The sequence below is a fragment of the Haemorhous mexicanus genome, chromosome 6 (genome assembly GCF_027477595.1).
Source record: "Haemorhous mexicanus isolate bHaeMex1 chromosome 6, bHaeMex1.pri, whole genome shotgun sequence".
Classification (NCBI taxonomy): domain Eukaryota; kingdom Metazoa; phylum Chordata; class Aves; order Passeriformes; family Fringillidae; genus Haemorhous; species Haemorhous mexicanus.
In genome coordinates, this window is record NC_082346.1 from 58018394 (window position 1) to 58089511 (window position 71118).

The 71118-nt window shown below is 45.3% G+C and overlaps 1 protein-coding gene and 2 long non-coding RNA genes across 5 annotated transcripts; 1 reads left to right on the forward strand and 2 right to left on the reverse strand.

Moving 5' to 3' along the window:
• Positions 1 to 1803: 1803 nt before the first annotated feature.
• On the forward strand, positions 1804 to 4234 carry LOC132329402 (uncharacterized). Its single transcript, XR_009487055.1, has 2 exons — positions 1804 to 2597; positions 3496 to 4234. It is a non-coding gene; the product is annotated as an uncharacterized LOC132329402 (long non-coding RNA).
• A 643-nt stretch (positions 4235 to 4877) lies between these two features.
• On the reverse strand, positions 4878 to 14227 carry GPR132 (G protein-coupled receptor 132). Of its 3 annotated transcripts, XM_059850480.1 has the most exons (3): positions 13824 to 14227; positions 8775 to 8902; positions 4878 to 7545 (listed from the first exon to the last, which is right to left on the reverse strand). In XM_059850480.1, exons 2-3 carry the CDS (start codon positions 8829 to 8831, stop codon positions 6418 to 6420), a joined length of 1185 nt encoding a protein of 394 aa, XP_059706463.1. In that variant the 5' UTR covers positions 8832 to 8902; positions 13824 to 14227; the 3' UTR covers positions 4878 to 6417. The 3 variants fall into 3 exon arrangements, with proteins under 3 accessions (XP_059706463.1, XP_059706461.1, XP_059706464.1); XM_059850478.1 differs by having other exon boundaries at positions 8775 to 14227; XM_059850481.1 differs by having other exon boundaries at positions 8633 to 14227.
• Positions 14228 to 21865: 7638 nt separating this feature from the next.
• On the reverse strand, positions 21866 to 23823 carry LOC132328370 (uncharacterized). Its single transcript, XR_009486762.1, has 3 exons — positions 23370 to 23823; positions 23182 to 23277; positions 21866 to 22079 (listed from the first exon to the last, which is right to left on the reverse strand). It is a non-coding gene; the product is annotated as an uncharacterized LOC132328370 (long non-coding RNA).
• Positions 23824 to 71118: the final 47295 nt, after the last annotated feature.

Here is a 71118-nt window from a genome sequence, read left to right on the forward strand (position 1 = left end):
ATAAATGTCAAACATACTAGAATGAAAACTACCTGTAGTGGGTAGTGTGAGCCTCATCTTCTTGGCTATATTTAAGAAAGGCAACCCCTGCCCCCAGGTAATCAAATCAATAGGTAATAGTACTGTTGTCTCAAGTGTGTCAGACTCACACTGTCAGAGACTTCATCCCAGAAAACTGGTGCTAAGAAAGTGCTTCCAAACTCATGAAAGTAGTGTCAGGAAGGGAAGAGCTTGAGAGGCAGAGTCCACATGGATAGATCTTCACAAACTAGGGATTTTAGAGATTATTGCTGGTGGCCTCCTGTGTACAGCATTGCAATAATGCTACTGGTGTCTTCAGTCCTGTACCTAGACAGGTAGTATGAGCCTTGTGAGTGCTTGGCACTGAGTGTTTACAGTCTGGAAATCAACCCTGCAGATCACTCTTATCTTTTGAAAACAAGAAGACAGCTCCAAACACCAGAATATCACAGTGAGGAAAATCCCAGCAAAATCCCCAGGGCTCTAATGCCCATGTTACCAGAAGGAGGCACAAAGTTAAAATGCAAGTCTGCATTTTTTTTTTTCCTGATGCCCTAGTATAAATAGAAGCAAATAAAGTACTTTGAATCTGACCCCAAAAGTGCTGACTAATTAGAATTTTTTTGCTTCTTTTTTCTTTCTTCTTTTTGCTCTGATTTGTTTCCACACTGTTCTCTGCTCCATTGCAATAAGCTCTGCATATGCATAGACACACCTGCTCACGCTTTCTAGTATCTCCTGCAAAGGCTTGTATTTTAAACCGAGGAGCCAGACAATGCTCAAGGGAAGAAATGTCACATTTTACAGATGGGGAACTGTGATACAGGCTGCTGCATTTTTAAGTAGCTTTCTGAACATGGATATTTGCATATTTGTTCAGAACATCTGTGACTTAAGGTTTACAAGGTTTTTAAGGACTTTGTATATCATACAGCACCCTTTTCCCACAGTATCTCTCTTCTCTTTGATTCTTCATTGCCCTCAAGAAAATATTTCAAGACAGACCTTTGAACATAGAGGGATGCTCTGTGATCATGGGCTGAAATGCACAGGCCCTGTCACTGACAGAGACTACCAAACAGGATGGATCATTTCATGGTGCAGTGAGAGGTTGCTCTTGCTCTTCATCACCTCTGAGCATTTCTTACAGGATAGAGTAATAAAGTCCTAGGAGTTTTCAGTGATGTGAATTACACATTAGACATAATGAGTCCAGAGTCCTATCCTTTCTTACCAACAGCTCATGATGGCAGCTACTAACAGCTATTACCAGGGTGTTAGCATTAGTCCAGTTTGGGATAACATTTCTCTTTTTGTGCATCACATTCTTGTCAGTTTGAGGCCGTGCTGCATCCCTGCTGCGAGTAGAAGCGCCCTCTCCTGTGCAGAGGTTCATTTTGCAGGGAAGGAGGGAGAGTAACGCCATGCAAACCACCCACTTCCAGCAGGCACTGAAGAGATGGAGAGAACTGGTGTCACGTCCTCTAGAAGACATGCTGGGAGATCCAGCTCTGGGGATGCTGGCACCTGTATGCTTCCCTGCATGCCTAAGACGTAAAAAAATTATTGCATCTCTTTGATGCAGTCCCCCCACTCTTATTTGCTACTGTTAGTTTGTGCTGGTTTGAAAAGAAGATGTGCTTTCCAGACTGTCAGGGAACTTTGGCATCATTTCACTGTACAGAGGAAGTTTCCTAGAGGACCAGTCCCACAGTGTGAGCTGTAGAATGACAATATCCTCACTAAGAGAAGCCATTAGGTCGTGGCTATTTCTGAAAGCCTGGTTCTGAGTTAGATTTCATCACTCACCACCCAGCAGAAATTTGGCATTAGGTTGTACATGAGTACAACCTAATGTCTGTACATGTACAGTCACAAGGTGACCAACTGCAGAAGAAACTTGTCACACGTGGAGAGTCTGAGTTCATTCCTGTGGGGTTTTGCCAGCTTTGTAGCAAAATTGTACCAATCCTCTTGTGGCAAAATTTTATACAGAACATGAAAGCGTTTCTTAGTCGGGATCAGAGTTTTATAAGTGAGCTACCTTAAACATTTACTTAAAAAAAAAAATGCAGTCTTCAGATATAACTTAAAATTGATGAATAAGCAAACAAATCACATATATTGTCTGCAAAAACTAGTTTGGCCAGCTCTAGTTCATAGCCAGAAATTATTCACTTCATGTTTTATAGTCATACTTAAAATAATCAGCAATGAGCTTATCTCCCAGGTATAAGTGTCTGAGGCACATGTAAAAATAACATAATGTTTTATTTATACAGTAGCCTACTCTTTTAGTCAAATGATGGAAGTTATACTTGAGTAAATGCTGAGTATAAAAGAGTGAAATTTTCTAATCCCACCCTGTTACACTAGTGAGCAGCTTATCTGCTCTGCACCTTATGTGTGGAGACCTGGCCATCTAAAGATCAAATTGGGAGTCACAGCTTTGGTTTTGTTTTGTACTCTCTCTAGCTCATCTTATAGCTTGGACTGAGTTGGGGAAGTTGGGAGCCAGATCCATGTGGGTACAGATCCAGATGGCTGTGTTGAGAACTGCAGATCTGATGTAGCAGGTGAGCTTTCTTCACAGCAGGAAGCAGTCCCTGTGGGCTCACTGGTGGTGTCTCTGCAGGAGGAAAGGGTGGAAAGACCCACACAATCAATCCACCCCTCAGATATGCTCTGAACAAAGAAGTGCCCTTTGCTGTGTATCTCACACTTGTGCCAGTGCTGAGACCTTTCCTTTGCCTGAGTGGCACAGTCAGATACTGTCTGACAAAAAAAAAGATTGTGTGCTTGATTTACCAGACAAGAAACTGTCATTTTATCTGGTGGGATATTTTAACAACATGGAATGTTTCTTGATGCCCTCACTCAGTCATAAAGCTGCTTTTCTGTTTATCCAAAGAAGTCAGCATTTGCAGTTTTCCCATGTAGATACATTGCTTGGTACCAGGCCCCTAACCCCTTCAGTAATCTATCACAGAATATTTTAGCTTGGAAAGCACCTCTGAAGATTATCTAGGTAAATTTTTAAGTTAGATCAGGATGCACAAATCTTTGTCACTTCTAAAGCTTTTGTTTCAGAATGTGTCTGAACAAATAAACTCCAAGGATTTTCATTAAGAGAAGATGCAGAATGACATAGTAATTTAGAACAGCGTGCAGCTTCATTAAGGCAGCAGAACTGCAGCTGTTGCATCTGATGCTTATAATCCCTGGCCCCTGCATCTGTGCCACTGGGTTCTAGTGTTGGTTCACAGAATTGTAGAATATCCTGAGTTGGAAGAGACCATGAAGTCCCAACTCCTGACTCTGAGCAGGGCACCTGAGAGCATTGTCCAAATGCTTCTTGAACTCTCTCAGGACTGGTGTTGTGACCACTTCCCTGGGGTGCCTGTTCCAGTGCCCAGCCACCCTCTGGGTGAAGCACCTTTTTCTAACATCTGATCCAAGTCTCCTCTGCCTCAGTTTCAGGACATCCCTCAGGTCCTGTCACTGTCACCAGAGAGAAGAGACCAGTGCCTGCTCCCTTGACTCCCACCATGATGATTCTCCCCTCAGTCTGCAGGCCGAACAGACCAAGTGACCTCAGACACTCCTCATATCCTCCCCTCCAGAGCTTTCACCATCCTCATGGCCCTTCTTTGGTTGTTCTCTAATAGCTTGATGTGGCAGTGTGTTTTATGAGTTCTACAGTTGTTTCAATTTCAACAGTTAGTGGTTCAATGTTAATTAAGCAAAATGGTTTGATCCTTGTACCCCCGTTTTATCCCCTCATAATGGTTTCTCCCAAGTTGTTTACCCCTAAGTTTTCCCACCACTTAGCTGCCACTCAACGTGCCTGTTTCCCTGCTCCAGCCTTCCTTCCTTCCTTCCCTCCCTCGAATGGGCCTGTCACTCCAAGTTGTGCTGTCCCCTTCCCTTGTCCATCAACCTAGATCCACCCCTTTTGTTCCTGAATGTTCGATGCCCTGGTTGATTTGTTTTAGAGGCTTCAAAACAGTTGATTTGATTTAGAGGCTTCTCTCCTCCCCTATGTCAACCCCATTGTCTTGCTAGATCCCGTGCTCCTCCCGGAGTGTTCTCCCATTGGTTATGTGATGTTTTCACCCCCTAAAGTAGCCTCCTTTAAAAACTCTACCCGGACTGCTGTTCCCTTGTCACTTGTCCCTGACCCATCCTCTGAATAAAGCTTCGTTGGACTGCATACGAGTGTCCTCTCCTTCGGCTCTTTACCTCGGGATCCTGCTGGTGTCCTGCAGCGTCACCCACGCTGCTGCACCCACTGCCACTGGGAAGGTCTCGGTGGGAGCTCAGGGGCAGCCTCTCTTGTGTGTCCCTCTGGTCACTCTGGGAGCTTGCTAGCCGGCATTCCAACACTCCGTGACTGAAGGAGAGCCACAGCTTAATGTCATTTTTATATGGTGGCTCCTGAAACTGCACAGAGGAATTGAGGTGAGGCCGCACCAGCTCAGCCCAGAGCAAGACAATCCCCTCCCTCAGCACTCACTTCTTATCAGAGGAAAATCATCAGAGATGTTTAAATTCATCGAGGCCAATAGCAAACTTACATCCATGTCAATCAGTTCAGAAGCCTGTACCTCTCGTTTCTTCTAAATTCACTGCTGTTTTTCATTAAGGCTTCATTTCAGACTACGAAAATCCTGAGGTCGAGGCAGTTTGCATCTCTGTCTTCAGAGATGAGTCACCAGTGCTCTGGCTGGCAGGGGCTGTCAGCAGCTACGTTCTGCTGCTGCTGCAGAATTCTTTAGCAATTGAAAGTTACAGATACTCAGCACCTTGCAGGTTTCTCCATGATAGCTTAGAGAATTTGATCTCTGAGATGCATATAAAAATAGAAATACAGAATTTTTTAATTAACACCACAACAGAATGTCACGTTCTTCTAAGAAACAATCTCCAATTTAGTATTATGTGGACTACTTTTGAGGACAAAGCCATTTCACATATAAATATCAGAGGAGTCATTCAATAATTAAAAAATGAAATATGTAATAAATATAATAAATTGAGGATACATAATTTTGGCATAATAGTTCTTTACAAAAGTGTAAGAATATATAAGAATAAAACATAACATACATAAGAATAACATCCAAAGATACCTATGGCAGTTTTAAGATAAAAAGTATTGTATTTATAATAAGAGTGGTTAATGTTAGTTCAATGCAGAAATGTCAATGTCACTAACAATTTCAATGTGTCTCAGAAATACAACACCACAGATTAAATGGAATGATGCTATGAAACGCTCTACAAACTTGTACTCAAACTGGTTCATGATCTGTCTGTTGAATCACATAAAAATATGAAGAAGTTGTTTAGATAAACATTGCCAGATTTGTATCATTCCTATTTTTTAAATACTCGTTAAAAGCCACAAGGTACTACTATCAACAAGTTAATAATAGAAGTGGCAGCAGCAACAGTGAAATTTGCCCCAGCATGTCTGGGGAGTTCCCAGCTGTGGGGAGGAAGGACTGTGCTCTTGGGACTGCCAACCTTCCATACCATCCATGAGCCTACCCATAGCTTCTGCAGACTCCTACACAGTAAAGTGGGATCAGTTACATAAGGGAAGGGTTAGCTTAGTCAGAAATGAAACAAGAGTTCAACAAACGTTTGGAGATGGCATAAAAGCAGTCCCTGACTCCACTTAGAAATGTATACATTTTCTGTATATTTCAGTGCATTCTAGGTCTGACTGCAAAACAAGTAAAATTTACTAATTGGAAACTATCAACCATCAGAATTACACATTATAAGAATTTCAGGTCAGTGCGGATCTTGACTAATGCAGCAGTAGTACTGTTGGTCTATGTTCTCAGGCTTTTTTTTTTTTTGCCATCTAATTCTCCTGGAATGTGTGATGTACCTGAAGTCACATACTAGAGTAGGAGGAAAATGTTTACTCATTTTTAATATTTTCCACTGGTTAACCACAAACGGTAACAGCAGAGCACATGTATGAGAATTGGAACATGTACCTTCTCAAGAAGCAAAAATTTCAACATTAAGAACAGTATATTGTTCTCCTCTGCAATGTTTTTTTAAAATTTTTCTCAGAAGATAAAACTGGTTTTATTTCATATGAGAGAAAGAGTCAGTCAAAAAAACCCCCAAACCTTTAAGATCCCAATTTGAGTTAATTCATTTATTTTGCATATCCTTAGCAAAGTAGTATTTTCATCAGTGATACTGGTGGGCAAAGTTTATTGTAGGAGACAAACAGAAATGTGAATTATTGCTCCCATAGTGTCCTCAAGGAGTTAGTGGCCCATGCAGGATAGGCAAGATGATGTCAGCATGTAAAAACTTGTGTCCTGCAGCTGGCATTGGGAACTTCTTATTTGCTCCAGCAGCTACCAGCTAGCTGCCACTTTCCTGGTCTCTGCCACTGGTACAGGCCTTCTGAATGTCAGATGAATCTGTTACTTCTTTGTTTTCTTTTCTTTGGCCCTCTTCCTCTGATTCTTTTAGCATTTCCAGTTTTATGTTATCAGTATTGTGATCAGTGGACGAATTTACCTTGGATGAGTTCCATCTCCATCTTCTCAGGCTCCTATAAAAGTCTTTTCTGACGTTTTCACTGACTAGAACGTAGATGATTGGATCAGCAACACCATTTGCAGTGCCTAAACACAGAAACACTGTAAAAACTGAATATATCTTATTTTCAAATGGACATGGGCAGTCCTGATGAAATATAAAGTATATGGCTCTTATTATGAGAACCACATGATATGGAGCAAAGCAGATCAAGAAAATAACAATAATGGCAATAGCCACACGCTTCACTTTGGCTTTCTCGCAACAAGTCAAGCTGCTGCTTCTTTTTGTAGCTTGCAAAATTTTGCAGTTTGTAAAAATCAGGATTATGAAGGGTATGGCAAATCCAAACAGGAATCTAGCGAAGCTGAAATAAGCCAATAATATGTCAAGAGGCACTGTCTCAAAGCAGGTTTTCACCTCTGTACAGTTTTGTTTGTCTTCCATAAAAAATACTGGAGTGTGGATTCCTGCAACCACAGCAAAGAGAAAACATACTATTATGATGGCCTTTTTCTGTTGTCTTCTCCCCCTTGATTCCAGAGGATACACTAGTGCCACATAACGATCCACAGAGATGCAACACAAAAGCAGAATGCTGATGTAGATATTGCAGAAAAAGATGAATCCTATTATCCTGCAAGCAATGTCACCTATGGTCCAGTTGTGGTCGTTTCTCACATAGATAATCCAGAAAGGCAAGGTACTTAAATACATCAGGTCACACAATGATAAACTGAAAATGTAGATGGCAACTACTATATTCCTTTTGATTTGTACAAATGTAAGCAGAGAAGTTAAGCAATTTGCTGGAAGGCCTATAGCAAAAACAATGCTGTAAACAGCAATCAGGAGTATCTGACTGTCTTGATAAGGAATTTCTGGGCAAGTAGAGTTACAGTTTTCGTGTAGACAGCGTTCCATTATTCTTTTTCCAGCTGATATTTCCTGAGAAGCAGAAGACAAGGTGGAAGGTTAGCATTGCGTCACTTAAAAATATATCAGAAAAGGTTATGGTCCCATAGGTGCCAACTTGACGTGTTTGTGGAGGAAGTGGAATGGAGGATGTTTAAAAGGTTCCTCCTCAGACATGAACTGAGAAAGAGAGGGTTACATTCCTCCACCTCTGAGAGTTGGACTGCATTCTGGTGGCTATGTGGAAGCTCTCTCAAGGGGGATCTGAAGTTTTGTCCCTGGACATAAAAGCATCCATCTTTTTTTTGTCAGTTCCCATCCTAAAATCATACTGTAAATGCTAAACCTGCCATCATTCCTCGTGCCAAGTATCACCTGCACCCAAAATCTCACATGGGGATCAGCCTGCAAAAATAAGGCAGATGAATATGAAGTTGTGGACCAGCTTAGACGTACTTGAAAAAAAAATGCTGGGTTCAGTATTGTACCATCTTCAGAATGACTAGAGAAAAGAATCCTCACTGTTGTGTGGAGAAGATGGCACATTACTCAGACCATTGACAGGACCTGAGGGAATAGCCTGAAGTGGTGTCAGGGGAGGTTTAGGTTGGCTAGTGGAAAAAGGTTCTTAACACAGAGGGTGATTGAGCTGGTGTTAACTTACAAACACGGTGGTGGCAAGAAGGGCTGGTGGTGATGTGCTTTTTGCTGCCTCCAAGAATTTGCCACCTTTGGTGGAAGAGGAGGGGTCTCTTCTGGGTCACCTACAAATCTGCTGTGTAGAGGGGATAAAAAAGGTGCTGGATTTCAGGGTCAGCAGTCGTTCTCTGCCCCGGCCTCATCTGTGAACTGTCATACAGAGCTTGTCCTTGACTCAAAACACTCCTGGTGGTCTGAGAGCTGCTGTACACCTGCACACCACAGAGGGTCTTGGAGCCTCAGGAAGGAGATGCCTGTGACTTTCTAAGCTACCTGCCTGGAGCAGGCATTTTTCCTTGGTGTTTGGCATATGGACTAAGCCACAGGGTTGGGGCTGAGCCGAAGAGACCTTCACATGTCAGTGGGTCGGTGCCAAGCACAACGCTCAGCTGACAAAGTGCAGCCATGGGCATGGACCTACCCTTCAAAAAAAAATCAGGTGCTGAAGGACTGTCCCAAAGCTTTGGCCTGTCAACTTTGGAGCTTTGGAGGAGGAGTGCTCTAAGTCCCAGCCCAATGTAAGGAAGGAGGAGAGGAGGCCACCCATTTGCTCCGCTCCTCACCTTCTCCAGGCTCTCAGCCCTGTCCAGGAAAGAGTCTTCTTCCACTGGCCGCTGCATCCACCCCCAGTTCAGAGCTTCACTTGCCTCCACTCAGTTCTCCAGGTCTGCAGAGAGGTTTTCCCCTCAAACTGAAAATCACAAAGCAGCACTTAGCAGAAAATTTATGACATTTCTCCTGGTGACATTTTCTCTTGTGTTGATACACCCGTAAGGGGAAGGAAGTAGCACCACAATCCACCCTGTGACTAAAGTCAGCTTCTGAGTGCCTCTACAGCCCTCTTCAATTGAAAGCACATTCCTGTCTTCTCAGACCTTTAGAGTTTAATAGTTTGATGCTTGGCACAGCTCAGACGATTCCCAGTTCTGTCTTCTTCTGGGATGTCGAAGCTAACCTGCACCTCAAATATTAATTCAAATGAAAACAGTAATAATTACACCAGTGAAAAAAAGTAGGCACCATTTTCTATTAACATATGTGATGATCAGTTTTGGTTTGAACACCAGAACTCAAGAGATTTATCACACCCAGCAATTTTCAAGCATGTATAAAGGGTAAAATATAGTGATGATGACAAGGATGAACAATAGCCAAGAACACATTTGTGAGACACAAACTGTTCCAGTGAGTTATCTTTGCTGCCCCGAATCCTTCAGTTGAGCAAGCCTCTCCACAGTAGCTGTTTTTACCTTTTTGTGGCCTATCGTGATCTGCTAGGTCTCACCAATCATAGGTGTTACAGCAGCTGTGTTTTGCATCAGCAGCTCAGTGTATTTTTGTCAGCACTCTGAGGCTTCTTGCTCTGTGAGAGTCACTGCACGAGACATACCGCAGTTACATGTGCCTTTCTCACCTTCAAGACGTGCAAAGCATCTCATCTTCCAGGACAGAGAGATCATGAAGCACCTGAGCAAAAATCACTGGGAATCTGCTAAGATTTGCTGGATGCCTGCCCTGTATTTACACTCTTCCATTTCTAATATTCATATGCTGTGTCCATGCTGTTAGACAACTAGATAATTACGTTTCATACTCCTAAAATGCAGTGGCTCCTGCTGCTCATTTGGGCCAGTTGCATTAATCTTTTCTCAAGAAAAGTCTTTTCAGTAAAACTGAAGTGTAAAAAAAAGGAAATGAAAACAAGCAGGAAAGCAAAAGGCTTTACTTTGTCTTTTTTTTTTTTTTTGTTATTTGTGTATGAACTGCTCATGTGAAACTGTTTAAATTTCCAAAGGAGAAGTTGGAGTGATAAAAATAGCCACTATTAGAAAAAGTAAAAAAAGAAAATTACAGTTATTGTTACAAAGCAGAGAAGAATAAGTCAAAAAAAGCACAATAGTTGGACAGAGACTGGTTGAAAGTCTTTGGAGTAACTCACTTGATATACACAGGGACAGAAGAAAAAAAGGACACAGTGAAATCCATAACATGAGTACAATTACATGAGCAAAGCACAATAATTATTATTTATTTTATTTTCTAATTTTTTTCTGATCATCCATCTCTTCCAGGCATTATTGTTAGAGCCGAAAGTTCTGAGGCATTTATATGGATATTAGGAACAATGTGAAATAACCTCTGTGATGGTTAAAAGGGAAACAAACTTTCCCTTCACACTTTCATTCCTGTCCCCAATATTTCTTGAGGAAAACAACCTGAGTGTCTCAAAGCATAAATCAACCTTCAGTGAAAGAGGATGTGAGTTTCTCCTGAGGGATTTTGTGTGCTTTCCTTGGGTGGTGTGTGGTGCTGGAAGGGTTTGACACGAGGGTGCTAGCAGGACGTCAGTTGGACACTCAAATCTATATTGAAACACATTAGTTCCTGGATGTGACATTTATGCCACCTACAGTGCTTGTCACCAGCCATGTCACTCCTCCAATGTCTGAACCTGGGCTTCTCCTCATGCTGAACTTACAATAATTGTCTGTAAATTATCAACTGATAAACCTTGTGTCTCTTAACTTGAAACTAAGAAATTGCTGTGCTATTTGCTCTGCTGTTCTTGAAAGAAGGAAAAGTGTTTATGGTGTCTTTGAGTAGAAACAGATCATGGCCCATGTGCCCAGCAAGTCAGTGATTTTTTTTTCCATTATTAATAAACAAATTAGTAAATGAAGTCACTCCTATAAGCAAATCTCAGCATAAAAAGGAGAAACAGCCATGGCTGCACTTGGTTACCCATCAGACCAATCATTTTTACTGACACACACAACACAGTGGGATTTGAAGCTGTATACTTTGAAATTTGAACATAAACCCATATATTTTCAAGCAACTTGGTTTCAAATTTGAACATAATATATGAATATATAATCTTGGCACTATATAGTTTCAAAACTCTGTTTAGAAAAAAAAAAAAGTGTTTTAAAGCTATCCTGGGAATCCAGCTTGAGCACAACTCTATCCTAAAATACCTTTCTTCCACTGGTGGAGGTAACCCCTCTTTTGCCTAGTGCTGGTTAAAAAAGTCTCAGCATTTGTAGGCTGAAAGCAGCAAGACCCTGGGATTAGTTATTCAGCCTTCATATTTAATTCTGTACTGCAGATATGAGATATAATGCAGATATAAGCAGTCTTACAAAGATATTAAAATGAAGATAATAATAAATATAAAAATAAAGAAGATAGGTGGTAGAAGAGAGAAGTTATTAATCAATTGCCTTTCAGGAGGTGAGGAGCTCAGCAGTCTTTCCTGAGGAGGGAAAGATACTTATTTACCTCAAGATAACACTGTTCATAGATCTGAACTCTCAATGACTGTAGGTTTTTAAATACCTCAGTGCAGGTTTTTACATAAATCCATACATCCACTTCACCCTTTCCACAATCTAGTTATCCCACAATAGTACTAAATGTGCTAATTTGCTAAAATGAGCAGCTGTGGTATTGTAAGGGGAACTGTCATCATTCAGGTTTGACAAAGGCCCAGTTCTAAAAAATGATTCTTCCTTAATCTGAGTGTCCTAGTGCCATGCTACCTGGAGAGGGACTGCACAGGAGAGAAGAATGTCTGGTGGGTGGGAGAGAAATGTTGACAAAAGATCCTTGTACTGGGTTTAAGACCAGGTATATAAAAGCAAGTAAAACTGCTTTAAACATTGTAGGTATGGGAAGTTCAGAGGTGAAAAATAGACTCCAAAATCCACCTGTATCAGGGGACTTTGGTCTCATTATTCAAAGGCTATGAGTTGGGATTTTGGGACTTCAGACCTAGCAAAGTTTCTCAGTCCTTCCTGAGAGCATCAGAGTGCAGCTATTGCAGGGCAGATTTACTCCCTGGTAGCCACCAGCTTGTGTGGAGAAGATCCCAGAGCCAGAGCAATGGCTCCATGGCCAGGAGAAGCATCAGGAAGCCCAGAAAAGCTGTCATAAACTTGGGGCTAAACTGTAAAGTCTGTCAAGTCAAAAGGCTGATGTTAATGTAGGTGTTGGAGCAGCGGCAGTGAAAGTGAGCAACTGAGAGCAGCTCTGCTTCGCACCTCACCACACCTGAAACCACCAAGCACTCAATGACTCCCTAAAGCTATTGCAGCTTAATTGGTGGCTTTGACATTGGGGGCTAATTGTGCATAGGTTCTGTTAAAGGGGCCCATTTGGAAACCCAACTGACCAAACTTTCCTACTGGCTTGTGCTGATACTAAGAAGTTCTAGAAGAAGAGGATGAGGATTCCCATTCCTCTCTCCTGTATCAGGATGCTCAAGGATGTTGAAGCACAGCCAAGTACCAGCAGATTTGGCACTAAGGGTATAGAAATGGGTGGATACTGCTCTGGGTTCCTGGGATGTTGGAGAGCAGGCTAGGATATCAGGGAATAGGATGTTTTAACAAGGTGAGGAGGTCTGGCTATGCTGACACACTGTTAGAGATGAATGTGTCTAGAGATTAATATTGTCAGGTTTAAGGAAAATCTGACTTCAAGCAGCTGAACAAAGAAGCACCAAGACCTATGTCCAAACCCACCACTGTTCCCCTTTAAAAGGGGTGCTCTGTTATCCTTTAGACTTTAGGATTTCCCCAGCAGCTACTTATGGATATCATCTTCCTTATTCTTGACCTCCAGGCCTTCAAACAGGATACTCCTGCCAAACCTTTGATACCTGCGGTTAGAAACACACTAAGAGCCTTAGAAAGGCCCAGCCCAGAGCCATGTCCACCCCAACTTCTGTGATTCAAAATCATCTCTGGGATAGAAACTGTTCGGGTGGAGTTGCTGAACATATTTATAACCGAACACATCTGATCAAACTCCCACAAGTGTCCCCTCTTTCCTTCACTGACACCTTCCCTGCAATCATTACAGTCACAGGGATCACAGGCTCTTTCTGCAACCCCAAAATGCATTTGTCTCTTTCATCCCTGTTAAATCCCCCAGTAAGAACATGGCTTAACTGTGCTGCAGAGTGAGCACAGATAGGATGGCTTCTCTTTCCAGGAAAATGTGAAGATAGTGTGGGCTTTGACCTTGTGGCAGTAGATTATCTCTCCCTGATAGGAGTCTTGGCCCTGCCCTCGTGGGTCTGTATGGAAGCTGCTGTGGTGGCATCATCAGTACTAAAGATGGTGCTGGGGAAAAACAGCAAAGAGATGCCCAAAATAATTTAATGATCTGTTAGACCGGGGCTCACTGACATAATGGCTACTACTGACTAGTCTAGGTAGTTTCATCTTAAAATTATTTTACTTTTCTCTAAAGTGGATGTCTCTTAGCATCCAAAGTAGGATTTATAAAGCCTTGCAAAAACCACAGTGCTCTTTTTACTTGGAACAATCCTATTTTTAACAGTGCCTACAAATAGTATTTAACAGTGATCCGAACTTAGACACAAATATTTCCTCCTTCTCCATTTACTGTGAAACACAATTTCTTTGCTCCTTTTTGTCCTCTGATTTGCTCTCAACTAATTGGAAAACTTTCATTTTCCTTTTTGACATCTAGGTCACCTCCTGTAGCTACATTACCATACCAACAGCAAGGCTTTCCCCCTAAGACTTAAGTGATACAAAAAAACCTGTGACGCTCAAAGATTCCTCTTTGCATGTACACACCTCTGACATCTCTGTGAGCACACTCACTGCTGCTGAATCGGTGGTGTTTTGCCTGAATCCTCATCTCTGGTCTCTTCTGGCTCTTTATACACCTACCACAAAGAGCATTTTTGTTTGTTGGCACACTGAAAGTTGTTAATGTAAAAATCCCAGTTAGCAGACATTTCCCAAAGCATCCTGACACTTGACAGCAAAATTATTTGTAAGATCATGGCAAGGCTGTAAGATCATTGTCTCCCAAGAGGCTTGGGAAATGCTGAACCTGAAAGAACCATCTGCACTTTGAGGCAGAAATCTGTGCAGAGGGGGTGCCCAATTCAAATTAAATTTCTTTAAATTTCTTTAAATATAGTGTCCTGTGTAGAGAACTTTGGAAAACTTCTCAGAAGAAGATCAGTTTTTCCCATCGTGTACTAATGAGCAGAATAAATTTTTTTTTTTGGTGTTTTTTTTTTTTTTTGGTTGGTTGGTTTTTGTTGGTTTGGGTTTTTTTTTTGGGGAGGGGGGGTGGGGTTTGTATTTTTTTTTTTTTTTTGCTTTCTTTTGTTTTTTTTTTTGTTTCTCCCCTACACCCCTCTTCCCCACAACAAAGTTGCTGGAAGTTAAAGAGCTGCTGGTTTTGAGGCAGCAGCAGATATAAATGGGATTATGAGAAGAACAGGTTTAAAATAAACTCAGATGCTCTTTGGTCTTTGGAAAAGTAGTCAACTCTGAAAATATTTGACCAAAAAAATAAAAGTTAATTTAAACTCCAGTTAGCCTCCACATCCCTGAGTGCCAGATATTAGCAGTGCTGTGTGAATAAAAGGTGGAGAAAAAGAAGGAATTTAGTGTATCCAATTAGTCTTTATAGACCAGCAGGTAAACTTGACAATTAAATGCCTGCCTCGCTTTTCCAGCAGAGTAAGGATGAGAGGAAAGGCTGGATGTGAATTCTCCTGAAAAGAAGCCCAGCATTCATATTTCTATTATAATTCTGTATTCATGGCTCATTCACTGCAGTAGTACCTAAAGCTCACCTCACAGCAACATCTATTCTGCCAAAATCCTTCCATCCTAGTAATCATCTATCCCTGACTGCAACTAAAGTTGATTTCTAAAAGAAATATGTTTTTTATAGGAAAGGGAATTCATAAGGAAGACAGGTAGGAGGAGGTATATCAACTGCAATTAATTAATACAGATCCAGAAACTCCATCAGTCACAAGGAGATTTAGACTATGGTGAGGCATCAACACAATCTGCATTTCTTGAGCAGAGACACACGGCATGGAGAAACAGTGACCAAAACAGAACAAAGGAAAACACTGCCAAATAGAAGCAATGCCTTGACTCAGAGATGGAACACTTACCTTTTTTTTTTTTTTTTCCTTTTTTTCCCCTGGTTTTCACAGAGGAGACGATGGAGTGCTTCAGCTCGTGCTGTGCTCAGAGGCTGCTCTGACAGAGCTGCAGGAAGTAGCTGACGACACCACGTGCAGTCCTAAGTGCTGTGAGCTAAAAGAGGTTCTGTGGCCACAACTTCATCAGAGTCCCCAAAAATGGGTCACTTTTAGCTGGGGGTGCACAGAAAGCAGAGGCTGCCCAGTGCCAGCAGAGCACCTAGGAGGAGAAGCAGCCTTAAAAATTAAGAGTTTGCTGTTAAATTTTGTCACTTGTACAGAATTGCAAGTGTGGGAGGTTGTACAGCTGGTGGGAGGTTGCTTTGGTGACTGCCAGGCTCTGTTTTGGGCTCCTGTTCTGGACGTGCACCTAACTCACTGCAAACATGCCCCATAGAGACAAGGGACTGATGAACTGCCCCCTGTGGCTCCTCGGGGCAGAGCACCTGTGGGAGGTGCTGATTCCTACAGTGGAGGAAATTCCCACTCTGGGAATGAACTCACCTGAATATGTATGAATTGGCTGGGTATTGAATAATGGGAAACGCTATTAGAGCCCAATAAATGGTGTGGTGATAGGAGGGATATTCTGGTGCCAGCTGGGATAGAGAAGGCTGAGAATGCTAAAGAAGATTTGATGGTGGTTTAAACACCTTCTAGAAGTAGAACTGAGTTGCAGGAGTTCCTTAATAGCAAAGAGTATTGATAAGAAGGAGCATATGATCTTTACCAAGTGCCCTAGTTAAGGCTTTATGAGAGGAAGAAGACCCCAATGTTACAGTGCCAGTTTGTGAGACCTGTTGCATGTGGTTTTGCAGATGCTGTGTGATTCAAAGTCAGTTATGACCAGATTTATCAAGTTTTCAGACAACTTCTCCATCAACTCCTACCAGTGCCACTTGCAGTGAGGAGCTACAGGACCCCACAAGGGTCTGTCAGGGCTTGCAAACTGCTGAGGGCTAAGGTGGGACAGGAAGGAACTGTAGGGTGGCAAGCTAAGGTAAGCAGAGAACTGAATTTACTTTTGGTATCTGTATTGAAAGTGAAAAAATTTCTTCTGAAAATTAAAGAAATGCTTGATATGTACTTTCCTTCTGGTGTAAAAAAGTTACTTTGTTTCTGTGGCGCTTGGTGCCGTGTTCTAGTTGAGGTGTTGGAGCGTGGGTTGAACTCGATGATCTTAAAGGTCTCTTCCAACCTAGAAATTCTGTGATTCTGTGTTCTGGAGAATGTTTCTGGACATGGGTCTTTTTGGAGATAAAAATTTATTCTCAGGAACCAGAAGGAACTGGGGAAAAAAGAAGCTGAAGCTGGTTTCCATCTGTGGAGGAGAATAGGTGAAATTTCTGTCTGTACCAGCTCAGCTTGACTGGACATATTGCTGGAACCTGTCTGTGCACTGCCTCAAATCTGTGATTTCATGTTGTTCCTTCTCTGTGTGGAAATAAAACCCAAAGGAAAACACAATGAAGGAATAATGTTTCCGAGATGACTAAGCTGATTTGTCTCTGTGTCTGTCTTTCATTCAGATGTGTGGGATAGAAAAGAGCAGAGTGCTCTCAGACCTGAAGAACTGGAGTTTTCACAGAGACCAGGGGCTCCTCTGTGGTATTTGTGATGTACCAGCTCATGGTTCCCATTTGGCTGCAATCAGCTGTGGGGTCAAATACCTGCCTGATTGTTTTCTCCCTGATGTTGGGTTTAGGATAGTCAGAGACCGATTTGCATTTTCCAACTGGATTTAATGATGAAACTTTGAAAATTGCATGGTCTTCCATAGGAAAATGAAAGATGAGACATCTCTGTGCCCTTGAATCTCTCAGTCAGACTTGAAAAATATTGCTATTTATCTTCTTCTTGCTTCTCTCAGTGGTACAGCCCCAGCTGATATCACCCACAACCATTCTCTTGCAAAATGAAAACTGATGCAAGATTTCATGTTGGAAGATGTTTTCAAAAACTTTTGATAAGATCTTCTGTGACTGGAGATGAGCACTGAGGTAGACCTTCTGTGGGTGGCAAGACCAAAACAAAGATGTCAAGTAAGTTTACTCTTTTTTTGGTAGAGATAATACAAGCAGTGCAGCAATATAAATTTTGGTCTGAGCTGCATTGTACTGATATCTCAGTCAGTAAAAAAAGATCAGATGAAGAATCATTTAAAGCAGAGTGCAGAAACTCTCTGGCCAAATCCAACAGAAGTAAACGGAAATGTTTATTTTAACCTCAGTGAGTTCAGATTGAGTATTTTGAGAATATTTCTTTCTGCAATTTAATTTCTGCGTGCTGTTTAGCTAGTTGCCTTTAGGTTGTGTGTTCAAGCAAGGTCAGCTGCATAAGTGATGTCTTCTATGCACTCTTCATCATTTTCCTGCTGAGGTATAGTGACTGTCCAAACAATGAGAGAGAAAAGGGTCCAGCCCTGTTTTAACTCAGTTCTGCATAGCACAGATTTGGTTTTTTTTTAAATTTTCACAGCACTATGATAGAGAAATTGCTTATGCACCACTGATCAGTGAACAGAAATAACTGGAAAGCTGATGGGATCCAATGCGTTTGAAAGACTTTTAGACTTGAGTTTTTCACTCCCCTTTTTCATTTAGAAACTATCAAGAGAAAATCAGGTAAGATATTTCTCTGTTCCACTGCATATGAAAATGGCCTGTGTTAATGTCACCTTCCCCTGGTTGTAACCAACAAGAATCTGTAAATGGAGGAAATGTCAGATCATCTGCCTCTCCATTCTCAGCCTGCAACTGAATACAGGGTTGTGGTCGTATATTGCAAAAGATTACCCAGGAAGACAATTTTGTACAGTTGTGCATCTTTTGTGTAGGTAACTAAGGTTCTTTTTTTTTTTTTCTTTTTGGAAAAAGATAGAATATGGCTTTAAATTTGCAGCATGGGAAGTGAGGAAATGAAAACAGTATCTTGAAGTACAGGTCTTATGAAAAAGCCAAATGTCTGTCTCTTTGCCTATTACCAGGCAGTGCACTGAATGGGAACAGAGCTGCAGACCTGTCTGGGGAGTGCAGCATATACAGGATGGCAAAAAGGACTTTCTTAATCATGAGCAAGGCAGGAAAGTGGCCAAGAGTCTCTAGGACAGCGATGTCCAGGGGCTAAGAAGCACTGAGCACTGAATTCTGCTCTGTGCTCCTGTGCCCAAAGCACATGTATGAGTGCCCCTGCACTGTTGTGATCCACTGTGCCTAGCAAAGATTCTCAGTAACTTGGGCTGTCTGTGACAGTGGCTGTGATACTGTTGGTCTGGCACAGGGACAAAAGCTGGCCATGGTGCTTTTTTCAGTCTATATCAAGATCAACCACAGAATGTGTTAAACTCTGCTAAAACCAAAGCTCAGCTGCCTCACAGCCGCTTCCTACCTGCAGAGTGTTTCTCTTACAGATGAGGTGCACCACGTGCCACCCCGGCAGCCAGGCCAGCTGAGTGGCAGAACCACTGAGCTGAGCCCAGCACAGAGCTTACAAGGATTTCTGTCTGGCCATGCACACCCAATCCATAGCATGCAGTCTGCAGGGAATGCAGACAAGTCCTGCTGCTGAAAATTAACAATATGGGGCTGTCAGTTGCTAAGATTTTTGATTCAGTGGCTTTCCTAGATGTGATGGGTGGGATGACACAGTCAGATTGCTGCTGCTTAGTCAAGCTGCATAAATGCTTGCATTTCTTGTCTGTGTTGGAAAGCCCTCCTGCTTTAAGTTTGCCTGGTTTTGTGAGTGGTGTGTAGAAATTTGGCAGTTCTCCTTTTTCACTGGTGTAGTGTGTACTGTGTGCCTCAGGGGTGGAAATCCACTAAGTTGAATGTGACTCATCATGCCCTTGCCAAGGAAAGGTCTCTCACTCTGAAGAGAAAAGCTCTATCTGTGTTTGACAGTCCTACCCTGTCACATGCTGGGATTGATATGCTCCCTGTCAGGAGCTCACTGGCAGAGCACAGCTGGTTGTCACACAGACCTTCTGAGAGACCTTTGGCACCACTGACTTCTCTGGAGCAACAACAGCTTTATCCTCTGAGTGGTAAGAGTGGAGAGGTGCCAGTCTGTACTTGGGGTCCTTGGGATGAGGTGGGACTATATCTTAACAGCTTCTTTTGGGACACCCTGTTGCCAGTGGCGTGGCCAAAGCTGAGACACGAGTGTGCTGCTGCAGCTCAGGGAATTTGGCTCCAAACTTTGAATTCAATCTCTGAACATGTGTGTTCCCAAGCATCCCAGCCCATCCACTTTGTCCTTTTGTTCAGCTCCAGCTGTCAGAATAAAAGGACACTGAAAGCATAATGAGTTAGCAGGCACCCATCACTACCTGCCACGCTGCGCCAGGCTCGGCTCTGCCACTCACGCCGCACGTGCAGCCCTGTGACAGATCTGTCTGGCTTTCTTTTCTTCTGAGAAACTCTCCCCTTATACTGAGAAACTCTAACACCTACAGGGGTAGGAAGGTTACAGTTGTTAGTGCATGGGGAGGAAAAGGGTGCGGTTCAAACAATACTCAATTAGAATTTTTTTACAAGCTCAAAGCAGTGGCAGTGCTGGGCCAAGACCTGAAATTGGTTTAACTCTCTCAGATCAGAGAGGAGTTCAAGGTGGTTTTGCATCTTGTGCAGACAGCTAATATGGCTCCTCCTAGCTCTGTGCTGCTGCAGGACTCTTATATTTTTAGATATTAAATCTCAGGTTAATACAAAAACTGTGTCAACCATGGAAACAAAGTCATAAAATTCATCCTCCCATTCCAAATCCTGAGGAGGTGGAGTGCCTGAAGAACAAGGAATTGACACACACAATGTCAATGACAGTGCCTTGGACAGATCTGGGCTTCAAATAAACCAAATCTCACTCAAACACTCTGTGAGTCCAATTATTTTGGACCATTGTTTTTGCCTTAGCCTCCTTCAGTTTGCTTTGCAGCCAGGCTGGACCTGGCTGATGCAGCAGGGATTCAAAGGGATTTGGTGTTTGCATTGCATCAGCTCCTCCTGCTGTGGTCAGGGACCCTCACTGCCAGCTCTCCAAGGCAGAGATCCCAGTTGTCCACCTGGTAGAGCTGCACCAAAGCACCAGAGGTAGGTAGCTTTAGGAAGATGGTACCCTGCTGGGGGAGGATGTCACAGAGCTGGCAGGTGCCTGTGGGTGACCCCAGCACGTCTGTGCTGGGCTCAGCACTGAGGGGCACCTTAGAGAAAAGCCACAGACAGGAAAGCAGGAAATGTTTTGCAGAATGGAGATAACATAGAAATAATGCTTTGTAAATGGTTTGATTTACTGATTTACATGTGCAGGGGCTGCCATGTAAGCACACAGGAAAAGGAAATGGAACAGAGGAGGGGGGGAGGAAAAAGGCAAGAGGACAACAAAACGGGCTGGCAGGTTTCATTGGGAACAGGACTTCATGTGCTGGGTTTCCTCCTGTGCATGGTGTGTTGTGGAAGCCTGCAGTCACACATGGACACTCAGGATTGTGAGCCCTTTGGTTCAAAAGGATGTCTGTCTTTATAAAAATGGGCAACTTATATCATCTTGGGGTCCTTCTGCTCTGAGAATTCTCTGATGTGTACAGCTGGAATCACCCTGGGCATGCCAGACCTTATCAGTTCCTGAGCCACTGATCTGAACTTCAGCTGTGTGATGGAGGAGTCACAGAGGGTAGAGTTGTGAGCCCTGTGCTCTGTTGCTCAGATTTTCTCAAAAAAAGAAGACTTCAGAGGTCTCTGTGACTTCCTTTGGGGTGAACCCTCCCTTGGCATTAGCCTCAGCCAACAGTGGGATGCACACTCCTGCCAGCAACAGGTCTTTCTGCAGAATTTTTGTGCACAAGTGATTTGTGTGAGCCTTTGCCAGACTTTTTGTGGTCCGCCTGACTGCACCTCAGTGGGGGAGCTCATTGACCTGGGCAGGTATTGTATTTGCAGGGTGCCCCGTGGCAGGAAGGAATGATGAATCTGACTCCATGTTCTTAGAAGGCTAATTTATTATTTTATGATACTATATTATATTAAAGAATACTAAACTAAGCTATACTAAAGAATACAAAAAGGATACTTACAGAAGGCTAAAAACATACTAAAGAAAAGTCATGACTCCTTTCAGGGTCTCAACACAGCTTGGCCCTGATTGGCCAATGAGTCAAAACAATTCACTTGAAACCAATGAAACAATCACCAGTTGGATAAACAATCTCCAAACACATTCCACATGTGAGCACAACACAGGAGAAGCAAATGAGATAAGAATTTGCTTTCCTTTTTCTCTGAGGTCTCTCAGTTTCCCCGGAGAAAATCCTGGGTGAAAGGATTTTTCAGAAAATATGACTGTGACAGGCAGGCTCTACTTTACAATTATTTGTTTCTTAATTTGGTCACTTCCTTTGTGTCACTGACCTCCAGTGGGGAAACTAAGGCTCATATGTGGGTGGTGAACTGGGTCATGATTCCACTCTGCAGTGGCCAGGCCATGGAACCACCTGCAGTTGGATGGTTCCCTCTGATGTCTTTTTTGAGACATCTCCTGAGTCTTGGGGGGTGCTGGTGGGTGTGAAAGACTCTGCTGGAATCATAGAATAGAATCTTTTAGGTTGGAAAAGACCTCTAAGATCATCCAGTCCAATTGTTAATCCAGCACTGCCAAGTTTACCACCAAACCACGTCCCTAAGTTCCACAATTACACATTTTTTGAACACTTTCAGTGTAGAGTTCAAAAAATGTATTGTTATAAGCAATTTAATGTTTTGAAGAAAGGAGATTACCTGATGAAGGTATGATATTAAGCCTCCAACTGAAGTGAAAGATTTTGTGGGGCATATATTTGGAGATACTCGCTTCACTTTTTCTCAGATAAATTCCTTGACACAGTCTGAAAAAGAAAGTATGGTCTTCCTTGAGATTTCTAGGTATGTATACACCCCCAAGAGAAAGAAAATCCAAGCTTTTCCCCCTCCTTTCCCGCTAGTTTTTCAGATCCTCTTACTCCATCATAAAAACAGAACAGACAAAGAAAAATCTACTGGAAATCACCCTTGAAAACACTGACTTTTGAGCTCTGGCATATTTTTTTCAATGTAAATATATCTTGCTATAAATTTGTTTTCCTATAGACACTTGGGATTTTGTTCTGTGTTCAGCAGTTTGATTTCATTTAAACAATGAATTTACAGCCTCATTTTCCAAGCACAATTTTCATGCCCTCCTTAGTGCTGGGAATGTACTTTTTGAAGATTTGTTTGTGAAGCAATCATGTAAATTGGAAAGATTCTCTGACATTAAAAATCATCCCTTCCATCATATTTTCTCCTGACACTAGCAGCTTCAATCATTTTCTAAATAAAATTCCTCCTGGAAAGACAGATGGTGAAGCTTCACCTGGTGTTGTGGTGGCACAGGCACATTTTAACATGTGACATTGGGGATGGGAAGTCTTGTCTGTCTGTCTCTGTCTGTCTGTGGTGTGTGAGAATGATTCCTGTGGTAGCTTTGCTGGAGTGACTTTGCAGAGTAGAAGCAGGTGGACCTCGACACCACAACTCTGTGCACTGCAGACTACCCAGATGTGGGATGTTTTTGCATGAAACCTCTGCTCAGCCAAATCTTCAGGTTTCAACATTTTAAGAAATGCAAATATTTTATAATTCTCTGCCAGCTTTGGTAGTGTGTGCTGTCAAATAATGGGAAGAAAACAGATACAGCTCAGTTCTGGACTCATCCTGTGGTCTCTTTTCATTAATCTCAACTCTATCTGAGTTTTAGTTTTCTCTGTTTAGAAGACATCTGTGAATTCTTTTAAAGACTTCCTTTGCAGATATTTTGAGATGAAGTGGCAAAAAGATACTGTAAGAGACCCAGTTATTATCACAAATTAAAAAAAACCCCAACAAATCAACTAACTATAGGTATCTACATATAATGAGACATGGAAATCCTAGAATTTTCCAGAACCAAATGCCAATGCTCCCACTGACCTGACTGAATGGAAGTGTCATGGTGTGCTGTGCCAGCATCACTGCTCAGGTCCCAGGAAAACAAGATCACTGGCAGGAGTCATCCTGGAGCTGCAGCTTATGGAATACACACGGCAAATACATGGGTGAAAAAAAAGGGTGTCTTGTTATGCTACCAAGCACTAAAGAACACAAAAATGCAGTCTCACCCATAAAAAATGTCTCCCATTCCTCTGCAGAGGCATCTTCCTGTCTGAGGTGCCTGATCAGCTTGGGTGACCTCCTGGCACTTTCAGGAACAGAAGGGCTTTGAGGACAGGAGAAGAAAGAAGATGGTCCAGAAAGAATGCAGTGTCTTTCCTCTGCTTGGTTTCAGGATGTTTGTGATACAGGCCTAGCTGTCAGTGAGGGCTCTGGGCAGTGATAAACAAGCTCAGGTCTTCTGCAGAGAGATGGATGTGAATGTCTGCAGGTAGCTGCAGGAACAGCCACTGGTATCCTGCACCTGGTTTTGGGTGCCCTGGAGAAACTTGTCATGGTAATCTAAGATTTGTGCCCTTTCTCCTAACATCTTCTGTTAGGACACCATCTAGTGTCTCATGCTAGAGGGGGTTGTAGTAGAAACATCAGTGATAGGACAACAAAACAATAAATAATCTGTTATGATGTCTAAATCCTTTTGAAAAATGGCAATAATGTGCTGGTATTTGCTCTTCAAAGTATTATCCATTATTTAGGAATGAAGGAGCAACCTCTCTTAGTTAAAAACCTAATCAAGTTCAATCACAAAATCAAATGAAAAGCTGTATTCAAATGCAACCTAATTTATAAAGTGAATTATTACTTTATTGAATAAGAAATTTAAACAGTCTAACATGAAAAATTAGATTCTATCAGCTCTTGATCTTTCTTTTTTTTAACCACCAGATTACAAGTAGTCCCTAATTCTGTGTCTGCTACTGAATTTCAGTTCACTTTATTTTAGCATATTTGAAGGGAGTTTGTTTATGGTACAACTGATGGGAAATTCCAGACGGAAAGGAGGAGTTAGTACACAGAGAGACTGAGCTTTTCTTCTAAGCCTTGTTTTTTTTCTAAGAAGGAAAGAACAAAACAGCACCACCCTTTTACCACTGCTTTTTCATCTGGCTGTGTGGGTGGTATGTTGAAATAATAGTTTGGTGGAGATTAAAGAAAAGCATGGCTGCTGTGTAGCTGCTATCAGAAGGGGGAATCCCAGCTCTTTCAAGAGTGTGCACAACCAGACCTGAGCAGTAGTGTTATTATAGGGTTCAAAAGAAAAACCAGCCCAAACAATCCCCTTCTCACCAAACCTCCCCTGGGTTTCCAGCATGTGCAGCAGTGGGCTAGGTCTGTGACTGGGAGATTCCTGCCAGCATGTGGCTGCTGAGTCTGGGCTCTGTGCTGAGTCTGCAGAGGTCCTGCTGGGTTAAAGCAGAGATGGGCAGCCTTGCTCTGGAGGTGCAAAGGATGGAGACCCCACCAGTCCCCTGATGTGTTTGATATCAAAGAGGACAGGTGAAATCTCTCCTTTCTTCCAGTCTGGACCCAGCAAGACAGTGTATTGTTGATATAAAAGGAATACACCTGCTTAATACATAAGGAGCACACCTATTTCAACCTTCCCACCTAAAGCAAAGCAGTCTTTAGTTCCTGGTGTTTTCTTACGTGCAAATTCAAGGTACAAAAAAAGGCAGCCATTCCTCCCGGAAGCCATTCTTAGCAGAATGTCAGACACTCATCATGAACCCCCCCTTTTCTAGACCACATTTATACCACAGTCTGCTTCCTCTTTAGCAATCACACATTTTGTCTTCTATGGTCCTGAGATACCTACAGATGAATTTTCCTACAAGCCAGTGCTGAGCAGTAAAGCACCTCAGCAGTCTCACTTTAGTGCCTGGTAGAATTATGGAGACTAATCTGTGAGTCATTGAAAAACACTTGGGTGACAAGGCAGACACCAGTCACAGCCAACACAGGTTCATGAAGGAAAGTTCTGCTTGACAAACTTAATTTCTTTTTATGACAAGGTAGCCAGTCATAATAATAATCCTTGAGCAAGGGAAGCCAGTTGATATAATCATTTTGGATTCCAGTAAAGCTTTTGACACTGTCTCTCACGGGATCCTTCTGGACCAAATGTCCAGCAAACAGCTGGATAAATACATATCTATGATTCCATGACTCCCCAGCCAATGTCAGGTTCCTGTGGGTTCCTACAGGGATCTGAGTTGCTCTGTAGAAAGGGCATGATGAAGAGAGGAGGGCTGGAAGAGGGTGAGGGCTGTACCTCTCCCACTGAAAGCAGGCCAAGTATGTGGAAAATACATCGATGTTTCAGAAGGGAAGCAGTTGGGGAACTGACTGTGGCTGGGGAACTCAGCTCTCAGAAGGAAGTCCCAGTCTCTGGTGCTGAGTTTATTTTTGTCTTTTAACAGACAGCTGTAATGGATCAAATGGAAAACCAGCCCTGACAGCTGGGTCTGAAACATGCCTGCTGCCCATACACCCTGCCAAAGGTCATGCTCAAGGCCAGAACTGTGCTGGCACAGTTAGGAGCCTGTGGTGATAGCTAGGAACTCAAGATGCAAGTGGTGTTTTTCTGAAAATATTTGTGCAGTTAGCCTACATGCAGTCACAGTAGACTGAGAAGAGATTTAATATGATGGATAAAGCAAATAAAAGACCAAAGAGCAGAGTGAGTCCTGAACCTCATACAGGGTGGTGTTTGCTCTGGTCTTTGCAGGTTGCTATTGCAGGTAGTTAATGGTTTCCTCTTTTTAGATTCCTTTGAAAACTGCACGCATGGAAAGCGTGCAGACAACAGATGGCACCAAGAGTGGCTTTCCTGGGCAACCAAAGGTTTTCCTAGTTCAAAATTCAGCCTCCAGTGGTGGCTCAAAGCAGCTTCTGGGGAAAAGCAGTGTAAGGGGGCAGGTCCCAGTGTTCCCTCCCCAGAGCTGCTCCCTCACTCCAGGAGTCTGCAGTTCAGGGGCTGTTTCAGCAGTGATCTTCCTACTGATGTGCATGAGTGTGGAAACAATTTCCCTACATCTCTGCCTGCATCTAACACAGTGTACTCATGCCTTTTTTATTCCCTTTTCTCATAGTGCTGTACTGGGATCCTGTGCTGTGACCATTCATTAGTATTTGCAATCTCTCACTTCTCCACCCCTCACATCAATTATGGGATAACTTTTGGTGTTTTACAGGACACAACATTGTACCCTGGTACACCCTTGGAAAATCCTGAATCTGTCATGTCTGGGCCAAACTCATCAAAACTGAAACTCAGTTTGGCAAGTAATTCTTGTTCTTTGAAAGATGCCAGTTACCATTTCCTATTCATTTCTGTTTGACTGTACTTACCCCATTCATCCTCTTTAACCATTTGGAGTATTGATACACTATGATCACTTCTTCAAAATGAAGTGTGAGAGAGATCATGTCATCTCTTTTGGAAATGCTAATCAGCCATAGTGCTTATTTTAAACATTTTTCCCTAGTAGATCTTGCTTATGAGACTCTTGATGTAACTGAGCAAAAACGTCCATCAACAACCCCATGTTATACATGTACATGGTGCCACTTCTGTCTGAATACAGACAAATATCTATTTAGTACTTTTCTTTTTTATATTACCATTCATTTTACAACCCCTCTCTAGTGATATTCCTGCATTGTTTTTAAGCTCCTTTTGTTTTTATTAGAAGAAAAAAGACTTTCTTTGCTCTGTTCTTAGGTGTTTCTATACAATCCTAATTTTACTTACTAATTTCTCTCACTTAGTTACTTCTATTTTATGTTAACTGGCAGCTGTTTCCCCCTTTAACAGCTGTGATTTTGCTTTTCAGTTTCACATTGATTCCTTCACTTTGCTGCTGAACCAGGATGAGATTTTTAGTTGATCTGTTTGCACTCTAGGCTTGGAAATCCCGACTTTTTGACCATCTGATAAACCCTTCATCAAAGGCCTGAACTTTCATCTGGGTTCCTCTACCCACATTTTGTCTAGCAATGAACCTGGATAGTAATTTTCCTTTGAGCTAAAGAATGTACCTTTTTATGCTGAGTGTTTAGGGCAGGTAAATAATCAGGTCACAATCAGGTCACAATGATGCCTGGCATTCAGAGGTCAACAAACTTTCTACCCAGAATTTGGTTCACCACGTTATGTTGCAATGAACACTCTCACCATGGGTGTGACCCTCATGGGTTAGAGAATTCACCTGTACCACCCAAATGCTGTTTTTCTATTGGCTACTTACATCTCTAGCATGTGTCTCCCACGTGAAGCTTTCTGTGCATACAGAACTCTTCTGTCCACAAATTGGATGAGGGTTGAATGAATAATGGGTTTAAAGAACAATCATGCTGCTTTTTGACTCGGTGACTTTGTCTGGTGGTCTGTAGGAGATCATTCTGCAGATACTCTCCCTGTTCTGCTGAGCATCTTCTAAATCTGACCTAGCAGCTCACAAGTCCACAGTGGTGCTGAACAGAACCACCCCCAGTCTGCCCTTCCTAATCAACTGTTTTATTTCAGTATCAGAACAGTCATCTCACCAGGCTTCTGTGACATCAGCTGCATCAAATTCCATCACAAATAACTTTCTGTTCCTCTCATTTCTTACTGGCCCTTCTAGCATCTATGTAATTGACCACAAGTTCTCTTTTTTCGTCATTCAGTGCTTTCATCATTCAGTCAGCAAGCAGCTGTCTGTGTGTGGAGTTGCATGACACACACTTTCTTGGCAGTGTTTATATATTGTTGCTGCTCTAACCAGCCCTCTATGGCTCTCTCTGAAAATGTGGGCAATCCACATGTGAAAATATTTTTTTTCCTGTTTCTGATGTTACCTCTCTTCCTCAAAGACAGGAGACAAGCAAAACCTAATCTGTTTGCCTCATACCCATTGTGCTGGCTATCCACAGCTTATTCATGAGTTGTCCTGCTTTGCTTTGATACACCAGAGTTCAGTCAAATACAAATTTTTTTGTGTGTGTTTTCAGACTATTATTTTGTGTCAACTCTAGAAGGATGAAAACAAGAAAGACCTGAATGCTCACAAGAAAAATCTGTAGTTTTAGGATGTTTCAAGAACAGTTTTGCTGATGTATTGATACACATGAATATTGACAAGTAAAACTGGTTGTGAGTCACATTGCTGTTACAGTAATGAAAAATGAAACATCATCTATAGTATCTGGGTTGAGGGAAAGTGGTTGTGAAACAAGCTGTAGTGGTGGGAATGTCTTTTCAGAAGGAGGAAATGAGGAGAGTACAAGACAGTAACAGTGAGTGTGTATGGGGGAAAGTGAGAACCACTCTGGGCCAGAGAGCTTCCCACTGTGGAGCTGCTGCAGAACATGGCAGGGCAGTGTCCAGCAGCACCATCCCAGCTGCTGTCTCCCATTGCAGGGTGGCCAAGTCCACTCAGGACTCTCCCAGGTGGAGATGTCCTTGCTTCTGGCTGCAGAGCCTGGAATGGGCTGGGGGAATGTAATGGAAAGCTTGAGCCAGGTGAAAGCATCTTCTGCAGTCAGGCAGAGGGCTGCTGAGGCAGAGAGAGACCAGGTCCCATGGATGCTGCACTAGGTGGTGTGGAGGGGGTCAGAGAGAACGGTAAGGCATGTAAGGATGGAGAAGAGTCATCATTGTGCCACGTCTAGAAAGTCAGGGCAGAACTGTAGGTATTACAGCCAAAGCAGGCACAAAAAGAAAAGCCAGGTGCAGGGAGGTGAAGGGGGTTTCTACAGCCATGGCATTTGGGATAGGAAGATGGGGGAGAAGTATTTTGTGCTGCTGAAGGTGGGGACGATGAAGGAGGTGTGAGCAGGATGTATTAGTGTGGGCAAGATGAGTAAAGCCCCAGAATGGTGATGCTATAGGCAAAGGTAGGAGTTATTGAATCTGACTGCAAGGCGAAGTTAAGGAGACAGGAGAGGAAAAGGAGAGTGAATTTGTCATGAAAGTGAAAGAGGGTATTAAGAGGAATGGGAATGGGTCTAAAAGAAAGGTTTGAGTAGGAAGAGCAGGCTTTGAGCTGCTTTTCATGCAAGAACATGCAAGGGCCATGCAAGAGCTCACACTTACAGAGAGGTCAGAATAACAGTGCAGATGAAAATACCCTTCTCAGTAAAGTGGTTACTGTGATGGGAAATTGGGATCAGTCTGCCAGAGGAGGGACTGGCAAATGGTGATGGCACCTTCACTGGCAAGGCCTGCAGAGCTGATGTGAGGGTGTCCTAGGGTGACTGTTATCCCCATTCGTGTGTGTGTAATTTATGCTGGATATTATGTTCTGTGCCTTTAAGACTGGTGGAGTGAAGGTTTTGTTTTGGCCTCTTATCAGCCACTCGGCGGGACATCCAGATAGCACCAGTGCATGTTGCTGCTTTTTGCTTTTTGCCCCTGCTTTTTGCTTTCGCTCTTGCTTCTGCTTCGCTTCTGCTTTGCTTGCTCTTGCTTTCTTCCCCCCCCCCCCATTAGTTAATTTAGCTAAACAGTCCAAATTCCTTTCTGGACTGTTCCCCCCACCCCGTTGGACCTGTCAACTGCTCCGGACTGGGATTTGGAACACGGAGCGAGTGAGTTTACACCTTGTGACTGCAGCAGCTGCCTCAGCGCCGGAGGGACTGATAACAGAGCAAACCCCCAGGAGAGACTTTTCTGAATTTGTCATCTTTGTCAGAGCAGTGGAAGAGTGGTGTCATCCGGTATTGTTCATTGTGTGTGCTGGGGGGTGCTGTGCTTATCAAATAAACAGGTTCTTTCCACTTCTCTCCGAGGAATTCTTCCTGAACCGGTTGGGGGAGGGGCGTGTGGGTTTGTTTTTTGGAGAAGCCCTTTTTGGGGATTCTCTCCCAAATTTGCCCTAAACCAGGACAAATTTTGGCGCCCAGAGCGTGGGGCTCGAGAGAGAGTGGAAAAACCCTGTTTTGAGTGTATTTTGGTTACCATTATTCTGTGTTAGTATAAAGCAGTTAATAGACATGTTTTTTGAATTTATAATGTCTATTGGGGTGAAGGCTTGCCTGCATTTCTGGTCCCTAGGGTTTTTTGAGATCTTTATACCTCTGTGGTCCCTGGGTTTATTTTCTTATCCAGAAATAGCTCTTGTATTGTCCCTAATACGTAGCTTTTACAGCAGAGGGGCAGTGACCAGAATAGCTATCCTGCTGGGCTTGGTGGTAATAGCTTGTAAGAAGTTTATAAACATGTTGGGGTCTGCTCCAGGTGTGAATGGTTCATGGTTATGGTTATGCATCCAGTTGGTTAGAGGAGGAGCAGGGGGTGAGGCTTTTCAGCCTTTGCTTTCCTTCTTCTCTTCTGAATCTGTTACATCACTATTGGAGGATGTTCAGTTTCCCCTGAATGTTAAAGAGACCATCTTTCTGGTACTCAATCTGGTAAGCTTCCTCTACATAGTCTGCTGCATCTCTAGAATGAGGGCTGAGATTTCTAGACGGGCTGATGAGATCCCCGACTCAGGAATAGACCCAGGTGTGGAAAATCCTAAGTGGTGTGGGAAATGGGAGAATATGGGCCAAATCCTGAAGGAATTTTCTGAGCCTATAGTCTGGGACTTTCCCCATGAACAAATTCAGAACCCAGCTGAGGTGGGGAAATATCTGAAAGAGAAGTACCAGGATGACCCTAAGGAGAAAAAGATCGTTGCAGTGAGCTGGGCCTTGGCATATGCTTATCGCGCATTGCTAGATACGGTTGGGCAGCAGACAGAGGCAGGGGGGCAGGGAGATAAATCAGCAGCTATCCCGGTCACTCAGGCTGCAGCCAGCACCCCAGGCTCAAAGCCAGCAGCCAAGCTAGATAGTGAGCCTAAGCCAGCAGCTAAACCAATGGCTGTTGCTACTAGCACCAGGAGTGGAAAATGCACAGGCAAGACCAATCGACCAGTGGATGATGATGATGATGATGCAGGAGAAGGACCCTCAGCGCCTCCTGATGTAAAATCAGAAATCAAAGCAGCAGGTGCCAGATCAGAAGCCAATATGGAGTCCTTTTCCCTGAAGGACCTCCGTGGCCTAAGGAAAGATTACACCCGGCGGCCTGATGAATCCATAATTAGTTGGTTAGTCCGTCTCTGGGATGCTGCAGGTGAGGCCACAATTCTGGATGGCACTGAAGCCAGGCATTTGGGATCCCTGTCACATGATCCTGTCATCGACCAAGGAATGATGAGGGGGGTTAATCCTCACAGCCTCTGGGCACGGGTCTTGGATAGTGTTGCACAAAGATACCTGTGTGCAGATGATCTTTATATGCAGCAGACCCAGTGGAAGACCATAGAGCAAGGGATCCAACGCTTGAGGGAAATGGCAGCTGCAGAGATTATCTTCTCAGATGACGTAACAACTAGGAACCCAGACTTAGTACCATGCACGTCTGTGATGTGGCGGAAACTTGTACGACTCGGGCCACATGAATATGCTTCTGCCTTAGCCATAATGAAGCGGGATGAGAGGGATGAGACCGTGCTGGATATGGCAAAGAAGCTCCGAGCATATGCAGATGCTGTGCATGGCCCAACACATGCCAGAATCGCAGCAGTGGAAACACGTCTGCAGAAGTTAGAAGATAAGATCGAGGAGAATCACAAGAAGCTCAGAGAGGAGATTAAGGAAGACCTTCTCCAAATCTCAGCCGTACAGATCAGAGGTCCTAGTGCCCAATACAGACGTTCCCCAGATGGAGAGAGAAGGTACACCCCACGAGCTGAGCTGTGGTTTTTCCTGCGTGATAGTGGAGAGAACATGAGGAGATGGGATGGGAAATCTACTGCTGCTCTGGCACGACGGGTACGTGAATTGAAGGAAGGCAGGACTCAGAGAGGGAGCTCCACCAAAAGGGAAGCAGCTCCAGTTGCCCGTAGCCGAACTGCCAGATACGATGATGATGATGACATGTCCGATCCCCTTGAAGGGACATCCAAGACATATGCCCAGGCAAAGAAGCATGACCAGGCTTAGAGGGGCCCTGCCTCTAGCCAGGTAGAGGCTAGGGAAAATCGTGTTTTCTGGTCTGTGTGGATTCGTTGGCCTGGCACATCGGAACCACAGGAGTATAAAGCTTTGGTTGACACTGGTGCTCAATGTACATTAATCCCATCGAGACATGTGGGGACAGAGTCTGTTTCTATTGCCGGCGTGACAGGGGGATCCCAGGATTTCACTTTGGTGGAAGCGGATGTAAGCCTGACGGGAAATGAGTGGAAGAAACACCCTATTGTGACTGGCCCCGAGGCCCCATGTATTTTGGGCATAGATTACCTTCGAAGTGGGTATTTCAAGGACCCAAAAGGATTCAGGTGGGCATTTGGGATAGCAGCTGTGGTATCAGAGGGTGTCCAGCAATTGAATACTTTGCCTGGACTGTCCGAGAATCCATCTGCAGTAGGACTTCTGAAGGGAGAAGAGCAACAGGTGCCAGTTGCCACTTCCACAGTGCATCGACGGCAGTATAGAACCACTCGAGATGCTATGATCCCCATCCATAAGATGATCCGAGAGCTGGAGAGCCAAGGGGTGGTCAGCAAGACCCACTCACCCTTCAACAGCCCCATTTGGCCTGTGCGTAAATCTGAAGGAGAATGGAGATTGACAGTGGACTACCGTGCATTGAATGAAGTGACTCCACCACTGAGCGCTGCTGTGCCAGACATGCTGGAACTCCAGTACGAGCTAGAGTCCAAGGCAGCGAAGTGGTATGCCACTATTGACATTGCCAATGCATTTTTCTCCATTCCTTTGGCAGCAGAATGCAGGCCTCAGTTTGCTTTCACCTGGAGGGGAGTGCAGTATACCTGGAACCGACTGCCCCAGGGGTGGAAGCACAGTCCCACCATCTGCCATGGACTGATCCAGACTGCACTGGAAAAGGGTGAGGCTCCAGAACACCTCCAGTATATTGATGACATCATTGTGTGGGGGAACACAGCCACAGAAGTGTTTGAGAAAGGACAAAAAATCATCCAAATCCTCCTGGGAGCTGGTTTTGCCATTAAAAAGAGCAAAGTAAAGGGACCAGCTCGTGAGATTCAGTTCCTAGGTGTGAAGTGGCAGGATGGACGGCGTCAGATTCCTACCGATGTCATTAACAAGATCACAGCTATGTCTCCACCGACCAATAAGAAGGAAACGCAAGCATTCCTAGGTGCCATAGGCTTTTGGAGAATGCACATTCCTGAGTACAGTCAGATCGTGAGCCCTCTTTATCTGGTCACCCGCAAGAAGAACAATTTCCACTGGGGCCCTGAGCAACAACAAGCTTTTGCCCAGATCAAGCAGGAAATTGCCCATGCAGTTGCCCTTGGCCCAGTCAGGACAGGACCAGAGGTGAAGAATATGCTCTACTCTGCAGCCGGGAACCATGGCTTGTCCTGGAGCCTTTGGCAGAAGGTGCCTGGGGAGACTCGGGGTCGGCCACTAGGATTTTGGAGTCGAAGCTACAGAGGGTCCGAAACCAACTATACTCCGACTGAGAAAGAAATCTTGGCTGCCTATGAAGGAGTCCTAGCTGCCTCAGAGGTGATTGGCACAGAAGCACAACTCCTCCTGGCACCCCGACTGCCGGTGCTGGGGTGGATGTTCAAAGGCAAGGTTCCTTCCACTCACCATGCCACTGACGCTACATGGAGCAAGTGGATTGCCCTTATCACTCAGCGCGCCCGTATAGGTAAACTGAATCGCCCTGGGATTTTGGAGATAATTACAAATTGGCCCGAAGGTGAGAATTTCGGTGTCACAGATGAAGAACCAGAACCAGCGACACGGGCTGAAGAGGCTCCTCCATATAACCAGCTGCCACCAGAGGAAACACGTTATGCTCTTTTCACGGACGGTTCCTGTCGCATCATAGGGATGAACCGGAAGTGGAAAGCAGCCGTGTGGAGCCCCACACGACAGGTTGCTCAAGCTACCGAAGGAGAAGGTGGATCGAGCCAACTCGCTGAACTCAAAGCTGTTCAGCTGGCCCTGGACATTGCTGAGAGAGAGAAATGGCCAAGGCTCTATCTTTACACTGATTCATGGATGGTAGCTAATGCTCTGTGGGGATGGCTGGAGAGATGGAAAGAGGCCAATTGGCAGCGTAGGGGAAAACCAATTTGGGCTGCTGATGAGTGGAAAGACATCGCTGCTAGGGTAGGGAAGCTACCTGTGAAGGTCCGCCATGTAGATGCCCATGTCCCCAAGAGCAGAGCTAATGAGGAGCACCAACACAATGAGCAGGTAGACCAGGCTGCAAGGATAGAGGTGTCAAAGACAGACCTAGATTGGGAACACAAGGGAGAGTTATTCCTAGCTCGGTGGGCCCACGACGCCTCAGGTCATCAGGGTAGAGATGCCACCTATAAGTGGGCACGAGACCGAGGGGTGGATCTAACCATGGACAGTATTTCTCAGGTTATCCACGACTGTGAGACGTGTGCTGCCATCAAGCAAGCCAAGAGAGTGAAGCCCCTGTGGTATGGTGGGCGGTGGTCCAAGTACAGGTATGGAGAGGCCTGGCAGATCGACTACATCACACTGCCCCAGACACGCCAAGGCAAGCGCTACGTGCTGACCATGGTAGAAGCCACCACGGGATGGCTGGAAACCTACCCTGTGTCTCATGCTACTGCCCGGAACACCATCCTGGGCCTTGAAAAGCAAGTCCTGTGGAGACATGGAACTCCTGAGAGGATTGAGTCAGACAATGGGACTCATTTCAAGAACAGCCTTATCAACACCTGGGCTAGAGAGCACGGCATTGAGTGGGTCTACCATATCCCCTACCATGCACCAGCTGCAGGGAAAGTAGAGAGGTACAACGGGCTACTGAAAACCCAGCTGAAAGCCTTGGGTGGGGGATCCTTCAAAAATTGGGAGCAGCATTTAGCAAAGGCTACCTGGTTGGTCAACACCCGAGGTTCCACTAACCGAGCAGGTCCTGCCCAGTCTGAGTACCTGAATATAATAGATGGAGATAAAGTCCCAGTGGTACATGTCAGAGGTCTGTTAGGGAGGACAGTGTGGATCAATTCTGCCTCGAGTACAGACAAACCCATCCGTGGAGTTGTCTTTGCTCAGGGACCAGGCTGCACATGGTGGGTAATGCAGAGAGATGGAACAACACGATGCGTACCTCAGGGAGATCTGATTGTGGGGTGAAAGTGATATGCAAATATCGTTTGCTATGTTATTGCCATTGTCTGTACACTAAACTGTATAGACATGAGATAGGAGGAAATTGTTTGACGATATGGGGATAAGGGGTGGAATGTCCTAGGGTGACTGTTATCCCCATTCGTGTGTGTGTAATTTATGCTGGATATTATGTTCTGTGCCTTTAAGACTGGTGGAGTGAAGGTTTTGTTTTGGCCTCTTATCAGCCACTCGGCGGGACATCCAGATAGCACCAGTGCATGTTGCTGCTTTTTGCTTTTTGCCCCTGCTTTTTGCTTTCGCTCTTGCTTCTGCTTCGCTTCTGCTTTGCTTGCTCTTGCTTTCTTCCCCCCCCCCCCCCCATTAGTTAATTTAGCTAAACAGTCCAAATTCCTTTCTGGACTGTTCCCCCCACCCCGTTGGACCTGTCAACTGCTCCGGACTGGGATTTGGAACACGGAGCGAGTGAGTTTACACCTTGTGACTGCAGCAGCTGCCTCAGCGCCGGAGGGACTGATAACAGAGCAAACCCCCAGGAGAGACTTTTCTGAATTTGTCATCTTTGTCAGAGCAGTGGAAGAGTGGTGTCATCCGGTATTGTTCATTGTGTGTGCTGGGGGGTGCTGTGCTTATCAAATAAACAGGTTCTTTCCACTTCTCTCCGAGGAATTCTTCCTGAACCGGTTGGGGGAGGGGCGTGTGGGTTTGTTTTTTGGAGAAGCCCTTTTTGGGGATTCTCTCCCAAATTTGCCCTAAACCAGGACAGAGGGGCAGACACCAAGCCCAGCTCCTGGAGCAGACTGGGCTGAAGGTTCACAAGGGATGATCTGCATGGAGTCACCACTGGATTTGTCAGCTTCTCCTTAGAGATGAAAATAGTAAGGAGGAGCTTGGAAATAGATACTGGGCAGGTGGACAGGCACTATCAGTTGTCCTGGGAGGTGAAGCATGAAGCCACTGGTTTTTGGAAATGAGATGTGGCTACAAGACAGCTGAGAACAGCTTCCCCAAATGGGGAAAGGGCTGAGAGAGTTACTCCAGGGCTTTGAGGAAATGAACCAAGGAGCTCCCCCCAGGAGGGAGCTAGGAGAACATCTAGTGGTGGCCTGGAGTTTTGTGGGGTTTCCCTCCATCCCTGTGACTGGTGGCCTCATGGTGTCTTCCCAGTGACTCAGAGAATTTCCCAAGGCCCTGCTGAGAGCTCTCTCTGCATGCATCAAAACTGGTTTGTTGTTGGTTTCTTTTGAGCATCAAAACTGCAAAAGAAATTTTCTAGCTCGTCTCTGTCTGGGAACTGGAGTAGTCACTAGGAAAGCACATGTCAGATGGGAACTGGGTTGTCTGTCTGTCTGCCTGCCAGCTTGTGTGCCCCCATTCAGGAACTCCTGGATTGTTGGATCCTAGCACCTACAGCCAGGGCTGTCCCCACCCTGCCATCTTGCCAGGGTCACAGCTCCAGGTCTGAAAAGCTGCATGATAATGTACAGTGTGAATGTAGCCTGCATTTGGTGGGAAAGAGAACTTCCAATACTTAAAAGTAAAAACTCTAATTTTATTTACCTCTTAAAAGTAGAAATTTTACCTCTTCAGTGCTCTGCTACTTTGCTTCTTTACTGCTCATGGATAATCACAGCTCTTCTCTCCTCGTGGCCATGTATTTGTTTCCACATGTCCAAAAGATTCCTACAGATGGAGAAGCACAGCTCTGCCCAGGAAGCCACTGGGGAGGAAACCTCACACTGGGCCAGGAGCAGCTCAGCAGAGCTACCTGCTGCTGCCAGCAAGCTGCTTTTGATTTTTTCCTTGGCTGTTTATTACAGAGACCCCTCAGTGGTGGTGAGGAGCCCATGCATGCTGTTGGTGTGTGAGCTCGAAGCTGGTGCTCATTTACATTTCCCCTGTGTTGTGCCAGCCTGGCTGCCTCAATAAACACCCTCAAATGCTTGTTGTCCATGCTGAGATTCTCTTGTCCCTATATGACTGAAGGGATCCCACACACTTCCATGCAGAGGACTCAGAGGTGGCACAGAAAAGTCATAATGTATTAATCCAAAGAGAACCCTTCACAGCTTGTGCAGTCAGGGATAGCTTCTTGTTTTTTCTTGAGTCACTCATTGTAAAACTATTCAAGGTACTCAGGGATAGAGAAAGTTATCAAGGAGTTTAAAAGAGGCAAATTCAGACATGCCTTGGCTGTTCAGGCTGCACATCCAACCTTTCTGCTCGTAGATGGAATGTAGCTGTTTCCATGTTGAAAAAATAACATGACTAAGATGTAGTGTGTTTGAATAATAAAGCAGCCCAGTCTGGGCCCCACTGGGTGTGAAAGCAAGACTCAGCTTGTAACGTGGCTTCGAAGCCTCTGACTGATTGGTGATGTTTTGTCTGAACCTCTCAAACCATAGGAATTCAGAAATGGCCCAGGCCAACTCTACAAATACTGTTCCTACAGAATAGATGTCATCTTCCAGGCACAGAATCATGGAATGGTTTGGGTTGGAAGAGACCTTAAAGATAATCTTGTTTTAACCCCCTGCCATGGGCAGGGACACCTTCCCCTACAGCAGCTTGCTGAAAGCCCCATCCAGCTTGGAATGGGTACTCCTGAGCCATCAGGCTGTCCCCTTGATCCCCTCCTCACAGCCACAGCTCCTCTTGGCTATGCCTGTCTGGATGACCTTGCTCTTGGGAAATGTTCCATCTTGACCCGAAAAAAGGTCTGAGAGTGTGGGTACAGTCAGCAAAGTCTGGGAGGCCCCTGTGAGCTTTAGGCTGCAAAAGTGGGATACACAGAACGGGTTCATGCGCCTCTGTGGCTGTGGCTTGACAATGAGAAAAATGTGGGGGGAGCAGTGCCAGCATTTAGACTTTGAGGCCTTTGTTGCTCTCCCCAGGTGCTTTGAAAAGGGTGGATAAAACTCAGATTCACTGCCTGGGTCATTCACCTTCTTTCATTAGTGTTTTCAAAAAAAACAAAACATCAAGGCCACAATTTTCAAAGAATACCCCAAAGCCTACAAAGCTGTGAATGATTCTAAGAGGTCACTTTCAGCTGTCCTTTCAAAGTTTTTGGACAGAGAATTCTTGGGGAGCAGTAGCTTCATTTGGGTGATTGACACCTGTCATATTAAAAGTGTGGATTGGTGAGGATTCCATTTCCAAGGATGGAGACAATTCCCCTGGCCCAGAGACGAGCTTGAAATCATAGCCAGGCATTACCTTCCCATGCTTTGTCCTAGATTTTTAGAGCTGGCACGTGGTCTCATCCCACCCAAGATTTTATACAGACTTTGTTTCCCCCAACTCAGTAAACATATTTTTCCTAAACCACCACTAACACTACCATAAATAAATAAATAAATAATCCTGTATCCCAAAAGCAGATCAATTATTCAGGGTGCTTCCTGAGCATAAAATCTCTGGAGCAGCAACATTAAGAGGCTGTGGATCAGCTACTTTGCAGTGTCATGAAAATTTCATGCTCTCTTGGCAAGGAAGTTTGTGAGTCAGGCAAATGAACTCCTATGCTGTCTCCCTGACCTGGATACAGGCAAACACAGTTTCAGATTACAGCTCTGTGTGTGTGGCTCAGGGAAGAGGAGCCCCAGTGCTCTTAGGCCTTTGATATCCAAGGAGTCCCAGTTTTAGATGTGCAACGCCATTAAACATGTTTTGAAAATTTCAGTCCTGGTGATCCTAAAAAAAAAAAAGGCAATAATGATAATAAAAAAACCCACACCTTATAGATGGATTGTTGGTTTCTAAATGCAAAGGTTCAAGTCAGGCACAGAACATCTGCCCCAGAGTAACTTTATTGGCCTGCTGGCACTGACTCCTGCTCCTGGCCATGACTGCTATAGCCTCAAGGCTGCGTGTCTCACCTGGTCTGCAAAGTGTGGCTGGAGGTGGGAAAGAAGTGGAAACAGAAAATGTGTCAACTGGTTGCTCAAACGTTGAAGTTTAAAAAAAGCCAGGCATGGGGAAATTAGAGAAAAGAAAGAAAGAGCAGAACAGTAGACCCAGCAGGCAGGTTTAGCCACAGCAGAAGCAAAGTGAGAATCTGAATTTTTGAGTTGCTTACAGCTAGGTTACATCGACTTTACTGCACTGTGTGGCTTTATTTGCTGCTCCTGACTGTCACACTCCCACGCTCTCCTGCAAGGCACCAGGAGCAGTGAATTCACCTCGCAATTCCCTGCTCCTCCGATGGGGCTGTGCCAGCCCGGGGATGCTGCAGCCTCGGCTGGAGGTACCGGCTCTGGCCAGACGATGTCACACTAATCCCGCGGATGCTCGGCAGCCTGGGGTTCATCTCCCAGCCACAAGCACTGCAGTGGAGCTTCCTTCTGTCCTGCTGCATTAACGTCTTCCCAAGCTCTCCTTCTTGTACCAATCAGGCGGCACGGAATGTGCCATTAAGGCTTTAAAATTGAATGAGCTCTAATAAAACCTCTCCCTGTGATATACAACCCAAGAACAGGCCATGCTGCAGGAACATTGCATTGTGTGTGCCTTTATATCCTTCCCTCCTCTCTGTTTTAACTGTATATTCCCAATCACTTTAATAACATTTCTGCATCTTTATGTGGTGGAGTTATTGCAGATTAACTCCAGAAAGGTAGGTAGGTGTCTAATTATCTAATGTGGGGTGTCTGCCCCACCTAGCTGGAGCATTTGCATTCCTGACATGCTGATAAATGCAAACCAGCCTAAAGCTTGGCTTGGCTGAAATGATCATGCCTAAATCCTGCTTGATGACTTCCCAGCCCACGGGAACAAGTGGGAAGTCCATCCTCCTCCTGATTTGACCAAGAGTTCATCCTCTAAACTTACAGGGTGCAAGAAGCTCTGTAAGTGGCTATATCCCATAAGCTTTCTCAGCACACCAGTGTTGTTCCCTGGAAACAGATGGCACTGGTCTAAGCCCTCTCTCAGGCTGTTGGAGACCCAGACTGAACTTCTATTTCCCATGTGGAGCCTCCTATGTCCTGAAAACCTGCTGTGAGCATCCAACTGTTAGATCCTCTGGGGTCTGGTCTCAAAGTCTCCTGCTGAAGCTGTTCCATGTGGCATAAATAATTAAAGATTCACTGGACCAGAGAGAAATGGAAGATGGACTCTCCTTCCCCATGGTCAGGACACTCATATGTGTAATGTGGGAAAGTCAAGTTATAGGTTCCTGCTCCAGTGAACAGCTAACCAGCAGCACAAGTTGGACCAGCTCCACCAGGAGAGGCTGAGACCCCCCCTTCCCAGGACCATCCAGGGCCTGCTCATTTGGGCATTTCCATGAAACAGGAGAAAGAAAACCAAGAGCAAAATCTTCAAGCCACTTAACTACAGATTAAGAAGTGAAATGTCTCTCTGGGGAGGACCTGAGCTATCTCACATGAAGCCTGGAGGATGAGTGGGATCAGAAGTGTCCATCCAGCCTCAGCTGAAGGCAGGTTCTGGTGGAAGAGCAAACCCACAGGGTAAATCTTTAATGATACCTCCCCAAAATACACACTGGACCCAAGTGGATAAAACACCTGGTCACCTCACTGATGTTCTCCATGGTTTATTCTTGTGCCTTACACAGTTAGCTCATTTCCAACAATCTTCAGCCCCCCCTTTTTTTTTGTATCTGTGGCAGAGGGCTGGACAGCCAAATCTGAACTTGGAGATCCCTGGGCTGTGTGCTGGAATTTCAGGCTCTTTCTTGCTCCAAGGCCAGAGTGAATAAAACTCAAGAGATGTTGTTTTTGAAGTCTAACTCTGAAGTTTATTATCCTTATCAATTACAAACTCATGAGATGTGAGGTCTCTCTAACAAGTTGAGAAAGTGACCTAAAATGGTGTCTGTTCGAGGCGATTTAAGTCCCAATTATCCAATAAACTGTTGACATCTATATTATTTATGTTTCTAACCCAATTATGATCACCTAAAACCCGCAACGTGGACATCTTTCATCCAATTGGAGAAAATCACCCAGATCCATGAAGAAGAAGGAAGAAGAAGGTGCAAAAAGACATCTAATCCACACCCAAAATTCTCCATCTTGGCTCCCATCTATTACCATATACTAAGACCCCAAATCTAAGTTTTTTCACCCTGTGAGATCACACAATCACACACGTACCGTTTCTGTACTATCACTTAAATTTTGAAGCCTTTTCCAAGGTCTCAGGTCAAACAAGGTGTTTACTTGAGGGCTGGCACCCTTAAATTCAGAAAGCTCCAAGCTTTCAGCCATCGGAGTTCCAACATCCGTGTGCCTCAGGGGTGAGCACAGACACTTGTCTGCAGGTTTGCTGCTGTGCAGCACTGAACATTGTGCACCTCTAAGGCCCACAGGCACCACCACAGCACAGACCTAAGTCTGCTTCTGTGGTTTGCCACTCTAAGTGACATCAGTCTCTGTGGTTTTCACCTGGTACTTTTCTTTAATGACCTGAGTGTGCAAGGCCATCTGAGGTGATCTTATTTTAGTCTCTGATTGGGTTTGCTCATTTTGCAAAAAGAAAGGGGGAAAGAAAAAGTGTTTCTTCTTGAAATAAGTCTCCAGCAAAGGTTCTCTCCCTTCCCTGGTCTGTTGCAACAATTTTAAAGAGGAGGCAAGATGTGGAAAGCGAATATTTTCCATTTGGTATATTTGAACAGAAAGGCAAGTGCCCAGGCCTGAAGAAGAGAACTCCAGGCTAAGTTTAGAAGCTTCTATTTCAGACTTGGAAAACTGCAGGAGTATCTGAATTTATCCAGATCAGTATTGGACCTAATGAAAAGTGTTTCTTTGCAGATCTTCCCCAAAGGATATCCTTACATCACCTCAGCTGGCTGTGACACTTGGCAGAAGTGAGTGGAGCTGCACAGGTGTTAGAACTCAGCAGTACACAGAAAACCAAGGCTCTCATGTAGGCTCCTTGTTAGGAAGGTTTTTAAGCACCTTTAAACATGTTTGCAATTCCCCTGATTTCAAGTCAAACTCCTTGCTTAACACATTAAAAGGAGGAATGACTTTGCTTTGGAAGCCCTGGAGACTTTGTGGAGAAGTTGTTTGACCTCCTTGTGTCTCAATCCATCCAGAACATGAGAGTGAAAAATAAACAGCACCTCATTAAAAAAGAAATAGATAGTGTGACTGACCTGAGCTTGCCTTGGTAAATAAATTACAAAGCCATAAAACTGCTTGAGGAGCTGCTTTGCCCCTTTGAAACAACACCCACTTCAGGCACTCTCCAAACAGTGAGCTGGGGTTGACACAGAGAAAACGCCGAGGAGCTCTTATCATCATCTGCCTGTCAAGCCCCCATACATTCTTCCTTGTCTGAGCTAAGCAGAAATTATAAACCAGTGATGAGAGGTTGCAGTAAACACCAAGAGAGACTGATTTACTCATGAGCTTTCCCAACTGTTCTTGCCACCCAAAAGCATCCCAAGGTCAGATTGATACCCATGTCCTTCTCTGTTCCCAAAGGACTCACCTTGATAACTCAGCTACCCAGGGTTTTAGATGCTGCTGCTCTCAGTGCTGTTTGCTGGGATGCCCTGTGTTTCCTTGGTAAGTAGCAGGGTTTGTGAGGCTGGCATGAACAGTTGGACTGGATGATGTCGGTGTCAAAGTGGGTGTCTTCCAACTCTAGTCTGTGATTCTATGAATAAGGAGCAAAACAGCCAAGGACTGCTGGGAAAAGGGTCAGAGGAGTGATCTGGGATCCTGAAGATTAAAAGAAACAGCCAACCAAAGTTTGGGACTGGTTTGGGTCTCTTTAAGCACTGAGATAACAGAGTTTGTCTGAATGAAAATCAGTGCCTCTATTTCAGCATCAAACCTGAATGAAGAGTGGAAAAGTCCCATGGGTGCAAAAGCAAAAGTTGTCTCTAGAAAAGTAAGTTTGTAGGGAGTTCACCACAGATGGGGGTGGGTGCTGATGTAACAGCATTGGAAGTGGGGAAAGGCTCCATATACCACACAACCAGGTGAAGCATGATCCCGTGGCACACCACTGCTTCAGAAACAAACCAAATGCACAGCATCCCCTCAAACAGAGAAAACTTCAGCTTCCTGCCCAGTGCTGCCTGGATTATCTGCCCATGGATTACCTTCCCATGACCTGAAACTCTCATCCTGCCCATTCCCTCATCCCTGGATAGCCTCTGTCTTTGGGAATGCAACCTGCCAGGGGTCACATGAAGAGATTACAGCCTAGACATTTAAGCTACATCAACACCTGTCCCTGTGCTGTGTCCTAAAGGCAGGATGGCAACAGGATGTTTCCTCCATGTGTAAACAGAAACCTTCCTGATGGTCCAAGGTCCCATCAAAGAGAAGGTGCAAACTTGCTTTTCAGTAGCTGCAGAATCAGTGCTTAACCAATGTGGAATTGCTGATAGATACAGTTTCTTGGAATGGCCTTTCTATGCTACCTTTAAATTCTTGTGTAATTAAAGAGAAGCGAGGAAAAAACCCCAAACCACAACAAGCACCACTTTTGATTGCTCCCCCTATGCTTAATGAAGTCCTAAAGATTAGAGAAATGTGCAGACAAGGCACCTGAGCATGGCAGACCAGAGCTTGTGGGCTGTACCCAGCCTGCTGCTGGCAATGCAGCCAGTGTGGCTGCAGAGGATCTCCAAGTGATTCAGGTCACTTCTGATCCAGGACAGAGAGCCTCAGGTACCGTGAGTGGAGAGAAACAACCATGGAACTTAGGTTAGGTACCCAAATGCCCCTTGCCTTGGGCAGAAGGTGAGATTTTGTGTGTCCTGACAGCTCCACTTCTTCCTGCTTACCCATGTGAAAAGCTCTGCCACAACCAGATGCTGCAAAATGAGGATGGAGTTTAGCCTTTGTTTTTAACCATCTAAACAGCTGTGTTTTGCCTCTGAATGAGTTTGAGATGCATTTGGAAAGAAGCTAAATTGTAATCTCTGCATTTGAGGGCAATCACATTTGATTTAATTTTCCTGCATAGTATTGTGGGACGTTGTTCATCTTGGGGCAGGGGGGCATTTATTGAGAGGAGTGCAGCATTCCAGAGAGAAGAGTAAGTTAGATTTCCTTGATACAGATGTTCTCCTGCATGCAGAGCAGTGAAAAGAGCTGTTTGCTCAGGATGAATGAAAGTATTTTGTTGGCCTCCTCTCACAGCAACTCATCCTGGGCCATACCCTGTGGGCTCTTGCTCAGATGGGTTTGTTGATGCTATCAGTAGCAGCAGCATACCTGCAGATGTCTCAGGGGTACAAACCTTGGCCAAGCCACCCCAGGAGCCCATGGAGTTATCCTGACACACTCTGTTTTCCAGCTTGACATTTTTTGGTCAGTCTGGCTGACTTTGTGGGCAGGCTTGTATGTGCTGAGCAATATTTAATGGGACATCTTGGAGAGTGAGAGGCCATTCAGTCTGAGTGGGGACTTGGGACTGGCCATGACTTGGAAATATTGCATATAGTTAAGATCTGCACACTCCAGTGAGATAGTTAATGTGGTTAAAATCAATGGGCTGTGCTAATTTACCTCAGCTGAAGTCTGCATTTCACATGGCTTTTCAGTACTTCCTTTAAACTTTATTAATGCCAATGTTTAATTGCAAACAAACTGGCTGATGGATCAGTTAAAGAAAAATCTACTGTAAAGGGTCAAGGATTTAACCTGTACTATCTTTATGACTCCCATGCAGAACTTTCAGACCAGTTATTTGCATATGTTAAAATCTAATTTGAATTGTTCATCACATAGAACTAGATAAGTTGTTTTTTTTTTTATGAGAGATGTAACTTCAGGGCACTATTAAATTCTAATTAAAAATCAGTCAAATGCACCCTTTTCTTAGTGTTTGTGCCTGCAGCAACACTTTCAGTGTGGTGTCAAAAGCTCAGTTCATTACTTCTTAATTAATTTTGCCTTGAGAAGCTCTAAGTTCTCAGAGGACCTGTTGGGTTTTTAGAGCATTGTCTACATAGTGTTTGCTTGTACACAGCAGCCACAATGACATTCAGATCAGGAATCTTTACCCATTAAATCCAATTTGATACAATGTCTGCAGCCTGCCAGCTTTTGGGAACCTGAAAGATGCCTCAAGTTCACAACACAGAAGATATCCTGCCTGAAGCTACTGGTTTTGTAGGGACTGTCTCATCTCCTTATTCCCAGTGTGCCTATTTTACAGTTGAAAAGGTTGGTATACAGGTTGATTTTAAAATTTTTAAAAAAAATTTTTTTAAAATTATTTTTTGGTGAGGGAGATAATGATGAGTAGGAAACTAGTCTTGCCCCTGACCCCAAAGAAATCTTGTCTGGAAGTACTTGAGTTGGCCAAGATTTTTTCCCTCCACCAGGCTCCTGGAGATGTGCATGTTTCTTTTTCAAGATAAGAATCCTGCAGTCCAGATCTCCTACTGCAAATGATTCATTTCCCCTCCTGGCCCGCCTGTGTCTGATGGTGCTGAGCCAGAGCTGACCAGGGCCCCGGGACAAAGAAAGGAAAAAAGGTAAAAGGGTGGAGGAGAATCATCTACCCAGTCCCAGGGGACATTTTTCACTGGTTTAGGGCATTTCCACCAGAACAGGTTTGGTGATGAACAGACTATAAATGTGTTTGGGGCTGGCTTGAACATCCCAGCATTCCTCAAATGCTACAAGAGAAGGGTTTGGCAGGAGAGTGTGAACCAAACTTGCAAATGTCCCTCTGAGCTGGGCCAAGAGGGACATCTGTAGCTGCTGTCTATGCCAGGAGGGACCTGGATGATACAAATTTTTATTAGGAACCTTTGTGTTAAGCCTAGTTGGCACAAGCAGACCCTGTAACTATCAAAGGCAATAGTTCAAATCTGCCTTCATGTGTGTCCAAGTCTTTTTGCTGCAAGACACAAAGTTAGATGGGTGGGGCTGAGGGAACTGTGGAGAAAAAACAGTTTAAATTGGGTTGAGGCAGTGTCAGCTTCCAGCTTTCCTCTTGGAGAAAGTGAACAGAAAAAAAGGGAGAAAATTCTAAAATAGAAAGAAAAAAAAAAAATACTTGATGAGTGGATGTAGGTAAGGTGGTTTTGATTCTGGGGGAAGACCCCTTCTTTCCCCAGGTTATCCTGTCCTTTTCTTCAGCAGTGCTTTAAAAAAAGCTCTCCTTTCTCTTCTCAAATGCTGATTTGGTGACAGAACAGTGGCTGGATTTTTTGCTCCTCCTCTTCTCTGCTGGTGATGGTGAGGGGGCTGAGCAAAAATACACACTGAGCTGCTTCTAAATGACCCTCTCAGCTCTCTCCTTTCACAGCCTGTGCACACTGGCACCAGCAGGAGCAGAGCTCAAAGCTGAGGTTCTGAGCCCTCAGCCACAGCCACACATAACTGCAGGATGGATGGATGGATGGATGGATGGATGGATGGATGGATGGATGGATGGATGGATGGCTCCACATCTAAATTGTCTCATTTCACATTGTGGAGGCCAGGAGAGGTTGAAAATCAATACCAAGTTTGGTTCAAAAGCTGCAGAGTTTGATTCTCGTGCTGTGCCATAGAGCATCAACACTCAGCAACAAGCAGCTGCCAGTTGACTTGAGCATCCAGCTGAGGTCAGAAAGCTGCAGCCCAGCCTGTGTCAGGGAGAGATGGTCATTATTTCTTTCTGTCCTCAGAAAAGAGCCAAAGCCTCAAGCTTTTGATGCTGCAGGTTTAGATGTGCTAGGTCAGCCTGTAGCTGTCAGCTGTGGCCAGAGCTGTGTTGTGCCAACACAGACACGTCAGTCCTGGGGAGAAAAAGCTGAAATTTCCTCAGGTTTGATTTTAGGTTCAGTTTGCCAAGATTTTGTTACTGACAGGCAGCAGACCTGAGCCTAATGTGCCCCAGAGATGTCTTCATTCAAATGTCAAGAACCACAAGGGATGTGGAGCTCAGAGAGAAGACGAGGGGAAGGAGGGACGTGTTCTTACCTGAGACATGGGAGCAAAGCTGGCCTGGCTTTCCATGAAGGAAAAATCACAGCAGGATTGTGCCAAGGCTATAGTGGTTCAAAGATGGCAAGCTCCAGGGGAAAACATCAAGGCCCTTGCCTATTCCATGCAGCTGGATAGGACAAATTTTTGTGATACACTCCAGGATGTGATAGCTACCAGTAACAAGTTTATAAGGAGGTGCAGAGAGAGGGATGAGTGTGATGAGTCCATGGATGTGCTGCCACCAAACCTGAGCAGCACTAAGGAGAGGGATGAGCCTTACACTCAATATGCAGGAATAGCCTGAATTGCTGTCTCTGTGCCTTCCCAGAGTGATTGTTCCCACTTTGCACTGAGTGCTGATGAAAGAGGAAATACTCTTTGCTCAGGGAGCCTTGGAAGATGTTAGCAGAAATTTTGGGTGAGGAGGTGAGCAAGGCTGCAGATCAGTTTTAGCAGGGATCTAAACTGTCCAACTGTGTAGTTGAACCCAGCCCTCTTCTTTTTCTGCTGAGAACACTCAGCCATGGGGCTGTCACTGCAATCTGTGCAAAACCTCCTGGCAGGGAAAGCAAGGCACTTGTGAAAGACTTCCTAAGGGAAATGCTTGCATCCACTGAGGTTTAGCATACTTCAAAATGTACAAAAAGGAAAAAATTCTTGTGTAGGACAGAGGATGGCCTGGATAAGATAAGATAAGATAAACAATATTTTCAGGCTCTCTGAGTCTGTTTGTTTATACACCACATTGCATCAAGTGAGGGTATATTGGCAGCATCCTCCAGCAACCTCCTCACTTGCATCTGGGCAGAAACCCATTGAAGAGACAGAGCCCAGCTGCAGGGCTGAGTGCACCTCCTCCCTCATCCCCTGCTCCCCTTCCAGTCCCTCTCCCTCTCTCACCTCCCTGGTACCCCTCCCACCAGCTGTCCTCAGGAAGAGCTGGCCTTGGGAGTACGTGCCTCTGACCACCCTGTGCTCCGTGCTCTGGGATTACCAGGAGCAAGTTTCCGAGGAATTCATTTGTCATTACTTGCTAAATAAATGGAGTGTGATAAGAATCTGCATTCTGCTTCCAGAAGAACCTGTAGATGCTGTTGCTGGTGTCCCAGTAGTTTCTCACAAGAGTGCCCAAGTCACTTATTCTTCTCCATAAAAGCCGGAAAGGGCTGCCTGGCTCAGCTGGTGTGGCCAGTTCTTGGGAGGGAGCCTCAGCACTTTCATTATCAGCACTTGCCATGAAGTGTTGGACAGGGAGGGCTCAGCAGCACAGCAGGAAAAGGGTTTCATATCTGGAAATAATCTCGTAGAAGTTTCTCCTCGGCCTGAATTCTTGGCAGTAGCCTTTCATCCAAATCTCCTGAGACAGCAAGGGACTTTCATCCTTTGGTAAAGCCTGGCAAGTTTTACATGTTTTTGAAAAGCAAATAATTTTTTTTTAAACTCGCCATGACAGAAACCATAAGAAGAATACATCCAGTCACTTTTTATGATGGACATAAACCAACATATTCCACAGGTGATTTCCTCAACTGTCTCCTTAGGAACAGGTTTGGCTCCAGAGCACCTGAACACCAGATCTGCAGACACCCAGCTGCTGCTGAAATATTTAGTTAGTTGCTTAAATATCTCTTCCAATTAAGCCTGTGCTGCTTTGCATGTGTTAATACATTTATTTTCATAAAATGTCTCTGAAGCAGGACTGTATTTCAAGGATTGGGGTACAAGGCAGAGTAACATAAGGTCACATTTTCTGAAGAGCCTGGAGTAAATCCCAGCAGACTGAAAACCCTTCCCCTGCAATTTATCCAGTGTCTGGGGATAACATTCACATCTTCATCCTCCAAACTTGGATTGTGCAGTGCCAAGCAGGCATCAGCTAGAGCTTATTAGCTCCAGTAGTCTTTTAATTTTTCTATTATTACATGGAGTGTTTCCATTATAGAAACACCCAGCACTGGGGAGGGAGGGGATGACTTTTGTGCTTCAAATAGGCCTTCACAAAAGGGCTAAAAAAATCCCCACAGAACACCCAAGATAACATTGTCGTCTGTAATCTTAGTAAAGCACCCAAAATGGAAAGCATTCTTGTTGTGAAACTCTCAGGTTGCTGTTTTGTTTGCTCCTTATTAAGAGTTAATAAACAAAAGTGTTTGGGTTAATTTTGTTGTGTGTACTGTGAGTTGCTAAGGAACACGGCTCCACTCTGCCTGAAGTCTCTGTAGTGAGACAACTGAGAGAGGCATTAAAGTGCTGTAAAATAAATGGGATGGAGCATGTTAAAGTGTACCAGGCTCTAGCCTGGCATTTGGAGCATTTTCTTTGTTTTAGGTGTAGAGAAGCCAAAGATACAGAGTCCAGCTGACACAGCAAGGGCAGAGGTTGGCAGGTGGAAGCTGTGCAGCTTCGGCTGAGAGATGATGCCTTGCTGGGCTGGGTGTGATGTGCAGCAGGAGGGCAGGAACCAAAGGGCCCAGGTGGTCAGTGAGGAAATTACCACAAGATCTGGGAGGTTTATGGATAAGATTTTTGGTCAGCAACAGGTGGAGAGGGCTTGGTGTCTCTGAAGGTCCTACGTGTTGGCCCATCACAGCAGGGAGGGCACAACCCATGTTGTGAGGTGATACAGGGGCTACAGTCCCACCACATTTCCCTGAAGCCTCCCAAAGAAAAGGCTCTCTTGGATGGCTTTTAGCTCCCAGCAGGGCCAGCAAGGCCAGGCTAGGAAAGGAAAACTGGATTAAATGGTGTCTGTGTGAGTGCTCTGAGCAGAAGCCTGTGTGTGCCATGGAGGGCTGAGGGAAAGGCTGAGATTTTGCCACAGCTTTCAGACAAATGGACTTCTCTTCAAAATGGTGATTATCACTGTCATATGTATGCAAATTGAGAATCATTTTCTGCAGACAAGTACAAAAAGGGGTACTGTGTGTAGGGTCTAATTTCACACTGAGAGCAAGCAGCAGAGAACAAGACACTGTTTGAACAGCAATAGAGATGGGGCATGTTGCTGGGCTGGGAATTACCAGGGAACACTCTAAAAGGTTTTATCACTTCTCTTTTGCAGGCATTGTTCCCTTGTGAAGAAATCCTAATCTGGATCAGAGAACTTCCATCTTTCAAAGTGATATTAGCAGCAGAGTAATTTGCCTCTGCCCCAGTCTTCTCCCAGGACAGGTTTTCCTCAAGAAAGAGGCACGTGTGTTTGGGCTGAGGATGCTAAAGGAATAACTGCACACATATTTCTTAGGACCTTTTCTGTTCCAGGACTGGAGATACAGTCTGAATAAAGCAAATTAAGTTAGAAAAGTCTTACATAGGTCCATTTGTAGGGCGAGCCACACGTTTTCAGCAAATGTCGCAGCTTTCAGAATGACAATTTCAATGCTAACACTCACGTGTTCAGGCTACAGCTTTTCAAATGGGAATTTTCCCCTTGAATTCAGTGACTTTAGATAGTATCAATTCTACTGCAAATTGAGCAGGGATTAGAGGAGAGGGGAGAAAAATGAAATCCAGGAATACCAATCAGCCAAGACAGATGCTGGAGGAATGTGAGCAGTGCAAGTTTCAAACTTTCAGGGCTTCCCAAATTTCTCAGGGCTAAACTAACACTTGTCAGTGTGGGGAAAAAACCCAACAATCCATCCCAAAACTCCAAAACTTTCAATTTTGATGAAGTGTGGATGATAACTGCTGGGTTTAGGAATCAAATGACCTCTTTCAGTACATACCTAGAGCTGTTTCCTTCCAGTAGCCAACCAGACAACCTCCAAGTGCCCACAGGCATGACAGGAGAGAGCTCCTCACAGCCTCTGGGGTTATGGTTAAAAGCACCAGGCTGGAACTTCCCAAGGTCCCACCAAGAATGCTTTAAAAGATGCATTTATGGAGCTCATTTATGGCTTCTGCAAGCAGAGGCTGGGCAGGATGCATTTCAAACAGCTTGGGTGTAGAACACATATAGATGATGCATAACCAGTCTGTTTTATTTTGCCTGCAGTGCCTGACATAGCAGTGTCTGACAGTGAATCACACACATTCAAACAGTCCAACATGCCACAGATTTAAACATGTAAGAGCCATTTCTATTGTCCCCAGTCCAAGGGGCTGGTGGAACATCATGTTAAATAATAGGGCTGCTATTAATAAAGCTGGAGAGTCTGTGTTCAGCACTGCTACAGGACAAAACACATCCCTGAGGTTCTCTTCTGCTGACACAGGCAGCTAAATCCAGCTGTTCTGGAGCTGCTAACACGCTCCTCAGCCTCGCTGGAGACCCTCTAGAAATACTGGGGTGAATAAAACAAGACAGAGCAATATGACTAATGCAAACCAGGAACCCATGCTGGTTCTTAAAAATGCTGTTGTGTGTTTTTCTGCTGGTGGAAGGCAGGCCAAGTCACTGGAACTGCCTCAAGTGGTTCCCTTATTTGTATGAAATTGGCTCTGCCAAGTGAATGCTTATTCCAGGGAACACATAGACACCTTCAGATCTCACAAGGAGGGGAGATGGGGGACACCTATTTTAAAGAAAAGCGTCTTGGGAGAGTGGCAAACACAGCAGGCTGAGACAGTGAGGTGTCAGGGCACGGGCAGCAGACCTGCCAGCTAGGAGCAGGAGGAGGAAGTGTGAGTGACACAAAGCAGGGCAGCCAAAAGGTTGTTTGAGTGCTGCATAGTCAGCCCAAGGTGTCAGGTGGATTATAGATACTCCTGATTGAACACTGCATGAGCGTTTTAAAATTAATTCTATTCTGACCTGGAAGGGCAGATTGGGTGTCATGGGTTGCCAAAGCTGAACTTCCCCAGACCAACTGTGGCTGTGCAAGGGATGAACTGGACCTGCTAACAGGAGCCAGGAAAACAGCCTTGGAGAGAAAGTGAGGTCCAGCTTCACTTTATTTGGCTATAGGGACTTAACTGAGTGCCTGAGCACCACTGCATCCTCCAAAGAGAGGCAGTGGGAGACACCTAATCCCCACCTCAGTTATGCTTTGGGGTTGTCTTGATCCTTCAAGGTTGCTTTCTGGTGTTTGGCATTGTGGGGAATTGAATTAATCCAGGACTGAGCAGCACCTGAGACCACCCAAAGAATGTTCCTCTCCTCCTCTGGGAGCATGGCGTCTCCCCTGGCTCATGTCTTTCTCCACTTTTCTACCTATCTTGACTTTCACTGCATCCTGACCTTGCCCTGCACTGGAACTCCTTGACACCCAATCACCCTCCCAAAAATGGGGAATGCTAACACAGAGCCTTTCAAACTCTGACATTTCATAATCAGTTTTTCCTTCCTCACCTATCACAGAGAGAGTAAGAAGCTGCCATATCCTTCCTTTGTTTTGCTCCCCCAGACAATGGGGATGCTGGTTTGCTTCTGCACCCTGTCCTCATTGTTGCTTGCCACTGCAGTTGATCCCACCCACCTGGTGCAGATAGGTCACACAGGAAAAAATTCATTTAAATTAGGGCTTGAATCATGCTTTAAATGGCATGTAAGCCTCTCAAGGGTCTTCCTGAGACCAAATGAATCTCAATTCATTGAAAGTTTCTTTCTGAGCGAACAAGAGAATTGAATGGGGCTGTGCTCTGCTACGTGGTGCTGAGGTTGATATGGCAACAAAGGTTCTAAAAATGATGGGAGGCAAATGATAGTCTCCTGTGTTATAAATAGCTGTGTCAAGTTGTTATGGAAACTGTCAAGTAAACTGGGTTAAGAAGGGCTACTTTTCCTGCTCTCTTTTGCCAAGGCTTTCTGAATCACTCTGTGCCAGCACAGTATGAGGAGGAACTACAAAAGCTGGAAAATGCATTGGTCAGAATCTCTACAAATGAGGTGGGATGGCATCACAGCCTCTGTCCTTAGAGATTGGGACTTCAAATGACATTGCTGCACCTGCTCTGTTCCTCGTGGCCAAATCATGATGTGGTCTCACCTGAATCCCCTCCTGGAGATCAGGGCCTTGATGCTCTGTGAAGACACAATTGTGTGGGCAGCTTTTTTTTCCCTGAAGTCTCAGAGAAAACACTCAGGTGGGTGAATGCCAGATCGAACTGCAGTCACAGCTGTGCATACAGTAAAACACTTTTGGGGCAGGCAGGTGGAAGAAGCTTCCACCAAGATTAAAAGTGCAGTTCAGAGGGTTTTGAAACCAATGTACCAGCTGTGAACTGGAGGGGGCATCATGTATCCTTTGATGGGAATATAAAAAAGGTGACAATCAAAGCAAAAATGTTGAATTGCTCTTTGGGCACCAACCTTTTGTCTTAAAGGCATTCCAGCAGCAGACAGACCCAAAACACCCAAATCCTCTCTGAAGGATCCTTCTATTCTTCAGCTGAAAGGTTGCTTTGACATCTTGTTTTCAGCCCCAGTCCCTTTTGTGAGCTGTACAGAAGCATCACTTAGGTTAACCTCCCCTTGTGAGATGCCCACTGTGTTGCATTGTCAGAGGGGTGATTTTGAGATAACACACTTGTTCTTGACTCATTTTATGTCCTGAGGAATTTTCCAGTAATGAAGCCCAATTTGATGTCTTTGAAAGATACCAGGCAGGTAAATGAACCACTCTCCTATTAGTGCTGTCCTGTTATTGTCACTGCATCTGCACATTATGTCCAAGGCCATAATTCAAGCAGTACAGCTGCTTATGATATGCACAGCCCTCTTATCTTCATTTCCACAGATACAGTTATCTGGCACCTATCCCTCTCAACACGATCAAGATTAGACTCAGAGGGAATGAGGTTGTTGAAAGGTCTGCCTTTCATATTTCCAAAGACATGATAGCACAGAGAATTTTGAAAGGGTATTCCTGAGCTGATGTACAGTGGGTATTCAATACCTATAAAAAGCTCTCTGTCATACATTCAGTACACCTTTCCAGGGCTTAGCAGTCAGCATGTGGAGTTATGCCACAAGGGGTTAGTGGAATGTACTTTGTTCCTGTGTATAAATAGCTGGCTTTTAATAAAGAACATTCAAAACTATGCAGGAGCAGACAGGATGTTAAGGCCGAGAAATCCTTTTCCTCTGGAGCTGTGCAAAAAAAAAAAAAAAAAAAAAAAAAAAAAAAAAAAAAAAATTATATAAAAATTCGCACATACAGAGGAAAGAAAGTAAAACACAGTGAATTGGCTTGGTGCCAGCATTACAAAAAGGGGAGGGGGGGAAAAAGGACAAAAAGAGTTCACTTTTGTCTCTGGGAGCAAATTTTTGCTTTTATCCCTTCAGTGAAGAAAAATTGCCATTTTCTTGGCAAAAGAATAGAATATGTGCACAATGGGGCAAGGCTGTGTGACACGGAGGTCAAACGGTAAAAACTGTGCCCTGCAAATCATCTTGGAAAGGTAAATAAGTTCCACCACTCTCATTCTAGGATGGAGCTCCCATGCAGAAGAACCTGACAGAGATCTTGGCCAGGAGCAAGAGACATTGCTCGTGTCACACTGAGGAGAAACCTCAGCTGGGGACAAGGAGGAATCTGTGGTCAAACTGAGTTGGGTAAGCACAGTGGTCAGTCCTTCTGCACCCCAGGTGTCCATCTGTCCTGACCCTTTCAATCACAAGGACCTCAGACGATGGACTCTGTCAGGGCATGTTTATGGTAGTGATCTCTGACTCCTAGAGTATAAAAATATGAATAAGTAATGAAGAGTGATAAGGAACAGATGCAGTGGAGATGGGCAGCAGTAAAAAGACAGATTGATAATGCAAATATTCCTACTGAGTGGTAAAGGTTTCAGAAGGGAAGAGAAGAGGATCAAACAGGAGAAAGGTCAAAGTACCTGATTATGGGAACTACCTGAGAGATTATGCTGAAAAGATGGAAGCTCAGAAACTGTCTACCAAAGTTTAAAGTTTCTATTCCTGAACTATTCCTGAGTTATTTCTGATTCTAAAGATGGGGAAGAACTGGTGCCATACCTCCAGATGAGGACAACTGAATACAAAGCAGAAGCAGAGCTAGAGAATTGGACTGAGCATTCACGTTTCCTGTAGTTTTTTCAGGTTGCTTTAAGGGAGGCTGCAGTGAAAGAGGAACTTGGTGACAATTTCTCAGAAGTCACAGAACTCTTGAGCAGCTCCTGGGGAAAAGAAACAAGTAAAACACCCCCTGCATCTCCGGGCACCATGCAGTGATTTTCCAGTCCTCTCCAATTGCTTCACAATGCGTAAGCTGGGCAGTGATTGGGAGCTCTTACATTTTAATGCCAAGTTTCAGAAAGATCTTTCTCGAAGTCTGCTCCACCTTTGTTTCCTCTTTTCTTTGTGGTTTGGGTCAACCTCGACTCAGAAGTCAAGGAAAAGTGGATGGGCTGACTCACTAGACTTTGCACTTGAACAGCTTCAGACATTTTTCATTCATTCCAATCCTCCTTGGAGGCATTAATAATATTTTTGCTTTTATTTTTTTTCCCCACAGCCTTAGATATACATACATTGCACTATCAGACAGGGTAATAATAAGCATTAAAGGAGTGTGCTTGTTCATGTCTTCTAAGTGATGTCAGACAAAAATGTAGCCTTCAGCTCAGCTCTCTGTAATTCTGCAGCCACTCAGAGACTGCTCATGGCAGCATCTCTCCTGCTCCCTGAGCTCTATCCATTTCTTAACTTCATGTTCTTCCTTGCACCATTGTGTCTCCCTGAGATCAGGATGCACGTCCCACTTCCCTACTGCCTTTATTCCCACTCAGCCAATCTCATTTAACATTTTTTTTTCTGAACCCAATCTGTGATCAACTATGTTCTTAAGCATGTGAGCTGCTATCCCATATACCTAGGGAAAGTTGGCCCTAGAGAGTAGACCCATGGTCCTTGCTGTTTTCTTGCCTGCTGGGAGCTAAAATTTCCTTGTTGAGTCCTCCCAGGAGATCAAGTACCTTTCAGAAATATTGTTCCCTTTTTTCTTTTTCCCAACACTGGAAATGCTTTACATACTTTGCAGATGTGTCAGGCTGTTACGTAAAGCACCACAAGAAGGCAAGGGCCCTTGCAGATAATAAAACTGCAGGCTAGTTGAAACCAGCCCCCTTATATCATTTTTCTTAACGAAATGTAAATCTACACCCACACAAACTATGTGTGCTTGGAGCAAAACAGTATTCCACATTCTGTGGCCAGGAGGGAGCTGGTGGAGGGGCAGCTGCCTCTCAGGCTCCTCTGCACGGAGCTCCTGCTCCATCCCCACACCAGGCTGGATCAGCCTGGGCATCAGCACGGGTGCTGCCAGAGGCACTGAGGCCAGGAAGTGGCTTGCCCGTCCAGAACTCATCACACAGCCTTCCCTGAGGATCTTCCCTCCCCTGTGGGCTCTGCAGATGTGGACTGGAAAGTGCTCAGCCTGTTTTCCTCCAAGAAGTCTTTCATGTGTCCAGGCAAACTTCCCAGGCAAACACGGGCATGAGCACAAAAACAGGAGAGTGGTGTCTGTCCAGCCAATGTTCATCCTGGACCTTTTCCATCTGGGTCTTGTGCCCTCTTCCCTCCTACTCAGAGCTGTCCCATTTTCACAGTAACTTTCTTTTACACCATGAACAGGCCTGATTTAAATACGGAATAAAAATAATAACCCTACCTTCCACCACTCCCTCCAGAAAAGTAAAGGCATGCCAATCTTGGAGCAACACTTAGGTGGGCATCTCAAAATGACTGCCACAAAATCACTGCCAAAGAAGTGACAGAGCAACCTGCAGGATGAGACATTTCTCAGTATTATATCCAGGAAACTGTTTAATGTGACTAGCTTCAATCAAATTAATTGTCTATTATTCAATTAAAAATAAGGAAGTAAAGAGACAAAACCTTATTTAATTTCTTTCTGTCATCAGCCAATGTAATCTTCAGTTTAATGAACCTGATGGGCTGTCTTCACATGAATAAAGAATTTTTCCTCAGGCCACATACTCCAGTCATCACTGGGGGCTGGGAAATCTCAGTTCCATTAACAAAGGAGAAGTCCAAAGGTGCTGCTCTGCAGATGGGATAGGACAATTCCCCATTGCTATTAAAGTGCCTTAACTGGAAAAGGTGCAGTTGGGCTTGCAAAGGGACAACATACCCCATTTTCTGAGAAAAATTACTTCCTTTTCTCACATATATTTGGTGACAATTCATTTCCTCTCCTCTTCCCAGAGGTTTTATATGCAGTTGTTTCATAATTTGCTGTCAGATCCCAGGAACTGCAGAACAGACACAGACAGAAGCTCAAGAAGAAATTCTTCCACTGAGCAATGATGTGTTGGCTCCAACCTGGTATCCAGGAAAACTGCACAGGAAGAGTGCAGGGAACCTGGAGGAGGAACACAGGCTGCATGCAAGCTGCCTCTCTGCCTCTCCCACCTCTGGCCAAGTCAGAGCCAGTTTCCCTGGAATTATACTCCTTGAGGCAGGATTAGAAAGCCTCACCTGCATGGTTTTGTCCCAGGTGATTCCCAGCCAAGTCCCTTTCTGTAACAGAACTGAAGAACATAATTTGAACTGCACCTCTGTGTTTCCTGCACCTACACACAGTCTTTATGGTCCAGTTGGAGAATGGCCAGTGTGTTTAACAAATGGCCAGTTAAAATATACTGGAAAAGGGACAGCCAGGGGGAACAGGGAAGATAAGGAAGGGCTCTACTGGGCATGGTACCCCAGGGTATCCCAGCTAATCCAGATGCTGATGGAGCTGGTGATGGCTGTTCCAGTCTCTGTACCCTACAGCAGCACAGAAATAGGTGGCCAGGAGTAACCTGCTCCAAGAGTCTCCCCTCCATTCTGGCCTCAGTTCTGAGTCTGATGTCCACTGCAGTTTGAGGAGTTTGTGCCATTTCCCCATGCTTGTCACCCTGTGGGCCACCCTGCAGCAGACACTCCAGCTTGTGAGGCTCTTGGGCCAAAGAAGTGATCCTAAATCCTTCCCAAAGCTGCAGCAGTGGCAGACCCCTGGTGTGACAGACCCAGCCTCCAAGGGGATCCATTCTCTCCTCTACCTGCTTTAGCCTTATATAATGTTTCAGCTGCAGCTAGGGTGACACTGGCACCTTTGTGTCACTGTGAGGCTTTTGTGCATCAGCCAAAGTGCAATGCTAAACCAATCAGGGTAATGAGGGCCCCCTTTATTCCCAAAGGGGGGTTGTGTACTATTGCCTGAGCCTTTGGAAGTGTCTGTTTGTGGCTGGGCTGAGTCAGGGGCCAGGTGGGCTCCTCCTGGGGCAGGTCTGCTGGCCATGCAGCACTGGGTCACACTGGGCTCTCCATGGAGAAGCCCCACTTGCTAGCCAGGAGCTTTATACTGGTGGGTGGTGGGAGCCATCACTGCAGTGCTTGTGCCTCCTACACCTTCACCATCCCCTGCTCCAACCCAGCCCAGTGCAAGCAGTGAGATCCAGCACTCTAGGTGGGATATTGCAGAAAGGGAAGGCAGAAGCTGTGGTGATTCAGAGGTTCCCTTTTCCCAGATGCTCTGGTGGAATTTGACAATTTCTTTCCCTTGTCAGAAATCTTCTCTACCACTGTGGCTCCCAGAAGGGTGCTCCCAGAGCCTGAGAAATGCTTCCATGTGGACCCTCAGGTTGAGCCTGGCCTGACACAGATCTGTAGAAGGGACCAGGCTTTTTGTATCTCTTGCCAAAAATAAAACAGAAATGAGGCAGAACAAAAAAATCGGAGGTGTGGAGGGGTTACTTGTCAGTCCAGGCTCCAAGTCCAAGGAGGGAGGTCAGAGGATTCCCTGTGAAGTATTCAGAAACTGCAGGAGCAGAAAATAAAGGTTCATTCAGGTCAGCATCTGGCATTGCAGGGCTGCCCAGCCAGCGCTCTGGAGTCTGGAACCATGAGCAAATAAAGATAAAGTGACATGACATCCTGCTAGAAAGGTCACTAATTGGCCATGGAGCAATCAGGATGAAGTGCAGTGAGTGGATTTTGGTGCTGGAAATGCCATCAGTGAAGGTGGCTGTCGCTGCAGGGAGGGGCATCTCCCCATGCCCAGGGTGTAGCATTTGCTGCTGGGGTAGACAAGTCCTGACTTCACCTTCCCCTTCCTGAGCGTCTGTTTTGCAGTTGAAGGGAGGCTCAGGCATGGCTTGGGGTCACAGAAGTTGAAAGAGCACTTTGGAGTGCAGAACAGCCCTAGTTTAAGAGATTCCTAGCACTCAGGGACAGACCCCTGTGCCTGCAACCTGTTCTTATGGATGGAGGGGGCAGTGACTGAACTCCTTTGCACATCTGCTGCTGTGAACAGCATCTCTCTCCTAAAGCAGTAGGGTCCAGATTCAGAAACCAGGCTGTATTTAATGGAAATAAGTGTTTAGTCATAAGCTCAGCTGTCCTGGTCTATTGTGGCAGCTACTCAGATGTAACTGGCCTGTTCCTCTGTGTGACAGTCAACAGAAGCTCTGGTTTTGAGTCACACACCTGAGAAATCATTTCTCCAGCTTTTAGCAGAAAGGGAAGGCTGGTTAAAGCTATCCACTGAGAATGGTGGTTCCAAAGGCTTTGCATCCTGAGCAACTCCAGTAATTGCTGCTCCAACACCAGCCCCTGGCCAAGCCTGATCCCAAAGTGAGGCACTGAGCAGCAGAGCAAGGTTTGCACACCATTCCTCCTTTTTGCCAGTTTGGTGTGACAGTGACTGCCTCCTCTAGCAGCCACCTGACTATGGTAATTTTGTTCTAAAGCATGTGACTCCAGTTATCTCCTCTGAATTAAGACATGCATTGCAAAATTTAACATTTTTTTCTGTACGGCTTAGAAAAGCATATTTTTGACAGAGTATGACTTGACACCTTTCTGGAAAGCATGACTACTTGTCTCTTAGTTTGCCCAATGGGAAATGTAAATTACCAGTAAGCCAGCATGACATATCAAATTCAGCTCCCTGAGTAGAGCATATTAAAATGCCATTTTTACATCCCAAATTATATTTCATTATGCAGTTACAATTTTGACAGTAGCAGTGTGCAAAATGCATTTCATATGCTAACTAGAACAGACTTTTTTTTGCTAATTTGCTGAAAAAATATTATGGTATATCTGGGGCATAATGTTTCTGGAGTGAAAAGAACAGCAGCATGGGGGATATAGTCTGTGATCTTTGTTTTGGGTGCTGATTGTAGTTGTACACTCTGCTCAGCATGAGGTGACAGACATTTCACCCACTATTGCTAAAGAACCATCCCCCATTATATTTTTTGTCTAATTTTAGTAACTTACATGCATTTGGATTAGATGAGCTCTGTAGGCCCCTTCAACTAAACTCTTCTATTCCACAAAAGCAATTTGCTGTTTCAATGGGTTATTGTCATAGAAGATGACACATTTTTCCAGATGGCTTTTAAAATCCTTATTTCTTTCAAGAAAGAGAAGAAAAGCTGAGCCTAGATAATAAACTTTATCCAAAATCTGTAGAGGTGGATGAGGGGTTTAGCCCAGGGCAGAGCAGAGACCATTTCTCTTAACACACATTGGTAATTAGGAGAGACTTTGCTAACTTTTTATTTTCTTGAGCTGCTCTCATGTTGTTTACTCACTCAGGGAGGGAGGGAAAAGCATAAAGTATATCACACCTCTTGGTATGGGCAGCAACAGGACAAGCTGTGACCCCAGGGAAGTGTCATCTATTTGCCACCTACTTCATGACATTGCTTTTTGTGTGCCACTCAGCTCAGCTGGAATTGGGGATAACCTGCATCCAGATCCAGCAACTGCTACTTCCTGGCATCATCAGGAGCCAAATTAGGAACCAGGTTGTGCTTCATGTGCCTCACAGACTTTTGCTTTTAATACTGCTGTTATGTCTTAAATGGGTTCCCAGTATCCTCTGTCCCAGGGCACGGCTCCATGGTTTGTCCTGGAGCCATCCCAGCAGGAGCTCCTCTGCCTGGCTGGGGTGTTCTCTGAGCACTTCATTCCTCCTGCTGCTACCTCTGCCAGCTCCCCCCTGCTCCTGGCCTTCAGGCAGCCTCCGGACACTGATGAGAACAGCAGAACAGATCAAAGATCTGTTTAGAAAGTGGTGTTTCATTAATCCATGACCGATGGGGATGGTGTGTGCCGTGTAGGGGCACCGGGCACATGACAAGAAGCTCTGAGGACTCTGTGCCCAGAGGCTCCCTCCTCCCGGGCACCAGTGCAGCACCTCCTGGCAGCCCTGTGTTCATTTTGGCTCGTGTCCGGCCAGCAGAGCACGATAAGAGATAATTAGTGATTAAACTGCACCCTTTTATCTCGATAAATGACAGCTACTTCCTCGTAGGCTGCCTAGGCTGACGGCAAGCGTTCAGGACGAGCCGAACAAATCTGTTTGCTTTGATCCTGAATAAAAACCAGGGAGAAGCTTCCCACTCCTAAGGCAAGGCAGGATGGAAAGCTCAGTCAGCTTTGGCTCTGCAGCCTCTGGGAGCCTGCAGTGGGAAGTTTTGCTGGAAATGGATGCATCCATCCGGCCAGCCCCTGTCCGGGCCGCACAGCAGCAGAGGGCAGTAGCTCAGCGCGATGCTCGCTCCGCTGCAGACGGCTTCCCTTCGCCTCGGCATCTTCTCCTGCGGGCTTGTGCAGCCTCCAGGTAGCTGCGTATGGTATTAACATCAATCATGCCTTTTTAAATAAAGCCGGGAGTCCTCTGCAGGGAAGGAGGAGGGCTTGCCTGTACCCCCAGCCTCCTGCGAGGCACCCACGGGCAGCAGCGAGTGCCTGCAGCTGAGTCTGTGACTGCCTCGGAGCCTCCCCGGCAGGTGGAGGTGGCACAGGGCAATTGAGGCTCTGTGTGGGACGTGTAGATGGAGCAAACACCCTGGGAACTGAGCCTGAAGAACCAGGCCGGCTGCTGGTGCTCATTAAGGTCTCCTTTGCAATGGATTTGGGTTCCACAGGAGGGGCCAGCAGTCTCTCTGCATGGGGCAAGTAAGGGTTTCTGCAATACCTGCGTGGTGCCCGTGAGTGCTTGGTCAGTGCAGGCTGATGCAGAGTCCTGCATGTCGGTCTTTGGGAATAAAAACATTGAAGGGTGGTTTCTGATCTATTATTGAGCACCCAGACAGTGCCTCAGCTGCAGAAAAAAACCTTCCTACTTTCAGTTTTCTTCCTTATGGGTATGACAGAATGATCCTGAAGCCAAAGACACACAGAACACAGAAAACAGGCAGAGGCACAAAAATATCGTTCTCTCTAATACTCTCAAAAGCCTCTCCAGAAACCCCAGCAAAGAGAAGGGAAATAAATCATGGAAACCTGTGATGGACCCCACCCTGAAAATACCAGCGCACACACTGCTGGGGCAGAGAGCAATAAACGCGGAGCACAAGCAGCAACATGGCAGGAGGGTGCTCAGAGCCACATTTTACACAATCCAGCGCAGGTATGCGAGCTATTGCCTGGTGCCCTCCTGCCTCGCCGGGACGCAGCCCGAGAGCTGCACCAACACGCTCGGGGAGCTGCAGGTTATATCTTTACCTGCTTTGGCAAGCTGGGCTGAGCCATGAGCCGAGTGAAAGCTGTGCCTCCCTCGCCGCAGCCCGGAGCCGCAGCTGGCCCGGCAGCGCTGCCCCGCGTGTGCCGGCGCGTTTCCCGGGGCGGGCTGGGTTCCCAGAGCTGCTCCGGAGCCGCAGCTCACCCCTGCCCTCCTTGGCTCCGCGGGGAGTGCCTGCTGCCTTGCACGGGACAGAAGCACGAAGGGGCACCGAGAAATCTGCAGGAGTGCAATGTTTGCCTTGCCTCTGCCGTGCCTGGGTGCTCTCCCGAGCCAGGCAGACCCCAGGAAGGGCTGGCACTTGTTAACCCCACCATTTCATAGAATCACAGAGTCATGAAGGCTGGAAAAGACCTCTGAGATCATTGAGTCTGAACATCAACCCCGCTCTGCCAAGGCCACCACTAAACCACGTCCCTGAGCACCACATCTAGACATTTTTTGAACACTTCCAAGGATGATTCCTGTAGGGCTGGAAGAATCACGGGTTGTGCTTGCTGCAGCCTCCCAGGAGTCTGGCTTTTCTGTCTCTGCAGATGTCTCACTGTGTGCCCCAAGACTGGTCTGCACACTGTACCCATAACCTTGCACCAGGCAGCAAACACAACAGGGAGGAGAAGTCCATCACACGGGAGTGCTTCCTTCTCACTGCTGCAAGGGAGCACCTGGCATCACCTCCATCCTAGGGACAGACCTCCTTGCTCTGCAATCTCTACCTCAGGCAGGTCCATACACTTTGCATCCAGACTTTTCAGCTGCAGTCACTCTATGCACCACATGCAGGAACCTAAAGGGAGTCACGCAGGTTAGGGTTTCATACAGGACCTTCAGAGTGTTCAGGCTGGGTCAGATTTGGTAAGGCTATTAGCACCTCATAAATCAGTACATTCCCCATACTTTCTTCACTTCTGTGGAAAAAGACGGTCCACACAGCCCCTTGAGGTTCCAGACACAGTTTAAGTATCATCAGGATTTGTTAAAAGATTATTTTTGCAGTGTCTGAACCACCAGAAGTAAATGGGTTCCTGTCAGCCTCATTGTCTCAAGGAGGTTTTTGTCCACTACTTGGGCCCTGGCATGAACAATACTGGGCTCTGGACACCCAGCCCTGAACTGATTGAAATCAATTAAAAGACTTAGGATGAGCCCAGGCAACATTTTCCTCGTTTACAGGAGGATGTCACAGCTCTATCCTGTGCACAGAGCCACCAAGGTGAAGCAAGGTGACTAAGATCTTGCAGCCTTGCAGTGAGGCTCCAGTTCCTTTGTGCCACACTGAAAAACCTCCTCAGACAGGGGGATTGATGCCACAGGAGTGTTTCAAAGCCTCACATGATTGAAGGAGAGACAGAAGTCTTGTGCAGACAAGAATGAAAAATCAAAGCATGATGTAAGAATGAGGCAGGAAGAGATCACTTGCTGGATGGTCCAGAAACTCTTAGAGCTGAGTTCTGGCTCTTGGTCTCTGCTCTGAGGGCTGGAGACTTGAACCTTCATAAGATGGTCCTATGGTGATCACTTCAAGGACAGTCTTGGAAGAGAAAACCAGCAGTACCAGCTGCCACCAGTCCTTACCAGAGCTGGAGAAGGCACTGATCATGAAGATTTAAAGAGGAGGGTTTGCAATTAACTGGCTGTTAATAATCCCCAGGCACTACCTGTTGCTTGCTCTGTAGATGGCAGCACGAGGAAACCAACCAGCTTCATGAAGTGTGCAAGGCAAGTCTGTCATTAACAGGGTCGGTGGAGGGAGTTATTTCACCTGAGACTTGAACCACTTTCAATTTTTAACAGCAGTGGGTTAAGAAAACAAGAAAGAAGCCACAGCTGCAAACAAGTAGTAAAAGTAACTTGTAAGGAAAGAGAGGTCTTATGTCATGTGGAGATAGCCTTCAGCCCATAAAATCCTCTGATGGTTACCACAGAACTGCAGCTCAAGGGAAGAAAGCCACCTGATGGGGCTTATTAAGAGTCTGTGTTCTTTTGGGCACAAACCTGACCTTTATTCTGTGTTTAAACAGCAAATAAGAATTCATTGTCTCAGTCCCCCAAATGTCTTTGCAAAAGGGGCTGGTATGACAAAATTTATCAAAACACAGCATGTTCTAAAGTGCTTGGAATTTCCATTTGAAAAATGTGGGTGGCTAATAGTTCTCAATCACCTCCTCTGCGTATCTGCCCTGAAATAATTTTGTTGCATTTTGATATGTTGAAATATTCCACTTAAATACATGGACTCCTAATGGGGTTGCCTCTCCACTACAAAAGTGAGAAGTAGTAGAGCCTATCTGAAGTCAACTGCCAGCAATCACATTTCTCTTTGAGAAAAATCTCACTTTTCCCATGGTTTGGCTTTGCAATTTAAAGCCATAAACGTAGAAAGACATTTCTATGCCCTCCTGCAGAAAGACAGGGCTTTTGTTTTTCCTTCCACGGGGCACACTGGAAAGGGAGCCTGGACGGACCTTCATCTCATGAACTCCCAGGGCTGCTATTTCTGAGCACTGATTTCCTACTTGGGATGTAGATCTTGACCTCCGTGCCCCCGGCCGACTGGCTTGCATAAACAAAGAGCATCGCAAAGAAGTCAGAGCCGGATGTACCTACAGCAAATAAATCTCTTCCTCTCTGACAAACAGAGGATGAATTGACCTCTTGCACGTCATGTCTGGTTGTCTGACCAAAACTGTCAGTCACAACTTTCTCTCTGGAAGCATTGGATGAGACAAGGGATAAAAGGGACATAAAAGTGACATCAGTAAGACTAAAACAATGAATGACAGGATTTCCTCTACCATCTCCATTACTTGATTCCTACAAGTTTTCCAACCATGGCTGGTCAAATCCCAGACACTGTCTGTGTGCATTTGACTCACACAGGGTGAACTAATAAACCATCGCCTGTCACTCCTGTCCCAGCCCCATTTTTGCATTCATTTTCTGGAAACGGTCCAGCGAACAAGTTCACCAGCCTGAACATTTGGGCTGGAGTGAATTTTAAAGCAAACATCTGGGGTCTCTGCAAACAGGAAATCCACCACCCTTCTGGGCTGGAACATTTGTAGCTGAGAAGTGGGTGCTTTCTGCTCTACGGACAAGAGATCCCTGGGAGACGCCCTGCAATCCACACATCCGATCAAGCCCTCGCAGTTCTCCTCACATTTCAGGTGGTGAATCCTGGAAGCACAATGCTGGGAGTCATACCACGAATTACATCAGGAATGATTATATTGTGAGTCATGGGAAATTAATTTGTGAGTGCTGGACACCGCTCCTGGGTAATTTGGCCATGCCCAGACCGGGGGGGACTTGAACTCCAAGGCAGAGCTCATCTCCTCTCCAGCCTTTTGGAGGGAGTCCTTCCCTGGTGAACTGGGGAGACAGGATGGGGAATCATGTATGGCCAGCATGTCCTGGCACACGTTTGGGGCACAGGAGAAGAATATTTATCAGTCCCATGCTGGCTCTCTAAGCAGTGATGTGGCTGGATGATTTAGGGCGAGTTATTTGCTCAGTTTCACTAACAATGTGACATGCAATAAAATGTCACAGACAATTTCATCCCAGTGAGGTTTTTCCACAGTCACACAGAGCCTTGTTTTCTGGCATACACCATCTGGCCCTATTGGACCTGCACGTGTTTATGCCAGGGAAGGCTCTGACCCAGCAATCTCTGTAAGATGTGTGTATATATATATATATATATATATATATATATATATATATGTGTGTGTGTGTGTGTATATATATATATATGCACACACAGACACAGACACACTGTACATATATATATAATCTTTGCAGGGTCAATATGCAGGGCAGACTGTAATGAGAAACACCCTCACGTGGGTCATGAAACTGGAGTGTGAGATTGTGAGATCTTGGAGTACAAGTGCTGCCCCTTGGATGCTAACTGAAGCTTTAGAACCTTTTCCCAGCCTTTCAGTTATGTGTGAAATCTGAAAATACTGGATAACCTCCTCCCCGTGGACTGAGGACTAACCAAGCCCTGCTAAAGCCTCCTTCCAGACCTCCTGGGAATGGGGAAACTGAGGCAACAGCTGCTGTAGGAGAGACTGTGGACACGTGGTGACTCCAGGACCCTTCCAGGGCTCCTGGATGGCTGCTGAGCTCAGTTCTCATCTGGGCTGACCTGCATTGCTGGTGTAAATCCAAACTAATTTGGCCACCATCCTTTCTTGTGGGAATGATGCCTGGAATGCACATCTGTATAATTTTTGTCCTTTTTAAAGGCAGATTCCAAGCATGTGAGGAAACAGCATATCGGGCAAGAAGGCTCAGCAACATCGAGCAAAGCACAGAGAGGATCAGTATTCCTGCTGAGGATCAGTATTCCAGCTGAGGATCAGTATTCCTGCTGGGACAAGCTGAATTGTCTCCATTTTCCAGTCCATCTTGGAAACAGGGGCTGTTTTCTCAGACTGGGAACTTCATCCAGAGCTCTGAAGTTCACATCTGAAAAATTCCACACCTACCTCTAGAAAGGATGTGCCTTTCTGAGGAAAAAAAAAAGAAAAAAAAAAGAAGAAAAAAAAAAGTTTGATTCAGATTAGAAGGCAATGGGTCAAGTTATTTCCTGGTGGTCCCAGTTGCTTTATGTGTAAGAGGAATGTAGCCCATACATTTATTTCCACCCTTTCCATTCTCCTAATACTTCAAGGGCTTTCCTTTGAAACACCACATGTAAAGCAAACAGAGCTGTAATCCCTGCAGCGCCCATCGTGTTTCTGCAGCAAATTTGGAAAGAAGGGTGCAGGTTGCTGTTGAGCTCATCACAGACCATTCCTTCAATTTGGATTTGGATGCATGAGCCCTGCATGGGGGCTGATGGGGAGCACACCTGGCCTTTGGGTGCAGGTGACCCACAGGCTGCACTCAGTTCCCTGGAAGGGACCCAGGTGCATCCTCTGGGCTTTGTGTGCCCTTCCCCACATGCAGCCTGGTCCCACTCTTGCCCTTCAACCCCTCACTGAAATAGAGGGGGAGAAGAAGAGAAGGAAGGGAAATATATAAAAGAATGATGGAGGCTCCACCCTAATTCCAGATCAGGTACATCAACAGCCTTCCATTTTTGTGGATCCTGCATTTAAGAATTCATCCTACTGTCATGGTGGTTTCTTGTGCAAAAGCAACCCGCAGGCTGGAGGACAGAAAGTGTCACTGTGCCTCCATTCAGTTGGCTCAGGGCTCCATGAAGACTTTTTCTTGCAGCTGTGAGCACTGGGAAAGGGTTAGGAAGGCTTCAGATGGTAGGGAAGTGTCTCACTCATTTGTTGGTTTGGATGTTGTTTTAAGAGCAGTACAGCCTCTAGTTCTGCTGTCCCAGAGGCCAACTCCCAGTGCTGGCCTGAGGTTTACTCTGCCAGAAAGGCTTGGAGTGCACACCCTCAGGCATCCCCTATTTATCTACACAACACGGCTGTGGGAAGGGAAGTGCTGTTAGCCCTGAAAAAAAAAAAATTAACATGGAGTGACTGACAGGCAGATGAAGGCTCTGAACCCCAAAAGGACTCAGATAAAAATCAAAGTGAGGAACAGGGCTGCCTGATTTTCCCAGGGGTGGCACAGGTAGGACAGGATTCCTGACAGCCAGGTGGTTCCTGGTAGATTTGCCAGTCCTCAGGCTACCCTCTGTCCATGTCCTGAAGCTCTTGGAAAAGAACCCTGAGAAGAGCAGGGGGCTGGCAGGCAGGAGAGGCCAGGCCTTCTCCTGTGTATCTTAGGATGCAGCTCAGCCAGTATCACATCACACTGGGCTAGAAATCACATTCACTTCAGTTCCCAAGATAAAGCAGCATATAATATCTCAGTAATTTTCCATCCATCCATTCAGTCTCATACACTCAGCATTTACTATCATCAACTTTATTGTCTCTTCCAATGCAAACAGCCCTGCGGCACTGCCTTTATCTTCCCCTCCTTATCTCCAGGCTTCCAGGCTAGGGGAGCCCTCTGGAAAAAGTGAGATTTTTCTCAAAGAGAAACATGATTGCAGGCAGTTGACTTCAGATAGGCTCTACTACTTCTCACTTTTGTAGTGGAGAGGCAACCCCATTAGGAGTCCATGTATTTAAGTGGAATATTTCAACAGCTGTGAAAAACCCCATCCCGCTACTGAAAGTGAGGGAGATTCAGATGGCTCCAGCCAGCAGAAAGCAGGAAAGCTGTGTGGCCTGACAAAATGGGGGCATTGCCTGGTATTTATTTGGAGCAGGGCTTTTTGTCAGGAGTTTTCCCCAGGCAGAGGCTCCCTTCCTCATGGTGCTGCGTTCTCCAGCAACCGGGACATGGGAGGGGCACCTCACATTTTTTCCTGACAAAAGTAGGCTCCAGGGCACATGGAGCCAGGAAACACTTCAGGAAGATGCAGGGAGACATAGCAGATGCTCCTCCAGATCATTTCTGGTGGCCATGAGGGCTCAGGGAAGGATGCAGGCACTGCCATGCTCAGAGCAAGACTCACGGGGCGTGAGGATCAGGGCGCAGAGTTTGCGCTGCTCTGCATGCTGGAAATTGTATCCACTTGGTTCAGTTTCTTTAAAAAGTCATTCAAGAGTATTTGGTGAAGCTGAAAGAAGCCTTGACTTGAAAGAGGAAGTGTGGATTGAAATCCTAACTGCTTTCAATACGCTAAGTCCACATGTGAAGCATGATTTAAACCGAGATATGTGTTGCCTAACTCAAATGATTGTAGTGACAGTTCCATTAACCTCTCTGGCACCAGAGAGATCACATCCCTCCAATACCAGCTCTAAACAACAAAATACATGCCAGTTGAAAAGTTAACACACAACTGGCATTATCTCTGTTTTCTCTCCAGGCTGTGCCAAGATACTCTTTTCTTATGGAGATTTGATCCAGCTCAGTTTAGAGGGGAAAAAAAAAAAAAAATCAATTCTCTGAGTCTGAATCCCAGCACTTGGCAAGCTGCACCCTGGTGAGTACTTCTCAAAGCAGGACACATCTTGTTCTCTGGAAAAGCTTAAAACCCAACACCTCGGTGTGCATTATTGCAGGAACTTTTTATCACGAGGGAGCAGTTTCCTGAAATCACAGTGAACAGGGTGTGGGAAGGTATGGAGTCTTTTTTCCATCCTGCCCTGGTGAAAACACCTTCTGCAGAAGCAAGATTACTTGCAGGCAGGTTAGACTTATGCTGCTGCTCTCTTGTTCTGTGGTCATATAGCATCACAAACCACAGCTGAAATCTGGCCTGTTTGGAGGTCAGTGGAAGCGAACCACCTGTGATTCTGTTGTAGGGAACACTTTGACCAGCTACTATATTTGGAAAGGCCAAGATTAAGCAGAGCTTGAAGACTGAGGACATCCTCAGGGCTGGAACGCAGCAGGACCTCTAGGACCGGATGCCATGAAAGCAGAGATGCCACAATACAATGCTGAGGGGTGCTATATAAATATGTCATTTCCAGTGACTCACTCTTCCCACAGATTCTTGTCTGTGCCGTGTTGCTATTAGTGTTAGAAGCAATTTGTGGGTGAGACGGTGTTTCACCAAGGACAATGTCTGTGATTCAACACTTTCTCCTATCCTACTTGTTTTCAGAGCACGTAAAAGAGATGCTTGGGTAGGAGACACATTTCATAGTTCCTCCACCTGCTGGAGGCTTCTCACTTCCCTGACCCAAACCTTTTTGCTTGATCAGAACTGTGGCTCTGCCTGGGAGCTCCAGCTGAAACTCAGGTGGTGGCTGTGCTGGGTGCTGTACACAAACATGCCCCTGGCACCACCCTGGTGAGAACAGGCACCAGGCATTAATGCATATTTGCAAACTCTTCTTCTCTATCACACCCCCACCACACATCACCTATTTTTGGAGTAAACATCCCCACTGCTTGTTGCCCACACTCCAAAAGGGCCCTACTGAAATTGCCTGACTTTGTGGCTCCGGATGAAGCTGTTGCTCTGAGCAAGTGCAGACAGACAGAGCGATTGCCATAGCAACAGAAGTTGTGTGTGAAATCCCTGGGAACTGCTGCTCCTCCTCCTCCTCCTCTTCCCCCACCCATTCAGGTCCCTTTTCAGATTTCTTTCCTCTTTTTTTCCCCAAGGTGCTAGTGCCAATTCACTCCTTGTGCTGAACACCTGGGGAGATGCTTTCAAAGCAGCCTGCTGGGTTATGATAGCATGCCACCAATTACCGCAGTGGTAGGACAACTTTGTAGAGCATCATATTGGAAAAATGCACCCTGCTGGGTCTTGAGAAAGTCTTAATGAGGAGAATTGAAAGAGGGCAGACAGTGGGAGGGTTGCTGCCTGCATTTAGGACCTCAGGGGCTTATGCCAAATTCGTTTCTGATCAGATCTGCACTGAACTATTTACTTTTTGAGACGCTAAGTCAACAGATGCGCATCAAAA

Coding starts and splice junctions, on each gene's coding strand:
- GPR132 (XM_059850480.1), bottom strand. CDS start 8,831: ATGCAGCGGCCAGTGGAAGAAGACTCTTTCCTGGACAGGGCTGAGAGC. Junction 7,546..8,774: donor GGGCTGAGAGCCTGGAGAAG/GTGAGGAGCGGA, acceptor TCTGCTTCTCAG/GAAATATCAGCTGGAAAAAG.